Source organism: Martes martes, assembly GCF_963455335.1.
Source record: "Martes martes genome assembly, contig: scaffold_57, whole genome shotgun sequence".
NCBI classification, from domain to species: Eukaryota; Metazoa; Chordata; class Mammalia; order Carnivora; family Mustelidae; genus Martes; species Martes martes.
The window spans coordinates 127383-192351 of NW_027666627.1; the positions used below are offsets into that span (position 1 = coordinate 127383).

Genomic DNA, 64969 nt, shown 5'->3' on the forward strand with positions numbered 1-64969 from the left:
ATGTGTTTTATACACCTTCTTGTATGAGTGAATGAAGAAACTTTAAGGTGGCTAAACTAGTGGATGCAGGAAATGTCGGCATACCGGTAGCCCACAAGGATATGGACAAAAATGAGTACTTTTAGTAACTGTGATCCCACAAGTGTATATCCAAGCTGATCAGTTCCTACGGTTTTGTTTGATGAAAACTCAGTTATGCATTCAGTTGGCCTATCATCAGCACTGTGTACTCCTACAGGACAGGACAAATTGAAGCAGGTCATACATACTTAGAGTCCAATGGTATAAATGATTCTGCTGTGCTGCCTTAAGGATGTGGTGTAGCATTCTACCATGGGCTTTCACGTATGTCCACTCAGGGTCACGATGTGTTCCTCTCAATAGAAATTGCTCTTCTGGCCAACCCACCTTCCTGTCTGCAGAAACAACCCCCAAACGCACTCGTCATCCGAGCCAGGCATGAGGATTCAGCTTAGTACCAAGTGCATGAGTGTTTGTGGGCTTCTCTATGTACATGGAGCTAACTAGATGACCCTTTTGCTTTTTAGATTCTGCAGGAAAATATTCTCACCGGAAGGTAAAACTTACATTTCTATTTTGAGGCTTTAACTACAGATTGCATGAAATGTTCATTATGTCTTAATCATATTGTTTCAATACCCATCCAGCCTGCTGTGGAGGGGAAAGGTTTCATTTCTAATCCACCCAGAGACATGGAGGAAATTCAAGCATCCCACTCAGGTAAATTTTACCATACAAATTGAACGGTGTAAAGAAGTCCACTAAAATATTTGAAATGCTCACAGTCTTCTTATTCTGAAGTCTTTTTATTTAGTTAGTTAGTTATTTAGTTATTTATTTAACTTTGGGGGCAAGCTTCAGTGAAGGTTCTGACATAAATAAGGTAGATGTTATTGCTGATATCTATGTTTGAACAGAAGATATTTACAAGCCTAAGAACAAGAGCTTCTGAAACATGGAAGGTTTAGCTCAATTCTTTTAAAAGGAAGAGCCGACTGTTTGAAATGCCGGAAGGGTATCAGGGGCGCTTCCGGTACCAAAACCTGTCGGAGTCGGATACCAAAATTTTCCCCCTGTTACTGCTTTCCTCGCTGCTGGGAAGACATTAAGGACTGACGTGGTTGATGATGCAAAGCTATGTTCTAGTCAGCTATAAGAATGTGTGGCTGGATGGCATGTGAAATGGTGGTACTTCATAAATCGTATCATTGAGTGCCAAGTAAGAGTATTGGAAGGAGAAGAGAGCAGGGTCAGTTTGGGGGAAATTGAGGAAGCCTTAGCCGTGCTAAAAAGTCTATTAGAAAGTTTGTGACTTTTAAGACTTTTCCAGTTTTGAAGAATTGATAGTGACGAACGTGAAGCTTGCTTCTCGAAGGTGAAGTTAAGGTGAAGGAATGTGGCAGCAGACTCAGTATGGACCAGAATTTCTCCAATGTTACTGAATCGTCGGAGACCTTGTTAAAAATGCACATTGTGGGGGCGCCTGGGTGGCTCAGTGGGTTAAAGCCTCTGCCTTCGGCTCAGGTCGTGATCCCAGGGTCCTGGGATCGAGCCCCACATCAGGCTCTCTGCTCTGCGGGGAGCCTGCTTCCCCCCCTCTCTCTCTCTGCCTTCCTCTCTGCCTACTTGTGATCTCTCTGTCAAAGAAAGAAAGAAAGAAAGAAGGAAAGAAATCTTTAAAAAAAAAAAGAAGTGCACATTGTGAGGGGCGCGTGGGTGGCTCAGTGGGTTAAGCCTCTGCCTTGGGCTCGGGTCATGACCTCAGGATCCTGGGATTGAGCCCCGCATCCGGCTCTCTGCTCCGCAGGGAGCCTGCTTCCCCCTCTCTCTCTGCCTGCCTCTCTGCCTACTTGTGATCTCTCTCTGTCAAAGAGATAAATACAATCTTTCAAAAATAATGAACATTGTGAGCGGCAGGTCTGGGATCCTGCATTCTGACCTGTCAGGTGGTGCAAATGTCAATGGTCCGTTGGTCATGTGCTCCATTGCAAGGGTGGAGACTTCCACGTAGAGACACCTGGAAAGGCCACTGGATACTTCAAGACACCACAGGATCAAGGAAAACATTATTTTCTTTTTGTTTGTAAGCATGTTTTCAGCTAGACGGGAGAAAGGAGATGCAGAAAGGGAGGTTATAGATGTAAGATACTAGTGCTAACTAAAAAGGAAAGAAGTGGTGGAGATAATCCCTAATAAAAAGGGTGTAAAAGCAAAACAATCAAGACTATAGATCCACAAATAAGTCTTTTTTTAGGGTTTTGTTTTCCTTTATTTGTTTCAGGGAGCAAGATTGAGAGAGACAGAGAATGATCAGGGGGAGGGGCAAAGGCAGAGGGAGAGGTTCCTCAAAGAGGCTCACTTCTGAGCCTGGAGCCTCCATGCAGGGTTCCGTCTGAAGACTCTGTCCTCATGAGCTGAGTCGAAATCAAGAGCCAGGTGCTCAACCCGCCGTTCCGTCCGGGTGCTCCCAGAAATTACTTTTTGAAGGGGCGTAGCGAAGGGAACAAGGGAAAAGGGAAAGGCACGTTAGCTGAGAAGTCTTGGAGTTGAGAAGGAAACTCCAGAGAATTCACTTTAGATGGCTCGAGGGTATTTGCACTAGAACCACATATCCATCCTCCTCAGGTCTTTTGGACATCAAAGATACAGGTTACGTCGGACTCCATTACTCAAGTGAGATACGGAAGCTATGGCTTTCTTTTTTTTTAAGATAGGTAATTTTTTGGTACGAGAGCTGTTTCCAAAAACCCTTGAAAGACTGACATGATCTACCCATTCAAACTACGTTTGGAATCAAAAGAAATTATAGGGTTGGTTCCCTGAATGCTAAAATTGTTTTTATCAATAAGTATGACAGTGACCAAAGATTTTCAGTACCTAGGATTTCTGTGGCCATTCAATAGATTTTGTTCCATATACATAGTCATATTTCCATATTTAAAGCTATTGTACATTATTTCTTAGATGTGTTTTATACACCTTCTTGTATGAGTGAATGAAGAAACTTTAAGGTGGCTAAACTAGTGGATGCAGGAAATGTCGGCATACCGGTAGCCCACAAGGATATGGACAAAAATGAGTACTTTTAGTAACTGTGATCCCACAAGTGTATATCCAAGCTGATCAGTTCCTACGGTTTTGTTTGATGAAAACTCAGTTATGCATTCAGTTGGCCTATCATCAGCACTGTGTACTCCTACAGGACAGGACAAATTGAAGCAGGTCATACATACTTAGAGTCCAATGGTATAAATGATTCTGCTGTGCTGCCTTAAGGATGTGGTGTAGCATTCTACCATGGGCTTTCACGTATGTCCACTCAGGGTCACGATGTGTTCCTCTCAATAGAAATTGCTCTTCTGGCCAACCCACCTTCCTGTCTGCAGAAACAACCCCCAAACGCACTCGTCATCCGAGCCAGGCATGAGGATTCAGCTTAGTACCAAGTGCATGAGTGTTTGTGGGCTTCTCTATGTACATGGAGCTAACTAGATGACCCTTTTGCTTTTTAGATTCTGCAGGAAAATATTCTCACCGGAAGGTAAAACTTACATTTCTATTTTGAGGCTTTAACTACAGATTGCATGAAATGTTCATTATGTCTTAATCATATTGTTTCAATACCCATCCAGCCTGCTGTGGAGGGGAAAGGTTTCATTTCTAATCCACCCAGAGACATGGAGGAAATTCAAGCATCCCACTCAGGTAAATTTTACCATACAAATTGAACGGTGTAAAGAAGTCCACTAAAATATTTGAAATGCTCACAGTCTTCTTATTCTGAAGTCTTTTTATTTAGTTAGTTAGTTATTTAGTTATTTATTTAACTTTGGGGGCAAGCTTCAGTGAAGGTTCTGACATAAATAAGGTAGATGTTATTGCTGATATCTATGTTTGAACAGAAGATATTTACAAGCCTAAGAACAAGAGCTTCTGAAACATGGAAGGTTTAGCTCAATTCTTTTAAAAGGAAGAGCCGACTGTTTGAAATGCCGGAAGGGTATCAGGGGCGCTTCCGGTACCAAAACCTGTCGGAGTCGGATACCAAAATTTTCCCCCTGTTACTGCTTTCCTCGCTGCTGGGAAGACATTAAGGACTGACGTGGTTGATGATGCAAAGCTATGTTCTAGTCAGCTATAAGAATGTGTGGCTGGATGGCATGTGAAATGGTGGTACTTCATAAATCGTATCATTGAGTGCCAAGTAAGAGTATTGGAAGGAGAAGAGAGCAGGGTCAGTTTGGGGGAAATTGAGGAAGCCTTAGCCGTGCTAAAAAGTCTATTAGAAAGTTTGTGACTTTTAAGACTTTTCCAGTTTTGAAGAATTGATAGTGACGAACGTGAAGCTTGCTTCTCGAAGGTGAAGTTAAGGTGAAGGAATGTGGCAGCAGACTCAGTATGGACCAGAATTTCTCCAATGTTACTGAATCGTCGGAGACCTTGTTAAAAATGCACATTGTGGGGGCGCCTGGGTGGCTCAGTGGGTTAAAGCCTCTGCCTTCGGCTCAGGTCGTGATCCCAGGGTCCTGGGATCGAGCCCCACATCAGGCTCTCTGCTCTGCGGGGAGCCTGCCTCCCCCCCTCTCTCTCTCTGCCTTCCTCTCTGCCTACTTGTGATCTCTCTGTCAAAGAAAGAAAGAAAGAAAGAAGGAAAGAAATCTTTAAAAAAAAAAAGAAGTGCACATTGTGAGGGGCGCGTGGGTGGCTCAATGGGTTAAGCCTCTGCCTTGGGCTCGGGTCATGACCTCAGGATCCTGGGATTGAGCCCCGCATCCGGCTCTCTGCTCCGCAGGGAGCCTGCTTCCCCCTCTCTCTCTGCCTGCCTCTCTGCCTACTTGTGATCTCTCTCTGTCAAAGAGATAAATACAATCTTTCAAAAATAATGAACATTGTGAGCGGCAGGTCTGGGATCCTGCATTCTGACCTGTCAGGTGGTGCAAATGTCAATGGTCCGTTGGTCATGTGCTCCATTGCAAGGGTGGAGACTTCCACGTAGAGACACCTGGAAAGGCCACTGGATACTTCAAGACACCACAGGATCAAGGAAAACATTATTTTCTTTTTGTTTGTAAGCATGTTTTCAGCTAGACGGGAGAAAGGAGATGCAGAAAGGGAGGTTATAGATGTAAGATACTAGTGCTAACTAAAAAGGAAAGAAGTGGTGGAGATAATCCCTAATAAAAAGGGTGTAAAAGCAAAACAATCAAGACTATAGATCCACAAATAAGTCTTTTTTTAGGGTTTTGTTTTCCTTTATTTGTTTCAGGGAGCAAGATTGAGAGAGACAGAGAATGATCAGGGGGAGGGGCAAAGGCAGAGGGAGAGGTTCCTCAAAGAGGCTCACTTCTGAGCCTGGAGCCTCCATGCAGGGTTCCGTCTGAAGACTCTGTCCTCATGAGCTGAGTCGAAATCAAGAGCCAGGTGCTCAACCCGCCGTTCCGTCCGGGTGCTCCCAGAAATTACTTTTTGAAGGGGCGTAGCGAAGGGAACAAGGGAAAAGGGAAAGGCACGTTAGCTGAGAAGTCTTGGAGTTGAGAAGGAAACTCCAGAGAATTCACTTTAGATGGCTCGAGGGTATTTGCACTAGAACCACATATCCATCCTCCTCAGGTCTTTTTGGACATCAAAGATACAGGTTACGTCGGTCCTCATTACTCAAGTGAGATACGGAAGCTATGGCTTTCTTTTTTTTTAAGATAGGTAATTTTTTGGTACGAGAGCTGTTTCCAAAAACCCTTGAAAGACTGACATGATCTACCCATTCAAACTACGTTTGGAATCAAAAGAAATTATAGGGTTGGTTCCCTGAATGCTAAAATTGTTTTTATCAATAAGTATGACAGTGACCAAAGATTTTCAGTACCTAGGATTTCTGTGGCCATTCAATAGATTTTGTTCCATATACATAGTCATATTTCCATATTTAAAGCTATTGTACATTATTTCTTAGATGTGTTTTATACACCTTCTTGTATGAGTGAATGAAGAAACTTTAAGGTGGCTAAACTAGTGGATGCAGGAAATGTCGGCATACCGGTAGCCCACAAGGATATGGACAAAAATGAGTACTTTTAGTAACTGTGATCCCACAAGTGTATATCCAAGCTGATCAGTTCCTACGGTTTTGTTTGATGAAAACTCAGTTATGCATTCAGTTGGCCTATCATCAGCACTGTGTACTCCTACAGGACAGGACAAATTGAAGCAGGTCATACATACTTAGAGTCCAATGGTATAAATGATTCTGCTGTGCTGCCTTAAGGATGTGGTGTAGCATTCTACCATGGGCTTTCACGTATGTCCACTCAGGGTCACGATGTGTTCCTCTCAATAGAAATTGCTCTTCTGGCCAACCCACCTTCCTGTCTGCAGAAACAACCCCCAAACGCACTCGTCATCTGAGCCAGGCATGAGGATTCAGCTTAGTACCAAGTGCATGAGTGTTTGTGGGCTTCTCTATGTACATGGAGCTAACTAGATGACCCTTTTGCTTTTTAGATTCTGCAGGAAAATATTCTCACCGGAAGGTAAAACTTACATTTCTATTTTGAGGCTTTAACTACAGATTGCATGAAATGTTCATTATGTCTTAATCATATTGTTTCAATACCCATCCAGCCTGCTGTGGAGGGGAAAGGTTTCATTTCTAATCCACCCAGAGACATGGAGGAAATTCAAGCATCCCACTCAGGTAAATTTTACCATACAAATTGAACGGTGTAAAGAAGTCCACTAAAATATTTGAAATGCTCACAGTCTTCTTATTCTGAAGTCTTTTTATTTAGTTAGTTAGTTATTTAGTTATTTATTTAACTTTGGGGGCAAGCTTCAGTGAAGGTTCTGACATAAATAAGGTAGATGTTATTGCTGATATCTATGTTTGAACAGAAGATATTTACAAGCCTAAGAACAAGAGCTTCTGAAACATGGAAGGTTTAGCTCAATTCTTTTAAAAGGAAGAGCCGACTGTTTGAAATGCCGGAAGGGTATCAGGGGCGCTTCCGGTACCAAAACCTGTCGGAGTCGGATACCAAAATTTTCCCCCTGTTACTGCTTTCCTCGCTGCTGGGAAGACATTAAGGACTGACGTGGTTGATGATGCAAAGCTATGTTCTAGTCAGCTATAAGAATGTGTGGCTGGATGGCATGTGAAATGGTGGTACTTCATAAATCGTATCATTGAGTGCCAAGTAAGAGTATTGGAAGGAGGAGAGAGCAGGGTCAGTTTGGGGGAAATTGAGGAAGCCTTAGCCGTGCTAAAAAGTCTATTAGAAAGTTTGTGACTTTTAAGACTTTTCCAGTTTTGAAGAATTGATAGTGACGAACGTGAAGCTTGCTTCTCGAAGGTGAAGTTAAGGTGAAGGAATGTGGCAGCAGACTCAGTATGGACCAGAATTTCTCCAATGTTACTGAATCGTCGGAGACCTTGTTAAAAATGCACATTGTGGGGGCGCCTGGGTGGCTCAGTGGGTTAAAGCCTCTGCCTTCGGCTCAGGTCGTGATCCCAGGGTCCTGGGATCGAGCCCCACATCAGGCTCTCTGCTCTGCGGGGAGCCTGCTTCCCCCTCTCTCTCTCTCTGCCTTCCTCTCTGCCTACTTGTGATCTCTCTGTCAAAGAAAGAAAGAAAGAAAGAAATAAAGAAAGAAAGAAGGAAAGAAATCTTTAAAAAAAAAAAGAAGTGCACATTGTGAGGGGCGCGTGGGTGGCTCAGTGGGTTAAGCCTCTGCCTTGGGCTCGGGTCATGACCTCAGGATCCTGGGGTTGAGCCCCGCATCCGGCTCTCTGCTCCGCAGGGAGCCTGCTTCCCCCTCTCTCTCTGCCTGCCTCTCTGCCTACTTGTGATCTCTCTCTGTCAAAGAGATAAATACAATCTTTCAAAAATAATGAACATTGTGAGCGGCAGGTCTGGGATCCTGCATTCTGACCTGTCAGGTGATGCAAATGTCAATGGTCCGTTGGTCATGTGCTCCATTGCAAGGGTGGAGACTTCCACGTAGAGACACCTGGAAAGGCCACTGGATACTTCAAGACACCACAGGATCAAGGAAAACATTATTTTCTTTTTGTTTGTAAGCATGTTTTCAGCTAGACGGGAGAAAGGAGATGCAGAAAGGGAGGTTATAGATGTAAGATACTAGTGCTAACTAAAAAGGAAAGAAGTGGTGGAGATAATCCCTAATAAAAAGGGTGTAAAAGCAAAACAATCAAGACTATAGATCCACAAATAAGTCTTTTTTTAGGGTTTTGTTTTCCTTTATTTGTTTCAGGGAGCAAGATTGAGAGAGACAGAGAATGATCAGGGGGAGGGGCAAAGGCAGAGGGAGAGGTTCCTCAAAGAGGCTCACTTCTGAGCCTGGAGCCTCCATGCAGGGTTCCGTCTGAAGACTCTGTCCTCATGAGCTGAGTCGAAATCAAGAGCCAGGTGCTCAACCCGCCGTTCCGTCCGGGTGCTCCCAGAAATTACTTTTTGAAGGGGCGTAGCGAAGGGAACAAGGGAAAAGGGAAAGGCACGTTAGCTGAGAAGTCTTGGAGTTGAGAAGGAAACTCCAGAGAATTCACTTTAGATGGCTCGAGGGTATTTGCACTAGAACCACATATCCATCCTCCTCAGGTCTTTTGGACATCAAAGATACAGGTTACGTCGGTCCTCATTACTCAAGTGAGATACGGAAGCTATGGCTTTCTTTTTTTTTAAGATAGGTAATTTTTTGGTACGAGAGCTGTTTCCAAAAACCCTTGAAAGACTGACATGATCTACCCATTCAAACTACGTTTGGAATCAAAAGAAATTATAGGGTTGGTTCCCTGAATGCTAAAATTGTTTTTATCAATAAGTATGACAGTGACCAAAGATTTTCAGTACCTAGGATTTCTGTGGCCATTCAATAGATTTTGTTCCATATACATAGTCATATTTCCATATTTAAAGCTATTGTACATTATTTCTTAGATGTGTTTTATACACCTTCTTGTATGAGTGAATGAAGAAACTTTAAGGTGGCTAAACTAGTGGATGCAGGAAATGTCGGCATACCGGTAGCCCACAAGGATATGGACAAAAATGAGTACTTTTAGTAACTGTGATCCCACAAGTGTATATCCAAGCTGATCAGTTCCTACGGTTTTGTTTGATGAAAACTCAGTTATGCATTCAGTTGGCCTATCATCAGCACTGTGTACTCCTACAGGACAGGACAAATTGAAGCAGGTCATACATACTTAGAGTCCAATGGTATAAATGATTCTGCTGTGCTGCCTTAAGGATGTGGTGTAGCATTCTACCATGGGCTTTCACGTATGTCCACTCAGGGTCACGATGTGTTCCTCTCAATAGAAATTGCTCTTCTGGCCAACCCACCTTCCTGTCTGCAGAAACAACCCCCAAACGCACTCGTCATCCGAGCCAGGCATGAGGATTCAGCTTAGTACCAAGTGCATGAGTGTTTGTGGGCTTCTCTATGTACATGGAGCTAACTAGATGACCCTTTTGCTTTTTAGATTCTGCAGGAAAATATTCTCACCGGAAGGTAAAACTTACATTTCTATTTTGAGGCTTTAACTACAGATTGCATGAAATGTTCATTATGTCTTAATCATATTGTTTCAATACCCATCCAGCCTGCTGTGGAGGGGAAAGGTTTCATTTCTAATCCACCCAGAGACATGGAGGAAATTCAAGCATCCCACTCAGGTAAATTTTACCATACAAATTGAACGGTGTAAAGAAGTCCACTAAAATATTTGAAATGCTCACAGTCTTCTTATTCTGAAGTCTTTTTATTTAGTTAGTTAGTTATTTAGTTATTTATTTAACTTTGGGGGCAAGCTTCAGTGAAGGTTCTGACATAAATAAGGTAGATGTTATTGCTGATATCTATGTTTGAACAGAAGATATTTACAAGCCTAAGAACAAGAGCTTCTGAAACATGGAAGGTTTAGCTCAATTCTTTTAAAAGGAAGAGCCGACTGTTTGAAATGCCGGAAGGGTATCAGGGGCGCTTCCGGTACCAAAACCTGTCGGAGTCGGATACCAAAATTTTCCCCCTGTTACTGCTTTCCTCGCTGCTGGGAAGACATTAAGGACTGACGTGGTTGATGATGCAAAGCTATGTTCTAGTCAGCTATAAGAATGTGTGGCTGGATGGCATGTGAAATGGTGGTACTTCATAAATCGTATCATTGAGTGCCAAGTAAGAGTATTGGAAGGAGGAGAGAGCAGGGTCAGTTTGGGGGAAATTGAGGAAGCCTTAGCCGTGCTAAAAAGTCTATTAGAAAGTTTGTGACTTTTAAGACTTTTCCAGTTTTGAAGAATTGATAGTGACGAACGTGAAGCTTGCTTCTCGAAGGTGAAGTTAAGGTGAAGGAATGTGGCAGCAGACTCAGTATGGACCAGAATTTCTCCAATGTTACTGAATCCTCGGAGACCTTGTTAAAAATGCACATTGTGGGGGCGCCTGGGTGGCTCAGTGGGTTAAAGCCTCTGCCTTCGGCTCAGGTCGTGATCCCAGGGTCCTGGGATCGAGCCCCACATCAGGCTCTCTGCTCTGCGGGGAGCCTGCTTCCCCCCCTCTCTCTCTCTGCCTTCCTCTCTGCCTACTTGTGATCTCTCTGTCAAAGAAAGAAAGAAAGAAAGAAGGAAAGAAATCTTTAAAAAAAAAAAGAAGTGCACATTGTGAGGGGCGCGTGGGTGGCTCAGTGGGTTAAGCCTCTGCCTTGGGCTCGGGTCATGACCTCAGGATCCTGGGATTGAGCCCCGCATCCGGCTCTCTGCTCCGCAGGGAGCCTGCTTCCCCCTCTCTCTCTGCCTGCCTCTCTGCCTACTTGTGATCTCTCTCTGTCAAAGAGATAAATACAATCTTTCAAAAATAATGAACATTGTGAGCGGCAGGTCTGGGATCCTGCATTCTGACCTGTCAGGTGGTGCAAATGTCAATGGTCCGTTGGTCATGTGCTCCATTGCAAGGGTGGAGACTTCCACGTAGAGACACCTGGAAAGGCCACTGGATACTTCAAGACACCACAGGATCAAGGAAAACATTATTTTCTTTTTGTTTGTAAGCATGTTTTCAGCTAGACGGGAGAAAGGAGATGCAGAAAGGGAGGTTATAGATGTAAGATACTAGTGCTAACTAAAAAGGAAAGAAGTGGTGGAGATAATCCCTAATAAAAAGGGTGTAAAAGCAAAACAATCAAGACTATAGATCCACAAATAAGTCTTTTTTTAGGGTTTTGTTTTCCTTTATTTGTTTCAGGGAGCAAGATTGAGAGAGACAGAGAATGATCAGGGGGAGGGGCAAAGGCAGAGGGAGAGGTTCCTCAAAGAGGCTCACTTCTGAGCCTGGAGCCTCCATGCAGGGTTCCGTCTGAAGACTCTGTCCTCATGAGCTGAGTCGAAATCAAGAGCCAGGTGCTCAACCCGCCGTTCCGTCCGGGTGCTCCCAGAAATTACTTTTTGAAGGGGCGTAGCGAAGGGAACAAGGGAAAAGGGAAAGGCACGTTAGCTGAGAAGTCTTGGAGTTGAGAAGGAAACTCCAGAGAATTCACTTTAGATGGCTCGAGGGTATTTGCACTAGAACCACATATCCATCCTCCTCAGGTCTTTTGGACATCAAAGATACAGGTTACGTCGGACTCCATTACTCAAGTGAGATACGGAAGCTATGGCTTTCTTTTTTTTTAAGATAGGTAATTTTTTGGTACGAGAGCTGTTTCCAAAAACCCTTGAAAGACTGACATGATCTACCCATTCAAACTACGTTTGGAATCAAAAGAAATTATAGGGTTGGTTCCCTGAATGCTAAAATTGTTTTTATCAATAAGTATGACAGTGACCAAAGATTTTCAGTACCTAGGATTTCTGTGGCCATTCAATAGATTTTGTTCCATATACATAGTCATATTTCCATATTTAAAGCTATTGTACATTATTTCTTAGATGTGTTTTATACACCTTCTTGTATGAGTGAATGAAGAAACTTTAAGGTGGCTAAACTAGTGGATGCAGGAAATGTCGGCATACCGGTAGCCCACAAGGATATGGACAAAAATGAGTACTTTTAGTAACTGTGATCCCACAAGTGTATATCCAAGCTGATCAGTTCCTACGGTTTTGTTTGATGAAAACTCAGTTATGCATTCAGTTGGCCTATCATCAGCACTGTGTACTCCTACAGGACAGGACAAATTGAAGCAGGTCATACATACTTAGAGTCCAATGGTATAAATGATTCTGCTGTGCTGCCTTAAGGATGTGGTGTAGCATTCTACCATGGGCTTTCACGTATGTCCACTCAGGGTCACGATGTGTTCCTCTCAATAGAAATTGCTCTTCTGGCCAACCCACCTTCCTGTCTGCAGAAACAACCCCCAAACGCACTCGTCATCTGAGCCAGGCATGAGGATTCAGCTTAGTACCAAGTGCATGAGTGTTTGTGGGCTTCTCTATGTACATGGAGCTAACTAGATGACCCTTTTGCTTTTTAGATTCTGCAGGAAAATATTCTCACCGGAAGGTAAAACTTACATTTCTATTTTGAGGCTTTAACTACAGATTGCATGAAATGTTCATTATGTCTTAATCATATTGTTTCAATACCCATCCAGCCTGCTGTGGAGGGGAAAGGTTTCATTTCTAATCCACCCAGAGACATGGAGGAAATTCAAGCATCCCACTCAGGTAAATTTTACCATACAAATTGAACGGTGTAAAGAAGTCCACTAAAATATTTGAAATGCTCACAGTCTTCTTATTCTGAAGTCTTTTTATTTAGTTAGTTAGTTATTTAGTTATTTATTTAACTTTGGGGGCAAGCTTCAGTGAAGGTTCTGACATAAATAAGGTAGATGTTATTGCTGATATCTATGTTTGAACAGAAGATATTTACAAGCCTAAGAACAAGAGCTTCTGAAACATGGAAGGTTTAGCTCAATTCTTTTAAAAGGAAGAGCCGACTGTTTGAAATGCCGGAAGGGTATCAGGGGCGCTTCCGGTACCAAAACCTGTCGGAGTCGGATACCAAAATTTTCCCCCTGTTACTGCTTTCCTCGCTGCTGGGAAGACATTAAGGACTGACGTGGTTGATGATGCAAAGCTATGTTCTAGTCAGCTATAAGAATGTGTGGCTGGATGGCATGTGAAATGGTGGTACTTCATAAATCGTATCATTGAGTGCCAAGTAAGAGTATTGGAAGGAGGAGAGAGCAGGGTCAGTTTGGGGGAAATTGAGGAAGCCTTAGCCGTGCTAAAAAGTCTATTAGAAAGTTTGTGACTTTTAAGACTTTTCCAGTTTTGAAGAATTGATAGTGACGAACGTGAAGCTTGCTTCTCGAAGGTGAAGTTAAGGTGAAGGAATGTGGCAGCAGACTCAGTATGGACCAGAATTTCTCCAATGTTACTGAATCGTCGGAGACCTTGTTAAAAATGCACATTGTGGGGGCGCCTGGGTGGCTCAGTGGGTTAAAGCCTCTGCCTTCGGCTCAGGTCGTGATCCCAGGGTCCTGGGATCGAGCCCCACATCAGGCTCTCTGCTCTGCGGGGAGCCTGCCTCCCCCCCTCTCTCTCTCTGCCTTCCTCTCTGCCTACTTGTGATCTCTCTGTCAAAGAAAGAAAGAAAGAAAGAAGGAAAGAAATCTTTAAAAAAAAAAAGAAGTGCACATTGTGAGGGGCGCGTGGGTGGCTCAATGGGTTAAGCCTCTGCCTTGGGCTCGGGTCATGACCTCAGGATCCTGGGATTGAGCCCCGCATCCGGCTCTCTGCTCCGCAGGGAGCCTGCTTCCCCCTCTCTCTCTGCCTGCCTCTCTGCCTACTTGTGATCTCTCTCTGTCAAAGAGATAAATACAATCTTTCAAAAATAATGAACATTGTGAGCGGCAGGTCTGGGATCCTGCATTCTGACCTGTCAGGTGGTGCAAATGTCAATGGTCCGTTGGTCATGTGCTCCATTGCAAGGGTGGAGACTTCCACGTAGAGACACCTGGAAAGGCCACTGGATACTTCAAGACACCACAGGATCAAGGAAAACATTATTTTCTTTTTGTTTGTAAGCATGTTTTCAGCTAGACGGGAGAAAGGAGATGCAGAAAGGGAGGTTATAGATGTAAGATACTAGTGCTAACTAAAAAGGAAAGAAGTGGTGGAGATAATCCCTAATAAAAAGGGTGTAAAAGCAAAACAATCAAGACTATAGATCCACAAATAAGTCTTTTTTTAGGGTTTTGTTTTCCTTTATTTGTTTCAGGGAGCAAGATTGAGAGAGACAGAGAATGATCAGGGGGAGGGGCAAAGGCAGAGGGAGAGGTTCCTCAAAGAGGCTCACTTCTGAGCCTGGAGCCTCCATGCAGGGTTCCGTCTGAAGACTCTGTCCTCATGAGCTGAGTCGAAATCAAGAGCCAGGTGCTCAACCCGCCGTTCCGTCCGGGTGCTCCCAGAAATTACTTTTTGAAGGGGCGTAGCGAAGGGAACAAGGGAAAAGGGAAAGGCACGTTAGCTGAGAAGTCTTGGAGTTGAGAAGGAAACTCCAGAGAATTCACTTTAGATGGCTCGAGGGTATTTGCACTAGAACCACATATCCATCCTCCTCAGGTCTTTTGGACATCAAAGATACAGGTTACGTCGGTCCTCATTACTCAAGTGAGATACGGAAGCTATGGCTTTCTTTTTTTTTAAGATAGGTAATTTTTTGGTACGAGAGCTGTTTCCAAAAACCCTTGAAAGACTGACATGATCTACCCATTCAAACTACGTTTGGAATCAAAAGAAATTATAGGGTTGGTTCCCTGAATGCTAAAATTGTTTTTATCAATAAGTATGACAGTGACCAAAGATTTTCAGTACCTAGGATTTCTGTGGCCATTCAATAGATTTTGTTCCATATACATAGTCATATTTCCATATTTAAAGCTATTGTACATTATTTCTTAGATGTGTTTTATACACCTTCTTGTATGAGTGAATGAAGAAACTTTAAGGTGGCTAAACTAGTGGATGCAGGAAATGTCGGCATACCGGTAGCCCACAAGGATATGGACAAAAATGAGTACTTTTAGTAACTGTGATCCCACAAGTGTATATCCAAGCTGATCAGTTCCTACGGTTTTGTTTGATGAAAACTCAGTTATGCATTCAGTTGGCCTATCATCAGCACTGTGTACTCCTACAGGACAGGACAAATTGAAGCAGGTCATACATACTTAGAGTCCAATGGTATAAATGATTCTGCTGTGCTGCCTTAAGGATGTGGTGTAGCATTCTACCATGGGCTTTCACGTATGTCCACTCAGGGTCACGATGTGTTCCTCTCAATAGAAATTGCTCTTCTGGCCAACCCACCTTCCTGTCTGCAGAAACAACCCCCAAACGCACTCGTCATCTGAGCCAGGCATGAGGATTCAGCTTAGTACCAAGTGCATGAGTGTTTGTGGGCTTCTCTATGTACATGGAGCTAACTAGATGACCCTTTTGCTTTTTAGATTCTGCAGGAAAATATTCTCACCGGAAGGTAAAACTTACATTTCTATTTTGAGGCTTTAACTACAGATTGCATGAAATGTTCATTATGTCTTAATCATATTGTTTCAATACCCATCCAGCCTGCTGTGGAGGGGAAAGGTTTCATTTCTAATCCACCCAGAGACATGGAGGAAATTCAAGCATCCCACTCAGGTAAATTTTACCATACAAATTGAACGGTGTAAAGAAGTCCACTAAAATATTTGAAATGCTCACAGTCTTCTTATTCTGAAGTCTTTTTATTTAGTTAGTTAGTTATTTAGTTATTTATTTAACTTTGGGGGCAAGCTTCAGTGAAGGTTCTGACATAAATAAGGTAGATGTTATTGCTGATATCTATGTTTGAACAGAAGATATTTACAAGCCTAAGAACAAGAGCTTCTGAAACATGGAAGGTTTAGCTCAATTCTTTTAAAAGGAAGAGCCGACTGTTTGAAATGCCGGAAGGGTATCAGGGGCGCTTCCGGTACCAAAACCTGTCGGAGTCGGATACCAAAATTTTCCCCCTGTTACTGCTTTCCTCGCTGCTGGGAAGACATTAAGGACTGACGTGGTTGATGATGCAAAGCTATGTTCTAGTCAGCTATAAGAATGTGTGGCTGGATGGCATGTGAAATGGTGGTACTTCATAAATCGTATCATTGAGTGCCAAGTAAGAGTATTGGAAGGAGGAGAGAGCAGGGTCAGTTTGGGGGAAATTGAGGAAGCCTTAGCCGTGCTAAAAAGTCTATTAGAAAGTTTGTGACTTTTAAGACTTTTCCAGTTTTGAAGAATTGATAGTGACGAACGTGAAGCTTGCTTCTCGAAGGTGAAGTTAAGGTGAAGGAATGTGGCAGCAGACTCAGTATGGACCAGAATTTCTCCAATGTTACTGAATCGTCGGAGACCTTGTTAAAAATGCACATTGTGGGGGCGCCTGGGTGGCTCAGTGGGTTAAAGCCTCTGCCTTCGGCTCAGGTCGTGATCCCAGGGTCCTGGGATCGAGCCCCACATCAGGCTCTCTGCTCTGCGGGGAGCCTGCTTCCCCCTCTCTCTCTCTCTGCCTTCCTCTCTGCCTACTTGTGATCTCTCTGTCAAAGAAAGAAAGAAAGAAAGAAAGAAAGAAAGAAGGAAAGAAATCTTTAAAAAAAAAAAGAAGTGCACATTGTGAGGGGCGCGTGGGTGGCTCAGTGGGTTAAGCCTCTGCCTTGGGCTCGGGTCATGACCTCAGGATCCTGGGGTTGAGCCCCGCATCCGGCTCTCTGCTCCGCAGGGAGCCTGCTTCCCCCTCTCTCTCTGCCTGCCTCTCTGCCTACTTGTGATCTCTCTCTGTCAAAGAGATAAATACAATCTTTCAAAAATAATGAACATTGTGAGCGGCAGGTCTGGGATCCTGCATTCTGACCTGTCAGGTGATGCAAATGTCAATGGTCCGTTGGTCATGTGCTCCATTGCAAGGGTGGAGACTTCCACGTAGAGACACCTGGAAAGGCCACTGGATACTTCAAGACACCACAGGATCAAGGAAAACATTATTTTCTTTTTGTTTGTAAGCATGTTTTCAGCTAGACGGGAGAAAGGAGATGCAGAAAGGGAGGTTATAGATGTAAGATACTAGTGCTAACTAAAAAGGAAAGAAGTGGTGGAGATAATCCCTAATAAAAAGGGTGTAAAAGCAAAACAATCAAGACTATAGATCCACAAATAAGTCTTTTTTTAGGGTTTTGTTTTCCTTTATTTGTTTCAGGGAGCAAGATTGAGAGAGACAGAGAATGATCAGGGGGAGGGGCAAAGGCAGAGGGAGAGGTTCCTCAAAGAGGCTCACTTCTGAGCCTGGAGCCTCCATGCAGGGTTCCGTCTGAAGACTCTGTCCTCATGAGCTGAGTCGAAATCAAGAGCCAGGTGCTCAACCCGCCGTTCCGTCCGGGTGCTCCCAGAAATTACTTTTTGAAGGGGCGTAGCGAAGGGAACAAGGGAAAAGGGAAAGGCACGTTAGCTGAGAAGTCTTGGAGTTGAGAAGGAAACTCCAGAGAATTCACTTTAGATGGCTCGAGGGTATTTGCACTAGAACCACATATCCATCCTCCTCAGGTCTTTTGGACATCAAAGATACAGGTTACGTCGGTCCTCATTACTCAAGTGAGATACGGAAGCTATGGCTTTCTTTTTTTTTAAGATAGGTAATTTTTTGGTACGAGAGCTGTTTCCAAAAACCCTTGAAAGACTGACATGATCTACCCATTCAAACTACGTTTGGAATCAAAAGAAATTATAGGGTTGGTTCCCTGAATGCTAAAATTGTTTTTATCAATAAGTATGACAGTGACCAAAGATTTTCAGTACCTAGGATTTCTGTGGCCATTCAATAGATTTTGTTCCATATACATAGTCATATTTCCATATTTAAAGCTATTGTACATTATTTCTTAGATGTGTTTTATACACCTTCTTGTATGAGTGAATGAAGAAACTTTAAGGTGGCTAAACTAGTGGATGCAGGAAATGTCGGCATACCGGTAGCCCACAAGGATATGGACAAAAATGAGTACTTTTAGTAACTGTGATCCCACAAGTGTATATCCAAGCTGATCAGTTCCTACGGTTTTGTTTGATGAAAACTCAGTTATGCATTCAGTTGGCCTATCATCAGCACTGTGTACTCCTACAGGACAGGACAAATTGAAGCAGGTCATACATACTTAGAGTCCAATGGTATAAATGATTCTGCTGTGCTGCCTTAAGGATGTGGTGTAGCATTCTACCATGGGCTTTCACGTATGTCCACTCAGGGTCACGATGTGTTCCTCTCAATAGAAATTGCTCTTCTGGCCAACCCACCTTCCTGTCTGCAGAAACAACCCCCAAACGCACTCGTCATCCGAGCCAGGCATGAGGATTCAGCTTAGTACCAAGTGCATGAGTGTTTGTGGGCTTCTCTATGTACATGGAGCTAACTAGATGACCCTTTTGCTTTTTAGATTCTGCAGGAAAATATTCTCACCGGAAGGTAAAACTTACATTTCTATTTTGAGGCTTTAACTACAGATTGCATGAAATGTTCATTATGTCTTAATCATATTGTTTCAATACCCATCCAGCCTGCTGTGGAGGGGAAAGGTTTCATTTCTAATCCACCCAGAGACATGGAGGAAATTCAAGCATCCCACTCAGGTAAATTTTACCATACAAATTGAACGGTGTAAAGAAGTCCACTAAAATATTTGAAATGCTCACAGTCTTCTTATTCTGAAGTCTTTTTATTTAGTTAGTTAGTTATTTAGTTATTTATTTAACTTTGGGGGCAAGCTTCAGTGAAGGTTCTGACATAAATAAGGTAGATGTTATTGCTGATATCTATGTTTGAACAGAAGATATTTACAAGCCTAAGAACAAGAGCTTCTGAAACATGGAAGGTTTAGCTCAATTCTTTTAAAAGGAAGAGCCGACTGTTTGAAATGCCGGAAGGGTATCAGGGGCGCTTCCGGTACCAAAACCTGTCGGAGTCGGATACCAAAATTTTCCCCCTGTTACTGCTTTCCTCGCTGCTGGGAAGACATTAAGGACTGACGTGGTTGATGATGCAAAGCTATGTTCTAGTCAGCTATAAGAATGTGTGGCTGGATGGCATGTGAAATGGTGGTACTTCATAAATCGTATCATTGAGTGCCAAGTAAGAGTATTGGAAGGAGGAGAGAGCAGGGTCAGTTTGGGGGAAATTGAGGAAGCCTTAGCCGTGCTAAAAAGTCTATTAGAAAGTTTGTGACTTTTAAGACTTTTCCAGTTTTGAAGAATTGATAGTGACGAACGTGAAGCTTGCTTCTCGAAGGTGAAGTTAAGGTGAAGGAATGTGGCAGCAGACTCAGTATGGACCAGAATTTCTCCAATGTTACTGAATCCTCGGAGACCTTGTTAAAAATGCACATTGTGGGGGCGCCTGGGTGGCTCAGTGGGTTAAAGCCTCTGCCTTCGGCTCAGGTCGTGATCCCAGGGTCCTGGGATCGAGCCCCACATCAGGCTCTCTGCTCTGCGGGGAGCCTGCTTCCCCCCCTCTCTCTCTCTGCCTTCCTCTCTGCCTACTTGTGATCTCTCTGTCAAAGAAAGAAAGAAAGAAAGAAGGAAAGAAATCTTTAAAAAAAAAAAGAAGTGCACATTGTGAGGGGCGCGTGGGTGGCTCAATGGGTTAAGCCTCTGCCTTGGGCTCGGGTCATGACCTCAGGATCCTGGGATTGAGCCCCGCATCCGGCTCTCTGCTCCGCAGGGAGCCTGCTTCCCCCTCTCTCTCTGCCTGCCTCTCTGCCTACTTGTGATCTCTCTCTGTCAAAGAGATAAATACAATCTTTCAAAAATAATGAACATTGTGAGCGGCAGGTCTGGGATCCTGCATTCTGACCTGTCAGGTGGTGCAAATGTCAATGGTCCGTTGGTCATGTGCTCCATTGCAAGGGTGGAGACTTCCACGTAGAGACACCTGGAAAGGCCACTGGATACTTCAAGACACCACAGGATCAAGGAAAACATTATTTTCTTTTTGTTTGTAAGCATGTTTTCAGCTAGACGGGAGAAAGGAGATGCAGAAAGGGAGGTTATAGATGTAAGATACTAGTGCTAACTAAAAAGGAAAGAAGTGGTGGAGATAATCCCTAATAAAAAGGGTGTAAAAGCAAAACAATCAAGACTATAGATCCACAAATAAGTCTTTTTTTAGGGTTTTGTTTTCCTTTATTTGTTTCAGGGAGCAAGATTGAGAGAGACAGAGAATGATCAGGGGGAGGGGCAAAGGCAGAGGGAGAGGTTCCTCAAAGAGGCTCACTTCTGAGCCTGGAGCCTCCATGCAGGGTTCCGTCTGAAGACTCTGTCCTCATGAGCTGAGTCGAAATCAAGAGCCAGGTGCTCAACCCGCCGTTCCGTCCGGGTGCTCCCAGAAATTACTTTTTGAAGGGGCGTAGCGAAGGGAACAAGGGAAAAGGGAAAGGCACGTTAGCTGAGAAGTCTTGGAGTTGAGAAGGAAACTCCAGAGAATTCACTTTAGATGGCTCGAGGGTATTTGCACTAGAACCACATATCCATCCTCCTCAGGTCTTTTGGACATCAAAGATACAGGTTACGTCGGACTCCATTACTCAAGTGAGATACGGAAGCTATGGCTTTCTTTTTTTTTAAGATAGGTAATTTTTTGGTACGAGAGCTGTTTCCAAAAACCCTTGAAAGACTGACATGATCTACCCATTCAAACTACGTTTGGAATCAAAAGAAATTATAGGGTTGGTTCCCTGAATGCTAAAATTGTTTTTATCAATAAGTATGACAGTGACCAAAGATTTTCAGTACCTAGGATTTCTGTGGCCATTCAATAGATTTTGTTCCATATACATAGTCATATTTCCATATTTAAAGCTATTGTACATTATTTCTTAGATGTGTTTTATACACCTTCTTGTATGAGTGAATGAAGAAACTTTAAGGTGGCTAAACTAGTGGATGCAGGAAATGTCGGCATACCGGTAGCCCACAAGGATATGGACAAAAATGAGTACTTTTAGTAACTGTGATCCCACAAGTGTATATCCAAGCTGATCAGTTCCTACGGTTTTGTTTGATGAAAACTCAGTTATGCATTCAGTTGGCCTATCATCAGCACTGTGTACTCCTACAGGACAGGACAAATTGAAGCAGGTCATACATACTTAGAGTCCAATGGTATAAATGATTCTGCTGTGCTGCCTTAAGGATGTGGTGTAGCATTCTACCATGGGCTTTCACGTATGTCCACTCAGGGTCACGATGTGTTCCTCTCAATAGAAATTGCTCTTCTGGCCAACCCACCTTCCTGTCTGCAGAAACAACCCCCAAACGCACTCGTCATCTGAGCCAGGCATGAGGATTCAGCTTAGTACCAAGTGCATGAGTGTTTGTGGGCTTCTCTATGTACATGGAGCTAACTAGATGACCCTTTTGCTTTTTAGATTCTGCAGGAAAATATTCTCACCGGAAGGTAAAACTTACATTTCTATTTTGAGGCTTTAACTACAGATTGCATGAAATGTTCATTATGTCTTAATCATATTGTTTCAATACCCATCCAGCCTGCTGTGGAGGGGAAAGGTTTCATTTCTAATCCACCCAGAGACATGGAGGAAATTCAAGCATCCCACTCAGGTAAATTTTACCATACAAATTGAACGGTGTAAAGAAGTCCACTAAAATATTTGAAATGCTCACAGTCTTCTTATTCTGAAGTCTTTTTATTTAGTTAGTTAGTTATTTAGTTATTTATTTAACTTTGGGGGCAAGCTTCAGTGAAGGTTCTGACATAAATAAGGTAGATGTTATTGCTGATATCTATGTTTGAACAGAAGATATTTACAAGCCTAAGAACAAGAGCTTCTGAAACATGGAAGGTTTAGCTCAATTCTTTTAAAAGGAAGAGCCGACTGTTTGAAATGCCGGAAGGGTATCAGGGGCGCTTCCGGTACCAAAACCTGTCGGAGTCGGATACCAAAATTTTCCCCCTGTTACTGCTTTCCTCGCTGCTGGGAAGACATTAAGGACTGACGTGGTTGATGATGCAAAGCTATGTTCTAGTCAGCTATAAGAATGTGTGGCTGGATGGCATGTGAAATGGTGGTACTTCATAAATCGTATCATTGAGTGCCAAGTAAGAGTATTGGAAGGAGGAGAGAGCAGGGTCAGTTTGGGGGAAATTGAGGAAGCCTTAGCCGTGCTAAAAAGTCTATTAGAAAGTTTGTGACTTTTAAGACTTTTCCAGTTTTGAAGAATTGATAGTGACGAACGTGAAGCTTGCTTCTCGAAGGTGAAGTTAAGGTGAAGGAATGTGGCAGCAGACTCAGTATGGACCAGAATTTCTCCAATGTTACTGAATCGTCGGAGACCTTGTTAAAAATGCACATTGTGGGGGCGCCTGGGTGGCTCAGTGGGTTAAAGCCTCTGCCTTCGGCTCAGGTCGTGATCCCAGGGTCCTGGGATCGAGCCCCACATCAGGCTCTCTGCTCTGCGGGGAGCCTGCCTCCCCCCCTCTCTCTCTCTGCCTTCCTCTCTGCCTACTTGTGATCTCTCTGTCAAAGAAAGAAAGAAAGAAAGAAGGAAAGAAATCTTTAAAAAAAAAAAGAAGTGCACATTGTGAGGGGCGCGTGGGTGGCTCAATGGGTTAAGCCTCTGCCTTGGGCTCGGGTCATGACCTCAGGATCCTGGGATTGAGCCCCGCATCCGGCTCTCTGCTCCGCAGGGAGCCTGCTTCCCCCTCTCTCTCTGCCTGCCTCTCTGCCTACTTGTGATCTCTCTCTGTCAAAGAGATAAATACAATCTTTCAAAAATAATGAACATTGTGAGCGGCAGGTCTGGGATCCTGCATTCTGACCTGTCAGGTGGTGCAAATGTCAATGGTCCGTTGGTCATGTGCTCCATTGCAAGGGTGGAGACTTCCACGTAGAGACACCTGGAAAGGCCACTGGATACTTCAAGACACCACAGGATCAAGGAAAACATTATTTTCTTTTTGTTTGTAAGCATGTTTTCAGCTAGACGGGAGAAAGGAGATGCAGAAAGGGAGGTTATAGATGTAAGATACTAGTGCTAACTAAAAAGGAAAGAAGTGGTGGAGATAATCCCTAATAAAAAGGGTGTAAAAGCAAAACAATCAAGACTATAGATCCACAAATAAGTCTTTTTTTAGGGTTTTGTTTTCCTTTATTTGTTTCAGGGAGCAAGATTGAGAGAGACAGAGAATGATCAGGGGGAGGGGCAAAGGCAGAGGGAGAGGTTCCTCAAAGAGGCTCACTTCTGAGCCTGGAGCCTCCATGCAGGGTTCCGTCTGAAGACTCTGTCCTCATGAGCTGAGTCGAAATCAAGAGCCAGGTGCTCAACCCGCCGTTCCGTCCGGGTGCTCCCAGAAATTACTTTTTGAAGGGGCGTAGCGAAGGGAACAAGGGAAAAGGGAAAGGCACGTTAGCTGAGAAGTCTTGGAGTTGAGAAGGAAACTCCAGAGAATTCACTTTAGATGGCTCGAGGGTATTTGCACTAGAACCACATATCCATCCTCCTCAGGTCTTTTGGACATCAAAGATACAGGTTACGTCGGTCCTCATTACTCAAGTGAGATACGGAAGCTATGGCTTTCTTTTTTTTTAAGATAGGTAATTTTTTGGTACGAGAGCTGTTTCCAAAAACCCTTGAAAGACTGACATGATCTACCCATTCAAACTACGTTTGGAATCAAAAGAAATTATAGGGTTGGTTCCCTGAATGCTAAAATTGTTTTTATCAATAAGTATGACAGTGACCAAAGATTTTCAGTACCTAGGATTTCTGTGGCCATTCAATAGATTTTGTTCCATATACATAGTCATATTTCCATATTTAAAGCTATTGTACATTATTTCTTAGATGTGTTTTATACACCTTCTTGTATGAGTGAATGAAGAAACTTTAAGGTGGCTAAACTAGTGGATGCAGGAAATGTCGGCATACCGGTAGCCCACAAGGATATGGACAAAAATGAGTACTTTTAGTAACTGTGATCCCACAAGTGTATATCCAAGCTGATCAGTTCCTACGGTTTTGTTTGATGAAAACTCAGTTATGCATTCAGTTGGCCTATCATCAGCACTGTGTACTCCTACAGGACAGGACAAATTGAAGCAGGTCATACATACTTAGAGTCCAATGGTATAAATGATTCTGCTGTGCTGCCTTAAGGATGTGGTGTAGCATTCTACCATGGGCTTTCACGTATGTCCACTCAGGGTCACGATGTGTTCCTCTCAATAGAAATTGCTCTTCTGGCCAACCCACCTTCCTGTCTGCAGAAACAACCCCCAAACGCACTCGTCATCTGAGCCAGGCATGAGGATTCAGCTTAGTACCAAGTGCATGAGTGTTTGTGGGCTTCTCTATGTACATGGAGCTAACTAGATGACCCTTTTGCTTTTTAGATTCTGCAGGAAAATATTCTCACCGGAAGGTAAAACTTACATTTCTATTTTGAGGCTTTAACTACAGATTGCATGAAATGTTCATTATGTCTTAATCATATTGTTTCAATACCCATCCAGCCTGCTGTGGAGGGGAAAGGTTTCATTTCTAATCCACCCAGAGACATGGAGGAAATTCAAGCATCCCACTCAGGTAAATTTTACCATACAAATTGAACGGTGTAAAGAAGTCCACTAAAATATTTGAAATGCTCACAGTCTTCTTATTCTGAAGTCTTTTTATTTAGTTAGTTAGTTATTTAGTTATTTATTTAACTTTGGGGGCAAGCTTCAGTGAAGGTTCTGACATAAATAAGGTAGATGTTATTGCTGATATCTATGTTTGAACAGAAGATATTTACAAGCCTAAGAACAAGAGCTTCTGAAACATGGAAGGTTTAGCTCAATTCTTTTAAAAGGAAGAGCCGACTGTTTGAAATGCCGGAAGGGTATCAGGGGCGCTTCCGGTACCAAAACCTGTCGGAGTCGGATACCAAAATTTTCCCCCTGTTACTGCTTTCCTCGCTGCTGGGAAGACATTAAGGACTGACGTGGTTGATGATGCAAAGCTATGTTCTAGTCAGCTATAAGAATGTGTGGCTGGATGGCATGTGAAATGGTGGTACTTCATAAATCGTATCATTGAGTGCCAAGTAAGAGTATTGGAAGGAGGAGAGAGCAGGGTCAGTTTGGGGGAAATTGAGGAAGCCTTAGCCGTGCTAAAAAGTCTATTAGAAAGTTTGTGACTTTTAAGACTTTTCCAGTTTTGAAGAATTGATAGTGACGAACGTGAAGCTTGCTTCTCGAAGGTGAAGTTAAGGTGAAGGAATGTGGCAGCAGACTCAGTATGGACCAGAATTTCTCCAATGTTACTGAATCGTCGGAGACCTTGTTAAAAATGCACATTGTGGGGGCGCCTGGGTGGCTCAGTGGGTTAAAGCCTCTGCCTTCGGCTCAGGTCGTGATCCCAGGGTCCTGGGATCGAGCCCCACATCAGGCTCTCTGCTCTGCGGGGAGCCTGCTTCCCCCTCTCTCTCTCTCTGCCTTCCTCTCTGCCTACTTGTGATCTCTCTGTCAAAGAAAGAAAGAAAGAAAGAAAGAAAGAAAGAAGGAAAGAAATCTTTAAAAAAAAAAAGAAGTGCACATTGTGAGGGGCGCGTGGGTGGCTCAGTGGGTTAAGCCTCTGCCTTGGGCTCGGGTCATGACCTCAGGATCCTGGGGTTGAGCCCCGCATCCGGCTCTCTGCTCCGCAGGGAGCCTGCTTCCCCCTCTCTCTCTGCCTGCCTCTCTGCCTACTTGTGATCTCTCTCTGTCAAAGAGATAAATACAATCTTTCAAAAATAATGAACATTGTGAGCGGCAGGTCTGGGATCCTGCATTCTGACCTGTCAGGTGATGCAAATGTCAATGGTCCGTTGGTCATGTGCTCCATTGCAAGGGTGGAGACTTCCACGTAGAGACACCTGGAAAGGCCACTGGATACTTCAAGACACCACAGGATCAAGGAAAACATTATTTTCTTTTTGTTTGTAAGCATGTTTTCAGCTAGACGGGAGAAAGGAGATGCAGAAAGGGAGGTTATAGATGTAAGATACTAGTGCTAACTAAAAAGGAAAGAAGTGGTGGAGATAATCCCTAATAAAAAGGGTGTAAAAGCAAAACAATCAAGACTATAGATCCACAAATAAGTCTTTTTTTAGGGTTTTGTTTTCCTTTATTTGTTTCAGGGAGCAAGATTGAGAGAGACAGAGAATGATCAGGGGGAGGGGCAAAGGCAGAGGGAGAGGTTCCTCAAAGAGGCTCACTTCTGAGCCTGGAGCCTCCATGCAGGGTTCCGTCTGAAGACTCTGTCCTCATGAGCTGAGTCGAAATCAAGAGCCAGGTGCTCAACCCGCCGTTCCGTCCGGGTGCTCCCAGAAATTACTTTTTGAAGGGGCGTAGCGAAGGGAACAAGGGAAAAGGGAAAGGCACGTTAGCTGAGAAGTCTTGGAGTTGAGAAGGAAACTCCAGAGAATTCACTTTAGATGGCTCGAGGGTATTTGCACTAGAACCACATATCCATCCTCCTCAGGTCTTTTGGACATCAAAGATACAGGTTACGTCGGTCTTCATTACTCAAGTGAGATACGGAAGCTATGGCTTTCTTTTTTTTTAAGATAGGTAATTTTTTGGTACGAGAGCTGTTTCCAAAAACCCTTGAAAGACTGACATGATCTACCCATTCAAACTACGTTTGGAATCAAAAGAAATTATAGGGTTGGTTCCCTGAATGCTAAAATTGTTTTTATCAATAAGTATGACAGTGACCAAAGATTTTCAGTACCTAGGATTTCTGTGGCCATTCAATAGATTTTGTTCCATATACATAGTCATATTTCCATATTTAAAGCTATTGTACATTATTTCTTAGATGTGTTTTATACACCTTCTTGTATGAGTGAATGAAGAAACTTTAAGGTGGCTAAACTAGTGGATGCAGGAAATGTCGGCATACCGGTAGCCCACAAGGATATGGACAAAAATGAGTACTTTTAGTAACTGTGATCCCACAAGTGTATATCCAAGCTGATCAGTTCCTACGGTTTTGTTTGATGAAAACTCAGTTATGCATTCAGTTGGCCTATCATCAGCACTGTGTACTCCTACAGGACAGGACAAATTGAAGCAGGTCATACATACTTAGAGTCCAATGGTATAAATGATTCTGCTGTGCTGCCTTAAGGATGTGGTGTAGCATTCTACCATGGGCTTTCACGTATGTCCACTCAGGGTCACGATGTGTTCCTCTCAATAGAAATTGCTCTTCTGGCCAACCCACCTTCCTGTCTGCAGAAACAACCCCCAAACGCACTCGTCATCTGAGCCAGGCATGAGGATTCAGCTTAGTACCAAGTGCATGAGTGTTTGTGGGCTTCTCTATGTACATGGAGCTAACTAGATGACCCTTTTGCTTTTTAGATTCTGCAGGAAAATATTCTCACCGGAAGGTAAAACTTACATTTCTATTTTGAGGCTTTAACTACAGATTGCATGAAATGTTCATTATGTCTTAATCATATTGTTTCAATACCCATCCAGCCTGCTGTGGAGGGGAAAGGTTTCATTTCTAATCCACCCAGAGACATGGAGGAAATTCAAGCATCCCACTCAGGTAAATTTTACCATACAAATTGAACGGTGTAAAGAAGTCCACTAAAATATTTGAAATGCTCACAGTCTTCTTATTCTGAAGTCTTTTTATTTAGTTAGTTAGTTATTTAGTTATTTATTTAACTTTGGGGGCAAGCTTCAGTGAAGGTTCTGACATAAATAAGGTAGATGTTATTGCTGATATCTATGTTTGAACAGAAGATATTTACAAGCCTAAGAACAAGAGCTTCTGAAACATGGAAGGTTTAGCTCAATTCTTTTAAAAGGAAGAGCCGACTGTTTGAAATGCCGGAAGGGTATCAGGGGCGCTTCCGGTACCAAAACCTGTCGGAGTCGGATACCAAAATTTTCCCCCTGTTACTGCTTTCCTCGCTGCTGGGAAGACATTAAGGACTGACGTGGTTGATGATGCAAAGCTATGTTCTAGTCAGCTATAAGAATGTGTGGCTGGATGGCATGTGAAATGGTGGTACTTCATAAATCGTATCATTGAGTGCCAAGTAAGAGTATTGGAAGGAGGAGAGAGCAGGGTCAGTTTGGGGGAAATTGAGGAAGCCTTAGCCGTGCTAAAAAGTCTATTAGAAAGTTTGTGACTTTTAAGACTTTTCCAGTTTTGAAGAATTGATAGTGACGAACGTGAAGCTTGCTTCTCGAAGGTGAAGTTAAGGTGAAGGAATGTGGCAGCAGACTCAGTATGGACCAGAATTTCTCCAATGTTACTGAATCCTCGGAGACCTTGTTAAAAATGCACATTGTGGGGGCGCCTGGGTGGCTCAGTGGGTTAAAGCCTCTGCCTTCGGCTCAGGTCGTGATCCCAGGGTCCTGGGATCGAGCCCCACATCAGGCTCTCTGCTCTGCGGGGAGCCTGCTTCCCCCTCTCTCTCTCTCTGCCTTCCTCTCTGCCTACTTGTGATCTCTCTGTCAAAGAAAGAAAGAAAGAAAGAAAGAAAGAAAGAAAGAAGGAAAGAAATCTTTAAAAAAAAAAAGAAGTGCACATTGTGAGGGGCGCGTGGGTGGCTCAGTGGGTTAAGCCTCTGCCTTGGGCTCGGGTCATGACCTCAGGATCCTGGGGTTGAGCCCCGCATCCGGCTCTCTGCTCCGCAGGGAGCCTGCTTCCCCCTCTCTCTCTGCCTGCCTCTCTGCCTACTTGTGATCTCTCTCTGTCAAAGAGATAAATACAATCTTTCAAAAATAATGAACATTGTGAGCGGCAGGTCTGGGATCCTGCATTCTGACCTGTCAGGTGATGCAAATGTCAATGGTCCGTTGGTCATGTGCTCCATTGCAAGGGTGGAGACTTCCACGTAGAGACACCTGGAAAGGCCACTGGATACTTCAAGACACCACAGGATCAAGGAAAACATTATTTTCTTTTTGTTTGTAAGCATGTTTTCAGCTAGACGGGAGAAAGGAGATGCAGAAAGGGAGGTTATAGATGTAAGATACTAGTGCTAACTAAAAAGGAAAGAAGTGGTGGAGATAATCCCTAATAAAAAGGGTGTAAAAGCAAAACAATCAAGACTATAGATCCACAAATAAGTCTTTTTTTAGGGTTTTGTTTTCCTTTATTTGTTTCAGGGAGCAAGATTGAGAGAGACAGAGAATGATCAGGGGGAGGGGCAAAGGCAGAGGGAGAGGTTCCTCAAAGAGGCTCACTTCTGAGCCTGGAGCCTCCATGCAGGGTTCCGTCTGAAGACTCTGTCCTCATGAGCTGAGTCGAAATCAAGAGCCAGGTGCTCAACCCGCCGTTCCGTCCGGGTGCTCCCAGAAATTACTTTTTGAAGGGGCGTAGCGAAGGGAACAAGGGAAAAGGGAAAGGCACGTTAGCTGAGAAGTCTTGGAGTTGAGAAGGAAACTCCAGAGAATTCACTTTAGATGGCTCGAGGGTATTTGCACTAGAACCACATATCCATCCTCCTCAGGTCTTTTGGACATCAAAGATACAGGTTACGTCGGTCTTCATTACTCAAGTGAGATACGGAAGCTATGGCTTTCTTTTTTTTTAAGATAGGTAATTTTTTGGTACGAGAGCTGTTTCCAAAAACCCTTGAAAGACTGACATGATCTACCCATTCAAACTACGTTTGGAATCAAAAGAAATTATAGGGTTGGTTCCCTGAATGCTAAAATTGTTTTTATCAATAAGTATGACAGTGACCAAAGATTTTCAGTACCTAGGATTTCTGTGGCCATTCAATAGATTTTGTTCCATATACATAGTCATATTTCCATATTTAAAGCTATTGTACATTATTTCTTAGATGTGTTTTATACACCTTCTTGTATGAGTGAATGAAGAAACTTTAAGGTGGCTAAACTAGTGGATGCAGGAAATGTCGGCATACCGGTAGCCCACAAGGATATGGACAAAAATGAGTACTTTTAGTAACTGTGATCCCACAAGTGTATATCCAAGCTGATCAGTTCCTACGGTTTTGTTTGATGAAAACTCAGTTATGCATTCAGTTGGCCTATCATCAGCACTGTGTACTCCTACAGGACAGGACAAATTGAAGCAGGTCATACATACTTAGAGTCCAATGGTATAAATGATTCTGCTGTGCTGCCTTAAGGATGTGGTGTAGCATTCTACCATGGGCTTTCACGTATGTCCACTCAGGGTCACGATGTGTTCCTCTCAATAGAAATTGCTCTTCTGGCCAACCCACCTTCCTGTCTGCAGAAACAACCCCCAAACGCACTCGTCATCCGAGCCAGGCATGAGGATTCAGCTTAGTACCAAGTGCATGAGTGTTTGTGGGCTTCTCTATGTACATGGAGCTAACTAGATGACCCTTTTGCTTTTTAGATTCTGCAGGAAAATATTCTCACCGGAAGGTAAAACTTACATTTCTATTTTGAGGCTTTAACTACAGATTGCATGAAATGTTCATTATGTCTTAATCATATTGTTTCAATACCCATCCAGCCTGCTGTGGAGGGGAAAGGTTTCATTTCTAATCCACCCAGAGACATGGAGGAAATTCAAGCATCCCACTCAGGTAAATTTTACCATACAAATTGAACGGTGTAAAGAAGTCCACTAAAATATTTGAAATGCTCACAGTCTTCTTATTCTGAAGTCTTTTTATTTAGTTAGTTAGTTATTTAGTTATTTATTTAACTTTGGGGGCAAGCTTCAGTGAAGGTTCTGACATAAATAAGGTAGATGTTATTGCTGATATCTATGTTTGAACAGAAGATATTTACAAGCCTAAGAACAAGAGCTTCTGAAACATGGAAGGTTTAGCTCAATTCTTTTAAAAGGAAGAGCCGACTGTTTGAAATGCCGGAAGGGTATCAGGGGCGCTTCCGGTACCAAAACCTGTCGGAGTCGGATACCAAAATTTTCCCCCTGTTACTGCTTTCCTCGCTGCTGGGAAGACATTAAGGACTGACGTGGTTGATGATGCAAAGCTATGTTCTAGTCAGCTATAAGAATGTGTGGCTGGATGGCATGTGAAATGGTGGTACTTCATAAATCGTATCATTGAGTGCCAAGTAAGAGTATTGGAAGGAGGAGAGAGCAGGGTCAGTTTGGGGGAAATTGAGGAAGCCTTAGCCGTGCTAAAAAGTCTATTAGAAAGTTTGTGACTTTTAAGACTTTTCCAGTTTTGAAGAATTGATAGTGACGAACGTGAAGCTTGCTTCTCGAAGGTGAAGTTAAGGTGAAGGAATGTGGCAGCAGACTCAGTATGGACCAGAATTTCTCCAATGTTACTGAATCGTCGGAGACCTTGTTAAAAATGCACATTGTGGGGGCGCCTGGGTGGCTCAGTGGGTTAAAGCCTCTGCCTTCGGCTCAGGTCGTGATCCCAGGGTCCTGGGATCGAGCCCCACATCAGGCTCTCTGCTCTGCGGGGAGCCTGCTTCCCCCTCTCTCTCTCTCTGCCTTCCTCTCTGCCTACTTGTGATCTCTCTGTCAAAGAAAGAAAGAAAGAAAGAAAGAAAGAAAGAAAGAAAGAAAGAAAGAAAGAAATCTTTAAAAAAAAAAGAAGTGCACATTGTGAGGGGCGCGTGGGTGGCTCAGTGGGTTAAGCCTCTGCCTTGGGCTCGGGTCATGACCTCAGGATCCTGGGGTTGAGCCCCGCATCCGGCTCTCTGCTCCGCAGGGAGCCTGCTTCCCCCTCTCTCTCTGCCTGCCTCTCTGCCTACTTGTGATCTCTCTCTGTCAAAGAGATAAATACAATCTTTCAAAAATAATGAACATTGTGAGCGGCAGGTCTGGGATCCTGCATTCTGACCTGTCAGGTGATGCAAATGTCAATGGTCCGTTGGTCATGTGCTCCATTGCAAGGGTGGAGACTTCCACGTAGAGACACCTGGAAAGGCCACTGGATACTTCAAGACACCACAGGATCAAGGAAAACATTATTTTCTTTTTGTTTGTAAGCATGTTTTCAGCTAGACGGGAGAAAGGAGATGCAGAAAGGGAGGTTATAGATGTAAGATACTAGTGCTAACTAAAAAGGAAAGAAGTGGTGGAGATAATCCCTAATAAAAAGGGTGTAAAAGCAAAACAATCAAGACTATAGATCCACAAATAAGTCTTTTTTTAGGGTTTTGTTTTCCTTTATTTGTTTCAGGGAGCAAGATTGAGAGAGACAGAGAATGATCAGGGGGAGGGGCAAAGGCAGAGGGAGAGGTTCCTCAAAGAGGCTCACTTCTGAGCCTGGAGCCTCCATGCAGGGTTCCGTCTGAAGACTCTGTCCTCATGAGCTGAGTCGAAATCAAGAGCCAGGTGCTCAACCCGCCGTTCCGTCCGGGTGCTCCCAGAAATTACTTTTTGAAGGGGCGTAGCGAAGGGAACAAGGGAAAAGGGAAAGGCACGTTAGCTGAGAAGTCTTGGAGTTGAGAAGGAAACTCCAGAGAATTCACTTTAGATGGCTCGAGGGTATTTGCACTAGAACCACATATCCATCCTCCTCAGGTCTTTTGGACATCAAAGATACAGGTTACGTCGGTCTTCATTACTCAAGTGAGATACGGAAGCTATGGCTTTCTTTTTTTTTAAGATAGGTAATTTTTTGGTACGAGAGCTGTTTCCAAAAACCCTTGAAAGACTGACATGATCTACCCATTCAAACTACGTTTGGAATCAAAAGAAATTATAGGGTTGGTTCCCTGAATGCTAAAATTGTTTTTATCAATAAGTATGACAGTGACCAAAGATTTTCAGTACCTAGGATTTCTGTGGCCATTCAATAGATTTTGTTCCATATACATAGTCATATTTCCATATTTAAAGCTATTGTACATTATTTCTTAGATGTGTTTTATACACCTTCTTGTATGAGTGAATGAAGAAACTTTAAGGTGGCTAAACTAGTGGATGCAGGAAATGTCGGCATACCGGTAGCCCACAAGGATATGGACAAAAATGAGTACTTTTAGTAACTGTGATCCCACAAGTGTATATCCAAGCTGATCAGTTCCTACGGTTTTGTTTGATGAAAACTCAGTTATGCATTCAGTTGGCCTATCATCAGCACTGTGTACTCCTACAGGACAGGACAAATTGAAGCAGGTCATACATACTTAGAGTCCAATGGTATAAATGATTCTGCTGTGCTGCCTTAAGGATGTGGTGTAGCATTCTACCATGGGCTTTCACGTATGTCCACTCAGGGTCACGATGTGTTCCTCTCAATAGAAATTGCTCTTCTGGCCAACCCACCTTCCTGTCTGCAGAAACAACCCCCAAACGCACTCGTCATCTGAGCCAGGCATGAGGATTCAGCTTAGTACCAAGTGCATGAGTGTTTGTGGGCTTCTCTATGTACATGGAGCTAACTAGATGACCCTTTTGCTTTTTAGATTCTGCAGGAAAATATTCTCACCGGAAGGTAAAACTTACATTTCTATTTTGAGGCTTTAACTACAGATTGCATGAAATGTTCATTATGTCTTAATCATATTGTTTCAATACCCATCCAGCCTGCTGTGGAGGGGAAAGGTTTCATTTCTAATCCACCCAGAGACATGGAGGAAATTCAAGCATCCCACTCAGGTAAATTTTACCATACAAATTGAACGGTGTAAAGAAGTCCACTAAAATATTTGAAATGCTCACAGTCTTCTTATTCTGAAGTCTTTTTATTTAGTTAGTTAGTTATTTAGTTATTTATTTAACTTTGGGGGCAAGCTTCAGTGAAGGTTCTGACATAAATAAGGTAGATGTTATTGCTGATATCTATGTTTGAACAGAAGATATTTACAAGCCTAAGAACAAGAGCTTCTGAAACATGGAAGGTTTAGCTCAATTCTTTTAAAAGGAAGAGCCGACTGTTTGAAATGCCGGAAGGGTATCAGGGGCGCTTCCGGTACCAAAACCTGTCGGAGTCGGATACCAAAATTTTCCCCCTGTTACTGCTTTCCTCGCTGCTGGGAAGACATTAAGGACTGACGTGGTTGATGATGCAAAGCTATGTTCTAGTCAGCTATAAGAATGTGTGGCTGGATGGCATGTGAAATGGTGGTACTTCATAAATCGTATCATTGAGTGCCAAGTAAGAGTATTGGAAGGAGGAGAGAGCAGGGTCAGTTTGGGGGAAATTGAGGAAGCCTTAGCCGTGCTAAAAAGTCTATTAGAAAGTTTGTGACTTTTAAGACTTTTCCAGTTTTGAAGAATTGATAGTGACGAACGTGAAGCTTGCTTCTCGAAGGTGAAGTTAAGGTGAAGGAATGTGGCAGCAGACTCAGTATGGACCAGAATTTCTCCAATGTTACTGAATCGTCGGAGACCTTGTTAAAAATGCACATTGTGGGGGCGCCTGGGTGGCTCAGTGGGTTAAAGCCTCTGCCTTCGGCTCAGGTCGTGATCCCAGGGTCCTGGGATCGAGCCCCACATCAGGCTCTCTGCTCTGCGGGGAGCCTGCTTCCCCCTCTCTCTCTCTCTGCCTTCCTCTCTGCCTACTTGTGATCTCTCTGTCAAAGAAAGAAAGAAAGAAAGAAAGAAAGAAAGAAATCTTTAAAAAAAAAAGAAGTGCACATTGTGAGGGGCGCGTGGGTGGCTCAGTGGGTTAAGCCTCTGCCTTGGGCTCGGGTCATGACCTCAGGATCCTGGGGTTGAGCCCCGCATCCGGCTCTCTGCTCCGCAGGGAGCCTGCTTCCCCCTCTCTCTCTGCCTGCCTCTCTGCCTACTTGTGATCTCTCTCTGTCAAAGAGATAAATACAATCTTTCAAAAATAATGAACATTGTGAGCGCAGGTCTGGGATCCTGCATTCTGACCTGTCAGGTGATGCAAATGTCAATGGTCCGTTGGTCATGTGCTCCATTGCAAGGGTGGAGACTTCCACGTAGAGACACCTGGAAAGGCCACTGGATACTTCAAGACACCACAGGATCAAGGAAAACATTATTTTCTTTTTGTTTGTAAGCATGTTTTCAGCTAGACGGGAGAAAGGAGATGCAGAAAGGGAGGTTATAGATGTAAGATACTAGTGCTAACTAAAAAGGAAAGAAGTGGTGGAGATAATCCCTAATAAAAAGGGTGTAAAAGCAAAACAATCAAGACTATAGATCCACAAATAAGTCTTTTTTTAGGGTTTTGTTTTCCTTTATTTGTTTCAGGGAGCAAGATTGAGAGAGACAGAGAATGATCAGGGGGAGGGGCAAAGGCAGAGGGAGAGGTTCCTCAAAGAGGCTCACTTCTGAGCCTGGAGCCTCCATGCAGGGTTCCGTCTGAAGACTCTGTCCTCATGAGCTGAGTCGAAATCAAGAGCCAGGTGCTCAACCCGCCGTTCCGTCCGGGTGCTCCCAGAAATTACTTTTTGAAGGGGCGTAGCGAAGGGAACAAGGGAAAAGGGAAAGGCACGTTAGCTGAGAAGTCTTGGAGTTGAGAAGGAAACTCCAGAGAATTCACTTTAGATGGCTCGAGGGTATTTGCACTAGAACCACATATCCATCCTCCTCAGGTCTTTTGGACATCAAAGATACAGGTTACGTCGGTCTTCATTACTCAAGTGAGATACGGAAGCTATGGCTTTCTTTTTTTTTAAGATAGGTAATTTTTTGGTACGAGAGCTGTTTCCAAAAACCCTTGAAAGACTGACATGATCTACCCATTCAAACTACGTTTGGAATCAAAAGAAATTATAGGGTTGGTTCCCTGAATGCTAAAATTGTTTTTATCAATAAGTATGACAGTGACCAAAGATTTTCAGTACCTAGGATTTCTGTGGCCATTCAATAGATTTTGTTCCATATACATAGTCATATTTCCATATTTAAAGCTATTGTACATTATTTCTTAGATGTGTTTTATACACCTTCTTGTATGAGTGAATGAAGAAACTTTAAGGTGGCTAAACTAGTGGATGCAGGAAATGTCGGCATACCGGTAGCCCACAAGGATATGGACAAAAATGAGTACTTTTAGTAACTGTGATCCCACAAGTGTATATCCAAGCTGATCAGTTCCTACGGTTTTGTTTGATGAAAACTCAGTTATGCATTCAGTTGGCCTATCATCAGCACTGTGTACTCCTACAGGACAGGACAAATTGAAGCAGGTCATACATACTTAGAGTCCAATGGTATAAATGATTCTGCTGTGCTGCCTTAAGGATGTGGTGTAGCATTCTACCATGGGCTTTCACGTATGTCCACTCAGGGTCACGATGTGTTCCTCTCAATAGAAATTGCTCTTCTGGCCAACCCACCTTCCTGTCTGCAGAAACAACCCCCAAACGCACTCGTCATCTGAGCCAGGCATGAGGATTCAGCTTAGTACCAAGTGCATGAGTGTTTGTGGGCTTCTCTATGTACATGGAGCTAACTAGATGACCCTTTTGCTTTTTAGATTCTGCAGGAAAATATTCTCACCGGAAGGTAAAACTTACATTTCTATTTTGAGGCTTTAACTACAGATTGCATGAAATGTTCATTATGTCTTAATCATATTGTTTCAATACCCATCCAGCCTGCTGTGGAGGGGAAAGGTTTCATTTCTAATCCACCCAGAGACATGGAGGAAATTCAAGCATCCCACTCAGGTAAATTTTACCATACAAATTGAACGGTGTAAAGAAGTCCACTAAAATATTTGAAATGCTCACAGTCTTCTTATTCTGAAGTCTTTTTATTTAGTTAGTTAGTTATTTAGTTATTTATTTAACTTTGGGGGCAAGCTTCAGTGAAGGTTCTGACATAAATAAGGTAGATGTTATTGCTGATATCTATGTTTGAACAGAAGATATTTACAAGCCTAAGAACAAGAGCTTCTGAAACATGGAAGGTTTAGCTCAATTCTTTTAAAAGGAAGAGCCGACTGTTTGAAATGCCGGAAGGGTATCAGGGGCGCTTCCGGTACCAAAACCTGTCGGAGTCGGATACCAAAATTTTCCCCCTGTTACTGCTTTCCTCGCTGCTGGGAAGACATTAAGGACTGACGTGGTTGATGATGCAAAGCTATGTTCTAGTCAGCTATAAGAATGTGTGGCTGGATGGCATGTGAAATGGTGGTACTTCATAAATCGTATCATTGAGTGCCAAGTAAGAGTATTGGAAGGAGGAGAGAGCAGGGTCAGTTTGGGGGAAATTGAGGAAGCCTTAGCCGTGCTAAAAAGTCTATTAGAAAGTTTGTGACTTTTAAGACTTTTCCAGTTTTGAAGAATTGATAGTGACGAACGTGAAGCTTGCTTCTCGAAGGTGAAGTTAAGGTGAAGGAATGTGGCAGCAGACTCAGTATGGACCAGAATTTCTCCAATGTTACTGAATCGTCGGAGACCTTGTTAAAAATGCACATTGTGGGGGCGCCTGGGTGGCTCAGTGGGTTAAAGCCTCTGCCTTCGGCTCAGGTCGTGATCCCAGGGTCCTGGGATCGAGCCCCACATCAGGCTCTCTGCTCTGCGGGGAGCCTGCTTCCCCCTCTCTCTCTCTCTGCCTTCCTCTCTGCCTACTTGTGATCTCTCTGTCAAAGAAAGAAAGAAAGAAAGAAAGAAAGAAAGAAAGAAGGAAAGAAATCTTTAAAAAAAAAAAGAAGTGCACATTGTGAGGGGCGCGTGGGTGGCTCAGTGGGTTAAGCCTCTGCCTTGGGCTCGGGTCATGACCTCAGGATCCTGGGGTTGAGCCCCGCATCCGGCTTTCTGCTCCGCAGGGAGCCTGCTTCCCCCTCTCTCTCTGCCTGCCTCTCTGCCTACTTGTGATCTCTCTCTGTCAAAGAGATAAATACAATCTTTCAAAAATAATGAACATTGTGAGCGGCAGGTCTGGGATCCTGCATTCTGACCTGTCAGGTGATGCAAATGTCAATGGTCCGTTGGTCATGTGCTCCATTGCAAGGGTGGAGACTTCCACGTAGAGACACCTGGAAAGGCCACTGGATACTTCAAGACACCACAGGATCAAGGAAAACATTATTTTCTTTTTGTTTGTAAGCATGTTTTCAGCTAGACGGGAGAAAGGAGATGCAGAAAGGGAGGTTATAGATGTAAGATACTAGTGCTAACTAAAAAGGAAAGAAGTGGTGGAGATAATCCCTAATAAAAAGGGTGTAAAAGCAAAACAATCAAGACTATAGATCCACAAATAAGTCTTTTTTTAGGGTTTTGTTTTCCTTTATTTGTTTCAGGGAGCAAGATTGAGAGAGACAGAGAATGATCAGGGGGAGGGGCAAAGGCAGAGGGAGAGGTTCCTCAAAGAGGCTCACTTCTGAGCCTGGAGCCTCCATGCAGGGTTCCGTCTGAAGACTCTGTCCTCATGAGCTGAGTCGAAATCAAGAGCCAGGTGCTCAACCCGCCGTTCCGTCCGGGTGCTCCCAGAAATTACTTTTTGAAGGGGCGTAGCGAAGGGAACAAGGGAAAAGGGAAAGGCACGTTAGCTGAGAAGTCTTGGAGTTGAGAAGGAAACTCCAGAGAATTCACTTTAGATGGCTCGAGGGTATTTGCACTAGAACCACATATCCATCCTCCTCAGGTCTTTTGGACATCAAAGATACAGGTTACGTCGGTCTTCATTACTCAAGTGAGATACGGAAGCTATGGCTTTCTTTTTTTTTAAGATAGGTAATTTTTTGGTACGAGAGCTGTTTCCAAAAACCCTTGAAAGACTGACATGATCTACCCATTCAAACTACGTTTGGAATCAAAAGAAATTATAGGGTTGGTTCCCTGAATGCTAAAATTGTTTTTATCAATAAGTATGACAGTGACCAAAGATTTTCAGTACCTAGGATTTCTGTGGCCATTCAATAGATTTTGTTCCATATACATAGTCATATTTCCATATTTAAAGCTATTGTACATTATTTCTTAGATGTGTTTTATACACCTTCTTGTATGAGTGAATGAAGAAACTTTAAGGTGGCTAAACTAGTGGATGCAGGAAATGTCGGCATACCGGTAGCCCACAAGGATATGGACAAAAATGAGTACTTTTAGTAACTGTGATCCCACAAGTGTATATCCAAGCTGATCAGTTCCTACGGTTTTGTTTGATGAAAACTCAGTTATGCATTCAGTTGGCCTATCATCAGCACTGTGTACTCCTACAGGACAGGACAAATTGAAGCAGGTCATACATACTTAGAGTCCAATGGTATAAATGATTCTGCTGTGCTGCCTTAAGGATGTGGTGTAGCATTCTACCATGGGCTTTCACGTATGTCCACTCAGGGTCACGATGTGTTCCTCTCAATAGAAATTGCTCTTCTGGCCAACCCACCTTCCTGTCTGCAGAAACAACCCCCAAACGCACTCGTCATCTGAGCCAGGCATGAGGATTCAGCTTAGTACCAAGTGCATGAGTGTTTGTGGGCTTCTCTATGTACATGGAGCTAACTAGATGACCCTTTTGCTTTTTAGATTCTGCAGGAAAATATTCTCACCGGAAGGTAAAACTTACATTTCTATTTTGAGGCTTTAACTACAGATTGCATGAAATGTTCATTATGTCTTAATCATATTGTTTCAATACCCATCCAGCCTGCTGTGGAGGGGAAAGGTTTCATTTCTAATCCACCCAGAGACATGGAGGAAATTCAAGCATCCCAATCAGGTAAATTTTACCATACAAATTGAACGGTGTAAAGAAGTCCACTAAAATATTTGAAATGCTCACAGTCTTCTTATTCTGAAGTCTTTTTATTTAGTTAGTTAGTTATTTAGTTATTTATTTAACTTTGGGGGCAAGCTTCAGTGAAGGTTCTGACATAAATAAGGTAGATGTTATTGCTGATATCTATGTTTGAACAGAAGATATTTACAAGCCTAAGAACAAGAGCTTCTGAAACATGGAAGGTTTAGCTCAATTCTTTTAAAAGGAAGAGCCGACTGTTTGAAATGCCGGAAGGGTATCAGGGGCGCTTCCGGTACCAAAACCTGTCGGAGTCGGATACCAAAATTTTCCCCCTGTTACTGCTTTCCTCGCTGCTGGGAAGACATTAAGGACTGACGTGGTTGATGATGCAAAGCTATGTTCTAGTCAGCTATAAGAATGTGTGGCTGGATGGCATGTGAAATGGTGGTACTTCATAAATCGTATCATTGAGTGCCAAGTAAGAGTATTGGAAGGAGGAGAGAGCAGGGTCAGTTTGGGGGAAATTGAGGAAGCCTTAGCCGTGCTAAAAAGTCTATTAGAAAGTTTGTGACTTTTAAGACTTTTCCAGTTTTGAAGAATTGATAGTGACGAACGTGAAGCTTGCTTCTCGAAGGTGAAGTTAAGGTGAAGGAATGTGGCAGCAGACTCAGTATGGACCAGAATTTCTCCAATGTTACTGAATCCTCGGAGACCTTGTTAAAAATGCACATTGTGGGGGCGCCTGGGTGGCTCAGTGGGTTAAAGCCTCTGCCTTCGGCTCAGGTCGTGATCCCAGGGTCCTGGGATCGAGCCCCACATCAGGCTCTCTGCTCTGCGGGGAGCCTGCTTCCCCCTCTCTCTCTCTCTGCCTTCCTCTCTGCCTACTTGTGATCTCTCTGTCAAAGAAAGAAAGAAAGAAAGAAAGAAAGAAAGAAAGAAAGAAAGAAAGAAAGAAAGAAATCTTTAAAAAAAAAAAAGAAGTGCACATTGTGAGGGGCGCGTGGGTGGCTCAGTGGGTTAAGCCTCTGCCTTGGGCTCGGGTCATGACCTCAGGATCCTGGGGTTGAGCCCCGCATCCGGCTCTCTGCTCCGCAGGGAGCCTGCTTCCCCCTCTCTCTCTGCCTGCCTCTCTGCCTACTTGTGATCTCTCTCTGTCAAAGAGATAAATACAATCTTTCAAAAATAATGAACATTGTGAGCGGCAGGTCTGGGATCCTGCATTCTGACCTGTCAGGTGATGCAAATGTCAATGGTCCGTTGGTCATGTGCTCCATTGCAAGGGTGGAGACTTCCACATAGAGACACCTGGAAAGGCCACTGGATACTTCAAGACACCACAGGATCAAGGAAAACATTATTTTCTTTTTGTTTGTAAGCATGTTTTCAGCTAGACGGAAGAAAGGAGATGCAGAATGGGAGGTTATAGATGTAAGATACTAGTGCTAACTAAAAAGGAAAGAAGTGGTGGAGATAATCCCTAATAAAAAGGGTGTAAAAGCAAAACAATCAAGACTATAGATCCACAAATAAGTCTTTTTTTAGGGTTTTGTTTTCCTTTATTTGTTTCAGGGAGCAAGATTGAGAGAGACAGAGAATGATCAGGGGGAGGGGCAAAGGCAGAGGGAGAGGTTCCTCAAAGAGGCTCACTTCTGAGCCTGGAGCCTCCATGCAGGGTTCCGTCTGAAGACTCTGTCCTCATGAGCTGAGTCGAAATCAAGAGCCAGGTGCTCAACCCGCCGTTCCGTCCGGGTGCTCCCAGAAATTACTTTTTGAAGGGGCGTAGCGAAGGGAACAAGGGAAAAGGGAAAGGCACGTTAGCTGAGAAGTCTTGGAGTTGAGAAGGAAACTCCAGAGAATTCACTTTAGATGGCTCGAGGGTATTTGCACTAGAACCACATATCCATCCTCCTCAGGTCTTTTGGACATCAAAGATACAGGTTACGTCGGTCCTCATTACTCAAGTGAGATACGGAAGCTATGGCTTTCTTTTTTTTTAAGATAGGTAATTTTTTGGTACGAGAGCTGTTTCCAAAAACCCTTGAAAGACTGACATGATCTACCCATTCAAACTACGTTTGGAATCAAAAGAAATTATAGGGTTGGTTCCCTGAATGCTAAAATTGTTTTTATCAATAAGTATGACAGTGACCAAAGATTTTCAGTACCTAGGATTTCTGTGGCCATTCAATAGATTTTGTTCCATATACATAGTCATATTTCCATATTTAAAGCTATTGTACATTATTTCTTAGATGTGTTTTATACACCTTCTTGTATGAGTGAATGAAGAAACTTTAAGGTGGCTAAACTAGTGGATGCAGGAAATGTCGGCATACCGGTAGCCCACAAGGATATGGACAAAAATGAGTACTTTTAGTAACTGTGATCCCACAAGTGTATATCCAAGCTGATCAGTTCCTACGGTTTTGTTTGATGAAAACTCAGTTATGCATTCAGTTGGCCTATCATCAGCACTGTGTACTCCTACAGGACAGGACAAATTGAAGCAGGTCATACATACTTAGAGTCCAATGGTATAAATGATTCTGCTGTGCTGCCTTAAGGATGTGGTGTAGCATTCTACCATGGGCTTTCACGTATGTCCACTCAGGGTCACGATGTGTTCCTCTCAATAGAAATTGCTCTTCTGGCCAACCCACCTTCCTGTCTGCAGAAACAACCCCCAAACGCACTCGTCATCTGAGCCAGGCATGAGGATTCAGCTTAGTACCAAGTGCATGAGTGTTTGTGGGCTTCTCTATGTACATGGAGCTAACTAGATGACCCTTTTGCTTTTTAGATTCTGCAGGAAAATATTCTCACCGGAAGGTAAAACTTACATTTCTATTTTGAGGCTTTAACTACAGATTGCATGAAATGTTCATTATGTCTTAATCATATTGTTTCAATACCCATCCAGCCTGCTGTGGAGGGGAAAGGTTTCATTTCTAATCCACCCAGAGACATGGAGGAAATTCAAGCATCCCACTCAGGTAAATTTTACCATACAAATTGAACGGTGTAAAGAAGTCCACTAAAATATTTGAAATGCTCACAGTCTTCTTATTCTGAAGTCTTTTTATTTAGTTAGTTAGTTATTTAGTTATTTATTTAACTTTGGGGGCAAGCTTCAGTGAAGATTCTGACATAAATAAGGTAGATGTTATTGCTGATATCTATGTTTGAACAGAAGATATTTACAAGCCTAAGAACAAGAGCTTCTGAAACATGGAAGGTTTAGCTCAATTCTTTTAAAAGGAAGAGCCGACTGTTTGAAATGCCGGAAGGGTATCAGGGGCGCTTCCGGTACCAAAACCTGTCGGAGTCGGATACCAAAATTTTCCCCCTGTTACTGCTTTCCTCGCTGCTGGGAAGACATTAAGGACTGACGTGGTTGATGATGCAAAGCTATGTTCTAGTCAGCTATAAGAATGTGTGGCTGGATGGCATGTGAAATGGTGGTACTTCATAAATCGTATCATTGAGTGCCAAGTAAGAGTATTGGAAGGAGGAGAGAGCAGGGTCAGTTTAGGGGAAATTGAGGAAGCCTTAGCCGTGCTAAAAAGTCTATTAGAAAGTTTGTGACTTTTAAGACTTTTCCAGTTTTGAAGAATTGATAGTGACGAACGTGAAGCTTGCTTCTCGAAGGTGAAGTTAAGGTGAAGGAATGTGGCAGCAGACTCAGTATGGACCAGAATTTCTCCAATGTTACTGAATCCTCGGAGACCTTGTTAAAAATGCACATTGTGGGGGCGCCTGGGTGGCTCAGTGGGTTAAAGCCTCTGCCTTCGGCTCAGGTCGTGATCCCAGGGTCCTGGGATCGAGCCCCACATCAGGCTCTCTGCTCTGCGGGGAGCCTGCTTCCCCCTCTCTCTCTCTCTGCCTTCCTCTCTGCCTACTTGTGATCTCTCTGTCAAAGAAAGAAAGAAAGAAAGAAAGAAAGAAAGAAAGAAGGAAGGAAAGAAATCTTTAAAAAAAAAAAGAAGTGCACATTGTGAGGGGCGCGTGGGTGGCTCAGTGGGTTAAGCCTCTGCCTTGGGCTCGGGTCATGACCTCAGGATCCTGGGGTTGAGCCCCGCATCCGGCTCTCTGCTCCGCAGGGAGCCTGCTTCCCCCTCTCTCTCTGCCTGCCTCTCTGCCTACTTGTGATCTCTCTCTGTCAAAGAGATAAATACAATCTTTCAAAAATAATGAACATTGTGAGCGGCAGGTCTGGGATCCTGCATTCTGACCTGTCAGGTGATGCAAATGTCAATGGTCCGTTGGTCATGTGCTCCATTGCAAGGGTGGAGACTTCCACGTAGAGACACCTGGAAAGGCCACTGGATACTTCAAGACACCACAGGATCAAGGAAAACATTATTTTCTTTTTGTTTGTAAGCATGTTTTCAGCTAGACGGGAGAAAGGAGATGCAGAAAGGGAGGTTATAGATGTAAGATACTAGTGCTAACTAAAAAGGAAAGAAGTGGTGGAGATAATCCCTAATAAAAAGGGTGTAAAAGCAAAACAATCAAGACTATAGATCCACAAATAAGTCTTTTTTTAGGGTTTTGTTTTCCTTTATTTGTTTCAGGGAGCAAGATTGAGAGAGACAGAGAATGATCAGGGGGAGGGGCAAAGGCAGAGGGAGAGGTTCCTCAAAGAGGCTCACTTCTGAGCCTGGAGCCTCCATGCAGGGTTCCGTCTGAAGACTCTGTCCTCATGAGCTGAGTCGAAATCAAGAGCCAGGTGCTCAACCCGCCGTTCCGTCCGGGTGCTCCCAGAAATTACTTTTTGAAGGGGCGTAGCGAAGGGAACAAGGGAAAAGGGAAAGGCACGTTAGCTGAGAAGTCTTGGAGTTGAGAAGGAAACTCCAGAGAATTCACTTTAGATGGCTCGAGGGTATTTGCACTAGAACCACATATCCATCCTCCTCAGGTCTTTTGGACATCAAAGATACAGGTTACGTCGGTCTTCATTACTCAAGTGAGATACGGAAGCTATGGCTTTCTTTTTTTTTAAGATAGGTAATTTTTTGGTACGAGAGCTGTTTCCAAAAACCCTTGAAAGACTGACATGATCTACCCATTCAAACTACGTTTGGAATCAAAAGAAATTATAGGGTTGGTTCCCTGAATGCTAAAATTGTTTTTATCAATAAGTATGACAGTGACCAAAGATTTTCAGTACCTAGGATTTCTGTGGCCATTCAATAGATTTTGTTCCATATACATAGTCATATTTCCATATTTAAAGCTATTGTACATTATTTCTTAGATGTGTTTTATACACCTTCTTGTATGAGTGAATGAAGAAACTTTAAGGTGGCTAAACTAGTGGATGCAGGAAATGTCGGCATACCGGTAGCCCACAAGGATATGGACAAAAATGAGTACTTTTAGTAACTGTGATCCCACAAGTGTATATCCAAGCTGATCAGTTCCTACGGTTTTGTTTGATGAAAACTCAGTTATGCATTCAGTTGGCCTATCATCAGCACTGTGTACTCCTACAGGACAGGACAAATTGAAGCAGGTCATACATACTTAGAGTCCAATGGTATAAATGATTCTGCTGTGCTGCCTTAAGGATGTGGTGTAGCATTCTACCATGGGCTTTCACGTATGTCCACTCAGGGTCACGATGTGTTCCTCTCAATAGAAATTGCTCTTCTGGCCAACCCACCTTCCTGTCTGCAGAAACAACCCCCAAACGCACTCGTCATCCGAGCCAGGCATGAGGATTCAGCTTAGTACCAAGTGCATGAGTGTTTGTGGGCTTCTCTATGTACATGGAGCTAACTAGATGACCCTTTTGCTTTTTAGATTCTGCAGGAAAATATTCTCACCGGAAGGTAAAACTTACATTTCTATTTTGAGGCTTTAACTACAGATTGCATGAAATGTTCATTATGTCTTAATCATATTGTTTCAATACCCATCCAGCCTGCTGTGGAGGGGAAAGGTTTCATTTCTAATCCACCCAGAGACATGGAGGAAATTCAAGCATCCCACTCAGGTAAATTTTACCATACAAATTGAACGGTGTAAAGAAGTCCACTAAAATATTTGAAATGCTCACAGTCTTCTTATTCTGAAGTCTTTTTATTTAGTTAGTTAGTTATTTAGTTATTTATTTAACTTTGGGGGCAAGCTTCAGTGAAGGTTCTGACATAAATAAGGTAGATGTTATTGCTGATATCTATGTTTGAACAGAAGATATTTACAAGCCTAAGAACAAGAGCTTCTGAAACATGGAAGGTTTAGCTCAATTCTTTTAAAAGGAAGAGCCGACTGTTTGAAATGCCGGAAGGGTATCAGGGGCGCTTCCGGTACCAAAACCTGTCGGAGTCGGATACCAAAATTTTCCCCCTGTTACTGCTTTCCTCGCTGCTGGGAAGACATTAAGGACTGACGTGGTTGATGATGCAAAGCTATGTTCTAGTCAGCTATAAGAATGTGTGGCTGGATGGCATGTGAAATGGTGGTACTTCATAAATCGTATCATTGAGTGCCAAGTAAGAGTATTGGAAGGAGGAGAGAGCAGGGTCAGTTTGGGGGAAATTGAGGAAGCCTTAGCCGTGCTAAAAAGTCTATTAGAAAGTTTGTGACTTTTAAGACTTTTCCAGTTTTGAAGAATTGATAGTGACGAACGTGAAGCTTGCTTCTCGAAGGTGAAGTTAAGGTGAAGGAATGTGGCAGCAGACTCAGTATGGACCAGAATTTCTCCAATGTTACTGAATCCTCGGAGACCTTGTTAAAAATGCACATTGTGGGGGCGCCTGGGTGGCTCAGTGGGTTAAAGCCTCTGCCTTCGGCTCAGGTCGTGATCCCAGGGTCCTGGGATCGAGCCCCACATCAGGCTCTCTGCTCTGCGGGGAGCCTGCTTCCCCCTCTCTCTCTCTCTGCCTTCCTCTCTGCCTACTTGTGATCTCTCTGTCAAAGAAAGAAAGAAAGAAAGAAAGAAAGAAAGAAAGAAGGAAAGAAATCTTTAAAAAAAAAAAGAAGTGCACATTGTGAGGGGCGCGTGGGTGGCTCAGTGGGTTAAGCCTCTGCCTTGGGCTCGGGTCATGACCTCAGGATCCTGGGGTTGAGCCCCGCATCCGGCTCTCTGCTCCGCAGGGAGCCTGCTTCCCCCTCTCTCTCTGCCTGCCTCTCTGCCTACTTGTGATCTCTCTCTGTCAAAGAGATAAATACAATCTTTCAAAAATAATGAACATTGTGAGCGGCAGGTCTGGGATCCTGCATTCTGACCTGTCAGGTGATGCAAATGTCAATGGTCCGTTGGTCATGTGCTCCATTGCAAGGGTGGAGACTTCCACGTAGAGACACCTGGAAAGGCCACTGGATACTTCAAGACACCACAGGATCAAGGAAAACATTATTTTCTTTTTGTTTGTAAGCATGTTTTCAGCTAGACGGGAGAAAGGAGATGCAGAAAGGGAGGTTATAGATGTAAGATACTAGTGCTAACTAAAAAGGAAAGAAGTGGTGGAGATAATCCCTAATAAAAAGGGTGTAAAAGCAAAACAATCAAGACTATAGATCCACAAATAAGTCTTTTTTTAGGGTTTTGTTTTCCTTTATTTGTTTCAGGGAGCAAGATTGAGAGAGACAGAGAATGATCAGGGGGAGGGGCAAAGGCAGAGGGAGAGGTTCCTCAAAGAGGCTCACTTCTGAGCCTGGAGCCTCCATGCAGGGTTCCGTCTGAAGACTCTGTCCTCATGAGCTGAGTCGAAATCAAGAGCCAGGTGCTCAACCCGCCGTTCCGTCCGGGTGCTCCCAGAAATTACTTTTTGAAGGGGCGTAGCGAAGGGAACAAGGGAAAAGGGAAAGGCACGTTAGCTGAGAAGTCTTGGAGTTGAGAAGGAAACTCCAGAGAATTCACTTTAGATGGCTCGAGGGTATTTGCACTAGAACCACATATCCATCCTCCTCAGGTCTTTTGGACATCAAAGATACAGGTTACGTCGGTCTTCATTACTCAAGTGAGATACGGAAGCTATGGCTTTCTTTTTTTTTAAGATAGGTAATTTTTTGGTACGAGAGCTGTTTCCAAAAACCCTTGAAAGACTGACATGATCTACCCATTCAAACTACGTTTGGAATCAAAAGAAATTATAGGGTTGGTTCCCTGAATGCTAAAATTGTTTTTATCAATAAGTATGACAGTGACCAAAGATTTTCAGTACCTAGGATTTCTGTGGCCATTCAATAGATTTTGTTCCATATACATAGTCATATTTCCATATTTAAAGCTATTGTACATTATTTCTTAGATGTGTTTTATACACCTTCTTGTATGAGTGAATGAAGAAACTTTAAGGTGGCTAAACTAGTGGATGCAGGAAATGTCAGCATACCGGTAGCCCACAAGGATATGGACAAAAATGAGTACTTTTAGTAACTGTGATCCCACAAGTGTATATCCAAGCTGATCAGTTCCTACGGTTTTGTTTGATGAAAACTCAGTTATGCATTCAGTTGGCCTATCATCAGCACTGTGTACTCCTACAGGACAGGACAAATTGAAGCAGGTCATACATACTTAGAGTCCAATGGTATAAATGATTCTGCTGTGCTGCCTTAAGGATGTGGTGTAGCATTCTACCATGGGCTTTCACGTATGTCCACTCAGGGTCACGATGTGTTCCTCTCAATAGAAATTGCTCTTCTGGCCAACCCACCTTCCTGTCTGCAGAAACAACCCCCAAACGCACTCGTCATCTGAGCCAGGCATGAGGATTCAGCTTAGTACCAAGTGCATGAGTGTTTGTGGGCTTCTCTATGTACATGGAGCTAACTAGATGACCCTTTTGCTTTTTAGATTCTGCAGGAAAATATTCTCACCGGAAGGTAAAACTTACATTTCTATTTTGAGGCTTTAACTACAGATTGCATGAAATGTTCATTATGTCTTAATCATATTGTTTCAATACCCATCCAGCCTGCTGTGGAGGGGAAAGGTTTCATTTCTAATCCACCCAGAGACATGGAGGAAATTCAAGCATCCCACTCAGGTAAATTTTACCATACAAATTGAACGGTGTAAAGAAGTCCACTAAAATATTTGAAATGCTCACAGTCTTCTTATTCTGAAGTCTTTTTATTTAGTTAGTTAGTTATTTAGTTATTTATTTAACTTTGGGGGCAAGCTTCAGTGAAGGTTCTGACATAAATAAGGTAGATGTTATTGCTGATATCTATGTTTGAACAGAAGATATTTACAAGCCTAAGAACAAGAGCTTCTGAAACATGGAAGGTTTAGCTCAATTCTTTTAAAAGGAAGAGCCGACTGTTTGAAATGCCGGAAGGGTATCAGGGGCGCTTCCGGTACCAAAACCTGTCGGAGTCGGATACCAAAATTTTCCCCCTGTTACTGCTTTCCTCGCTGCTGGGAAGACATTAAGGACTGACGTGGTTGATGATGCAAAGCTATGTTCTAGTCAGCTATAAGAATGTGTGGCTGGATGGCATGTGAAATGGTGGTACTTCATAAATCGTATCATTGAGTGCCAAGTAAGAGTATTGGAAGGAGGAGAGAGCAGGGTCAGTTTAGGGGAAATTGAGGAAGCCTTAGCCGTGCTAAAAAGTCTATTAGAAAGTTTGTGACTTTTAAGACTTTTCCAGTTTTGAAGAATTGATAGTGACGAACGTGAAGCTTGCTTCTCGAAGGTGAAGTTAAGGTGAAGGAATGTGGCAGCAGACTCAGTATGGACCAGAATTTCTCCAATGTTACTGAATCCTCGGAGACCTTGTTAAAAATGCACATTGTGGGGGCGCCTGGGTGGCTCAGTGGGTTAAAGCCTCTGCCTTCGGCTCAGGTCGTGATCCCAGGGTCCTGGGATCGAGCCCCACATCAGGCTCTCTGCTCTGCGGGGAGCCTGCTTCCCCCTCTCTCTCTCTCTGCCTTCCTCTCTGCCTACTTGTGATCTCTCTGTCAAAGAAAGAAAGAAAGAAAGAAAGAAAGAAAGAAAGAAGGAAAGAAATCTTTAAAAAAAAAAAGAAGTGCACATTGTGAGGGGCGCGTGGGTGGCTCAGTGGGTTAAGCCTCTGCCTTGGGCTCGGGTCATGACCTCAGGATCCTGGGGTTGAGCCCCGCATCCGGCTCTCTGCTCCGCAGGGAGCCTGCTTCCCCCTCTCTCTCTGCCTGCCTCTCTGCCTACTTGTGATCTCTCTCTGTCAAAGAGATAAATACAATCTTTCAAAAATAATGAACATTGTGAGCGGCAGGTCTGGGATCCTGCATTCTGACCTGTCAGGTGATGCAAATGTCAATGGTCCGTTGGTCATGTGCTCCATTGCAAGGGTGGAGACTTCCACGTAGAGACACCTGGAAAGGCCACTGGATACTTCAAGACACCACAGGATCAAGGAAAACATTATTTTCTTTTTGTTTGTAAGCATGTTTTCAGCTAGACGGGAGAAAGGAGATGCAGAAAGGGAGGTTATAGATGTAAGATACTAGTGCTAACTAAAAAGGAAAGAAGTGGTGGAGATAATCCCTAATAAAAAGGGTGTAAAAGCAAAACAATCAAGACTATAGATCCACAAATAAGTCTTTTTTTAGGGTTTTGTTTTCCTTTATTTGTTTCAGGGAGCAAGATTGAGAGAGACAGAGAATGATCAGGGGGAGGGGCAAAGGCAGAGGGAGAGGTTCCTCAAAGAGGCTCACTTCTGAGCCTGGAGCCTCCATGCAGGGTTCCGTCTGAAGACTCTGTCCTCATGAGCTGAGTCGAAATCAAGAGCCAGGTGCTCAACCCGCCGTTCCGTCCGGGTGCTCCCAGAAATTACTTTTTGAAGGGGCGTAGCGAAGGGAACAAGGGAAAAGGGAAAGGCACGTTAGCTGAGAAGTCTTGGAGTTGAGAAGGAAACTCCAGAGAATTCACTTTAGATGGCTCGAGGGTATTTGCACTAGAACCACATATCCATCCTCCTCAGGTCTTTTGGACATCAAAGATACAGGTTACGTCGGTCTTCATTACTCAAGTGAGATACGGAAGCTATGGCTTTCTTTTTTTTTAAGATAGGTAATTTTTTGGTACGAGAGCTGTTTCCAAAAACCCTTGAAAGACTGACATGATCTACCCATTCAAACTACGTTTGGAATCAAAAGAAATTATAGGGTTGGTTCCCTGAATGCTAAAATTGTTTTTATCAATAAGTATGACAGTGACCAAAGATTTTCAGTACCTAGGATTTCTGTGGCCATTCAATAGATTTTGTTCCATATACATAGTCATATTTCCATATTTAAAGCTATTGTACATTATTTCTTAGATGTGTTTTATACACCTTCTTGTATGAGTGAATGAAGAAACTTTAAGGTGGCTAAACTAGTGGATGCAGGAAATGTCGGCATACCGGTAGCCCACAAGGATATGGACAAAAATGAGTACTTTTAGTAACTGTGATCCCACAAGTGTATATCCAAGCTGATCAGTTCCTACGGTTTTGTTTGATGAAAACTCAGTTATGCATTCAGTTGGCCTATCATCAGCACTGTGTACTCCTACAGGACAGGACAAATTGAAGCAGGTCATACATACTTAGAGTCCAATGGTATAAATGATTCTGCTGTGCTGCCTTAAGGATGTGGTGTAGCATTCTACCATGGGCTTTCACGTATGTCCACTCAGGGTCACGATGTGTTCCTCTCAATAGAAATTGCTCTTCTGGCCAACCCACCTTCCTGTCTGCAGAAACAACCCCCAAACGCACTCGTCATCTGAGCCAGGCATGAGGATTCAGCTTAGTACCAAGTGCATGAGTGTTTGTGGGCTTCTCTATGTACATGGAGCTAACTAGATGACCCTTTTGCTTTTTAGATTCTGCAGGAAAATATTCTCACCGGAAGGTAAAACTTACATTTCTATTTTGAGGCTTTAACTACAGATTGCATGAAATGTTCATTATGTCTTAATCATATTGTTTCAATACCCATCCAGCCTGCTGTGGAGGGGAAAGGTTTCATTTCTAATCCACCCAGAGACATGGAGGAAATTCAAGCATCCCACTCAGGTAAATTTTACCATACAAATTGAACGGTGTAAAGAAGTCCACTAAAATATTTGAAATGCTCACAGTCTTCTTATTCTGAAGTCTTTTTATTTAGTTAGTTAGTTATTTAGTTATTTATTTAACTTTGGGGGCAAGCTTCAGTGAAGGTTCTGACATAAATAAGGTAGATGTTATTGCTGATATCTATGTTTGAACAGAAGATATTTACAAGCCTAAGAACAAGAGCTTCTGAAACATGGAAGGTTTAGCTCAATTCTTTTAAAAGGAAGAGCCGACTGTTTGAAATGCCGGAAGGGTATCAGGGGCGCTTCCGGTACCAAAACCTGTCGGAGTCGGATACCAAAATTTTCCCCCTGTTACTGCTTTCCTCGCTGCTGGGAAGACATTAAGGACTGACGTGGTTGATGATGCAAAGCTATGTTCTAGTCAGCTATAAGAATGTGTGGCTGGATGGCATGTGAAATGGTGGTACTTCATAAATCGTATCATTGAGTGCCAAGTAAGAGTATTGGAAGGAGGAGAGAGCAGGGTCAGTTTGGGGGAAATTGAGGAAGCCTTAGCCGTGCTAAAAAGTCTATTAGAAAGTTTGTGACTTTTAAGACTTTTCCAGTTTTGAAGAATTGATAGTGACGAACGTGAAGCTTGCTTCTCGAAGGTGAAGTTAAGGTGAAGGAATGTGGCAGCAGACTCAGTATGGACCAGAATTTCTCCAATGTTACTGAATCGTCGGAGACCTTGTTAAAAATGCACATTGTGGGGGCGCCTGGGTGGCTCAGTGGGTTAAAGCCTCTGCCTTCGGCTCAGGTCGTGATCCCAGGGTCCTGGGATCGAGCCCCACATCAGGCTCTCTGCTCTGCGGGGAGCCTGCTTCCCCCTCTCTCTCTCTCTGCCTTCCTCTCTGCCTACTTGTGATCTCTCTGTCAAAGAAAGAAAGAAAGAAAGAAATAAAGAAAGAAAGAAGGAAAGAAATCTTTAAAAAAAAAAAGAAGTGCACATTGTGAGGGGCGCGTGGGTGGCTCAGTGGGTTAAGCCTCTGCCTTGGGCTCGGGTCATGACCTCAGGATCCTGGGGTTGAGCCCCGCATCCGGCTCTCTGCTCCGCAGGGAGCCTGCTTCCCCCTCTCTCTCTGCCTGCCTCTCTGCCTACTTGTGATCTCTCTCTGTCAAAGAGATAAATACAATCTTTCAAAAATAATGAACATTGTGAGCGGCAGGTCTGGGATCCTGCATTCTGACCTGTCAGGTGATGCAAATGTCAATGGTCCGTTGGTCATGTGCTCCATTGCAAGGGTGGAGACTTCCACGTAGAGACACCTGGAAAGGCCACTGGATACTTCAAGACACCACAGGATCAAGGAAAACATTATTTTCTTTTTGTTTGTAAGCATGTTTTCAGCTAGACGGGAGAAAGGAGATGCAGAAAGGGAGGTTATAGATGTAAGATACTAGTGCTAACTAAAAAGGAAAGAAGTGGTGGAGATAATCCCTAATAAAAAGGGTGTAAAAGCAAAACAATCAAGACTATAGATCCACAAATAAGTCTTTTTTTAGGGTTTTGTTTTCCTTTATTTGTTTCAGGGAGCAAGATTGAGAGAGACAGAGAATGATCAGGGGGAGGGGCAAAGGCAGAGGGAGAGGTTCCTCAAAGAGGCTCACTTCTGAGCCTGGAGCCTCCATGCAGGGTTCCGTCTGAAGACTCTGTCCTCATGAGCTGAGTCGAAATCAAGAGCCAGGTGCTCAACCCGCCGTTCCGTCCGGGTGCTCCCAGAAATTACTTTTTGAAGGGGCGTAGCGAAGGGAACAAGGGAAAAGGGAAAGGCACGTTAGCTGAGAAGTCTTGGAGTTGAGAAGGAAACTCCAGAGAATTCACTTTAGATGGCTCGAGGGTATTTGCACTAGAACCACATATCCATCCTCCTCAGGTCTTTTGGACATCAAAGATACAGGTTACGTCGGTCTTCATTACTCAAGTGAGATACGGAAGCTATGGCTTTCTTTTTTTTTAAGATAGGTAATTTTTTGGTACGAGAGCTGTTTCCAAAAACCCTTGAAAGACTGACATGATCTACCCATTCAAACTACGTTTGGAATCAAAAGAAATTATAGGGTTGGTTCCCTGAATGCTAAAATTGTTTTTATCAATAAGTATGACAGTGACCAAAGATTTTCAGTACCTAGGATTTCTGTGGCCATTCAATAGATTTTGTTCCATATACATAGTCATATTTCCATATTTAAAGCTATTGTACATTATTTCTTAGATGTGTTTTATACACCTTCTTGTATGAGTGAATGAAGAAACTTTAAGGTGGCTAAACTAGTGGATGCAGGAAATGTCGGCATACCGGTAGCCCACAAGGATATGGACAAAAATGAGTACTTTTAGTAACTGTGATCCCACAAGTGTATATCCAAGCTGATCAGTTCCTACGGTTTTGTTTGATGAAAACTCAGTTATGCATTCAGTTGGCCTATCATCAGCACTGTGTACTCCTACAGGACAGGACAAATTGAAGCAGGTCATACATACTTAGAGTCCAATGGTATAAATGATTCTGCTGTGCTGCCTTAAGGATGTGGTGTAGCATTCTACCATGGGCTTTCACGTATGTCCACTCAGGGTCACGATGTGTTCCTCTCAATAGAAATTGCTCTTCTGGCCAACCCACCTTCCTGTCTGCAGAAACAACCCCCAAACGCACTCGTCATCTGAGCCAGGCATGAGGATTCAGCTTAGTACCAAGTGCATGAGTGTTTGTGGGCTTCTCTATGTACATGGAGCTAACTAGATGACCCTTTTGCTTTTTAGATTCTGCAGGAAAATATTCTCACCGGAAGGTAAAACTTACATTTCTATTTTGAGGCTTTAACTACAGATTGCATGAAATGTTCATTATGTCTTAATCATATTGTTTCAATACCCATCCAGCCTGCTGTGGAGGGGAAAGGTTTCATTTCTAATCCACCCAGAGACATGGAGGAAATTCAAGCATCCCACTCAGGTAAATTTTACCATACAAATTGAACGGTGTAAAGAAGTCCACTAAAATATTTGAAATGCTCACAGTCTTCTTATTCTGAAGTCTTTTTATTTAGTTAGTTAGTTATTTAGTTATTTATTTAACTTTGGGGGCAAGCTTCAGTGAAGGTTCTGACATAAATAAGGTAGATGTTATTGCTGATATCTATGTTTGAACAGAAGATATTTACAAGCCTAAGAACAAGAGCTTCTGAAACATGGAAGGTTTAGCTCAATTCTTTTAAAAGGAAGAGCCGACTGTTTGAAATGCCGGAAGGGTATCAGGGGCGCTTCCGGTACCAAAACCTGTCGGAGTCGGATACCAAAATTTTCCCCCTGTTACTGCTTTCCTCGCTGCTGGGAAGACATTAAGGACTGACGTGGTTGATGATGCAAAGCTATGTTCTAGTCAGCTATAAGAATGTGTGGCTGGATGGCATGTGAAATGGTGGTACTTCATAAATCGTATCATTGAGTGCCAAGTAAGAGTATTGGAAGGAGGAGAGAGCAGGGTCAGTTTGGGGGAAATTGAGGAAGCCTTAGCCGTGCTAAAAAGTCTATTAGAAAGTTTGTGACTTTTAAGACTTTTCCAGTTTTGAAGAATTGATAGTGACGAACGTGAAGCTTGCTTCTCGAAGGTGAAGTTAAGGTGAAGGAATGTGGCAGCAGACTCAGTATGGACCAGAATTTCTCCAATGTTACTGAATCGTCGGAGACCTTGTTAAAAATGCACATTGTGGGGGCGCCTGGGTGGCTCAGTGGGTTAAAGCCTCTGCCTTCGGCTCAGGTCGTGATCCCAGGGTCCTGGGATCGAGCCCCACATCAGGCTCTCTGCTCTGCGGGGAGCCTGCTTCCCCCTCTCTCTCTCTCTGCCTTCCTCTCTGCCTACTTGTGATCTCTCTGTCAAAGAAAGAAAGAAAGAAAGAAAGAAAGAAAGAAGGAAAGAAATCTTTAAAAAAAAAAAGAAGTGCACATTGTGAGGGGCGCGTGGGTGGCTCAGTGGGTTAAGCCTCTGCCTTGGGCTCGGGTCATGACCTCAGGATCCTGGGGTTGAGCCCCGCATCCGGCTCTCTGCTCCGCAGGGAGCCTGCTTCCCCCTCTCTCTCTGCCTGCCTCTCTGCCTACTTGTGATCTCTCTCTGTCAAAGAGATAAATACAATCTTTCAAAAATAATGAACATTGTGAGCGGCAGGTCTGGGATCCTGCATTCTGACCTGTCAGGTGATGCAAATGTCAATGGTCCGTTGGTCATGTGCTCCATTGCAAGGGTGGAGACTTCCACGTAGAGACACCTGGAAAGGCCACTGGATACTTCAAGACACCACAGGATCAAGGAAAACATTATTTTCTTTTTGTTTGTAAGCATGTTTTCAGCTAGACGGGAGAAAGGAGATGCAGAAAGGGAGGTTATAGATGTAAGATACTAGTGCTAACTAAAAAGGAAAGAAGTGGTGGAGATAATCCCTAATAAAAAGGGTGTAAAAGCAAAACAATCAAGACTATAGATCCACAAATAAGTCTTTTTTTAGGGTTTTGTTTTCCTTTATTTGTTTCAGGGAGCAAGATTGAGAGAGACAGAGAATGATCAGGGGGAGGGGCAAAGGCAGAGGGAGAGGTTCCTCAAAGAGGCTCACTTCTGAGCCTGGAGCCTCCATGCAGGGTTCCGTCTGAAGACTCTGTCCTCATGAGCTGAGTCGAAATCAAGAGCCAGGTGCTCAACCCGCCGTTCCGTCCGGGTGCTCCCAGAAATTACTTTTTGAAGGGGCGTAGCGAAGGGAACAAGGGAAAAGGGAAAGGCACGTTAGCTGAGAAGTCTTGGAGTTGAGAAGGAAACTCCAGAGAATTCACTTTAGATGGCTCGAGGGTATTTGCACTAGAACCACATATCCATCCTCCTCAGGTCTTTTGGACATCAAAGATACAGGTTACGTCGGACTCCATTACTCAAGTGAGATACGGAAGCTATGGCTTTCTTTTTTTTTAAGATAGGTAATTTTTTGGTACGAGAGCTGTTTCCAAAAACCCTTGAAAGACTGACATGATCTACCCATTCAAACTACGTTTGGAATCAAAAGAAATTATAGGGTTGGTTCCCTGAATGCTAAAATTGTTTTTATCAATAAGTATGACAGTGACCAAAGATTTTCAGTACCTAGGATTTCTGTGGCCATTCAATAGATTTTGTTCCATATACATAGTCATATTTCCATATTTAAAGCTATTGTACATTATTTCTTAGATGTGTTTTATACACCTTCTTGTATGAGTGAATGAAGAAACTTTAAGGTGGCTAAACTAGTGGATGCAGGAAATGTCGGCATACCGGTAGCCCACAAGGATATGGACAAAAATGAGTACTTTTAGTAACTGTGATCCCACAAGTGTATATCCAAGCTGATCAGTTCCTACGGTTTTGTTTGATGAAAACTCAGTTATGCATTCAGTTGGCCTATCATCAGCACTGTGTACTCCTACAGGACAGGACAAATTGAAGCAGGTCATACATACTTAGAGTCCAATGGTATAAATGATTCTGCTGTGCTGCCTTAAGGATGTGGTGTAGCATTCTACCATGGGCTTTCACGTATGTCCACTCAGGGTCACGATGTGTTCCTCTCAATAGAAATTGCTCTTCTGGCCAACCCACCTTCCTGTCTGCAGAAACAACCCCCAAACGCACTCGTCATCTGAGCCAGGCATGAGGATTCAGCTTAGTACCAAGTGCATGAGTGTTTGTGGGCTTCTCTATGTACATGGAGCTAACTAGATGACCCTTTTGCTTTTTAGATTCTGCAGGAAAATATTCTCACCGGAAGGTAAAACTTACATTTCTATTTTGAGGCTTTAACTACAGATTGCATGAAATGTTCATTATGTCTTAATCATATTGTTTCAATACCCATCCAGCCTGCTGTGGAGGGGAAAGGTTTCATTTCTAATCCACCCAGAGACATGGAGGAAATTCAAGCATCCCACTCAGGTAAATTTTACCATACAAATTGAACGGTGTAAAGAAGTCCACTAAAATATTTGAAATGCTCACAGTCTTCTTATTCTGAAGTCTTTTTATTTAGTTAGTTAGTTATTTAGTTATTTATTTAACTTTGGGGGCAAGCTTCAGTGAAGGTTCTGACATAAATAAGGTAGATGTTATTGCTGATATCTATGTTTGAACAGAAGATATTTACAAGCCTAAGAACAAGAGCTTCTGAAACATGGAAGGTTTAGCTCAATTCTTTTAAAAGGAAGAGCCGACTGTTTGAAATGCCGGAAGGGTATCAGGGGCGCTTCCGGTACCAAAACCTGTCGGAGTCGGATACCAAAATTTTCCCCCTGTTACTGCTTTCCTCGCTGCTGGGAAGACATTAAGGACTGACGTGGTTGATGATGCAAAGCTATGTTCTAGTCAGCTATAAGAATGTGTGGCTGGATGGCATGTGAAATGGTGGTACTTCATAAATCGTATCATTGAGTGCCAAGTAAGAGTATTGGAAGGAGGAGAGAGCAGGGTCAGTTTGGGGGAAATTGAGGAAGCCTTAGCCGTGCTAAAAAGTCTATTAGAAAGTTTGTGACTTTTAAGACTTTTCCAGTTTTGAAGAATTGATAGTGACGAACGTGAAGCTTGCTTCTCGAAGGTGAAGTTAAGGTGAAGGAATGTGGCAGCAGACTCAGTATGGACCAGAATTTCTCCAATGTTACTGAATCCTCGGAGACCTTGTTAAAAATGCACATTGTGGGGGCGCCTGGGTGGCTCAGTGGGTTAAAGCCTCTGCCTTCGGCTCAGGTCGTGATCCCAGGGTCCTGGGATCGAGCCCCACATCAGGCTCTCTGCTCTGCGGGGAGCCTGCTTCCCCCTCTCTCTCTCTCTGCCTTCCTCTCTGCCTACTTGTGATCTCTCTGTCAAAGAAAGAAAGAAAGAAAGAAAGAAAGAAAGAAAGAAGGAAAGAAATCTTTAAAAAAAAAAAGTGCACATTGTGAGGGGCGCGTGGGTGGCTCAGTGGGTTAAGCCTCTGCCTTGGGCTCGGGTCATGACCTCAGGATCCTGGGGTTGAGCCCCGCATCCGGCTCTCTGCTCCGCAGGGAGCCTGCTTCCCCCTCTCTCTCTGCCTGCCTCTCTGCCTACTTGTGATCTCTCTCTGTCAAAGAGATAAATACAATCTTTCAAAAATAATGAACATTGTGAGCGGCAGGTCTGGGATCCTGCATTCTGACCTGTCAGGTGATGCAAATGTCAATGGTCCGTTGGTCATGTGCTCCATTGCAAGGGTGGAGACTTCCACGTAGAGACACCTGGAAAGGCCACTGGATACTTCAAGACACCACAGGATCAAGGAAAACATTATTTTCTTTTTGTTTGTAAGCATGTTTTCAGCTAGACGGGAGAAAGGAGATGCAGAAAGGGAGGTTATAGATGTAAGATACTAGTGCTAACTAAAAAGGAAAGAAGTGGTGGAGATAATCCCTAATAAAAAGGGTGTAAAAGCAAAACAATCAAGACTATAGATCCACAAATAAGTCTTTTTTTAGGGTTTTGTTTTCCTTTATTTGTTTCAGGGAGCAAGATTGAGAGAGACAGAGAATGATCAGGGGGAGGGGCAAAGGCAGAGGGAGAGGTTCCTCAAAGAGGCTCACTTCTGAGCCTGGAGCCTCCATGCAGGGTTCCGTCTGAAGACTCTGTCCTCATGAGCTGAGTCGAAATCAAGAGCCAGGTGCTCAACCCGCCGTTCCGTCCGGGTGCTCCCAGAAATTACTTTTTGAAGGGGCGTAGCGAAGGGAACAAGGGAAAAGGGAAAGGCACGTTAGCTGAGAAGTCTTGGAGTTGAGAAGGAAACTCCAGAGAATTCACTTTAGATGGCTCGAGGGTATTTGCACTAGAACCACATATCCATCCTCCTCAGGTCTTTTGGACATCAAAGATACAGGTTACGTCGGTCTTCATTACTCAAGTGAGATACGGAAGCTATGGCTTTCTTTTTTTTTAAGATAGGTAATTTTTTGGTACGAGAGCTGTTTCCAAAAACCCTTGAAAGACTGACATGATCTACCCATTCAAACTACGTTTGGAATCAAAAGAAATTATAGGGTTGGTTCCCTGAATGCTAAAATTGTTTTTATCAATAAGTATGACAGTGACCAAAGATTTTCAGTACCTAGGATTTCTGTGGCCATTCAATAGATTTTGTTCCATATACATAGTCATATTTCCATATTTAAAGCTATTGTACATTATTTCTTAGATGTGTTTTATACACCTTCTTGTATGAGTGAATGAAGAAACTTTAAGGTGGCTAAACTAGTGGATGCAGGAAATGTCGGCATACCGGTAGCCCACAAGGATATGGACAAAAATGAGTACTTTTAGTAACTGTGATCCCACAAGTGTATATCCAAGCTGATCAGTTCCTACGGTTTTGTTTGATGAAAACTCAGTTATGCATTCAGTTGGCCTATCATCAGCACTGTGTACTCCTACAGGACAGGACAAATTGAAGCAGGTCATACATACTTAGAGTCCAATGGTATAAATGATTCTGCTGTGCTGCCTTAAGGATGTGGTGTAGCATTCTACCATGGGCTTTCACGTATGTCCACTCAGAGTCACGATGTGTTCCTCTCAATAGAAATTGCTCTTCTGGCCAACCCACCTTCCTGTCTGCAGAAACAACCCCCAAACGCACTCGTCATCTGAGCCAGGCATGAGGATTCAGCTTAGTACCAAGTGCATGAGTGTTTGTGGGCTTCTCTATGTACATGGAGCTAACTAGATGACCCTTTTGCTTTTTAGATTCTGCAGGAAAATATTCTCACCGGAAGGTAAAACTTACATTTCTATTTTGAGGCTTTAACTACAGATTGCATGAAATGTTCATTATGTCTTAATCATATTGTTTCAATACCCATCCAGCCTGCTGTGGAGGGGAAAGGTTTCATTTCTAATCCACCCAGAGACATGGAGGAAATTCAAGCATCCCACTCAGGTAAATTTTACCATACAAATTGAACGGTGTAAAGAAGTCCACTAAAATATTTGAAATGCTCACAGTCTTCTTATTCTGAAGTCTTTTTATTTAGTTAGTTAGTTATTTAGTTATTTATTTAACTTTGGGGGCAAGCTTCAGTGAAGGTTCTGACATAAATAAGGTAGATGTTATTGCTGATATCTATGTTTGAACAGAAGATATTTACAAGCCTAAGAACAAGAGCTTCTGAAACATGGAAGGTTTAGCTCAATTCTTTTAAAAGGAAGAGCCGACTGTTTGAAATGCCGGAAGGGTATCAGGGGCGCTTCCGGTACCAAAACCTGTCGGAGTCGGATACCAAAATTTTCCCCCTGTTACTGCTTTCCTCGCTGCTGGGAAGACATTAAGGACTGACGTGGTTGATGATGCAAAGCTATGTTCTAGTCAGCTATAAGAATGTGTGGCTGGATGGCATGTGAAATGGTGGTACTTCATAAATCGTATCATTGAGTGCCAAGTAAGAGTATTGGAAGGAGGAGAGAGCAGGGTCAGTTTGGGGGAAATTGAGGAAGCCTTAGCCGTGCTAAAAAGTCTATTAGAAAGTTTGTGACTTTTAAGACTTTTCCAGTTTTGAAGAATTGATAGTGACGAACGTGAAGCTTGCTTCTCGAAGGTGAAGTTAAGGTGAAGGAATGTGGCAGCAGACTCAGTATGGACCAGAATTTCTCCAATGTTACTGAATCCTCGGAGACCTTGTTAAAAATGCACATTGTGGGGGCGCCTGGGTGGCTCAGTGGGTTAAAGCCTCTGCCTTCGGCTCAGGTCGTGATCCCAGGGTCCTGGGATCGAGCCCCACATCAGGCTCTCTGCTCTGCGGGGAGCCTGCTTCCCCCTCTCTCTCTCTCTGCCTTCCTCTCTGCCTACTTGTGATCTCTCTGTCAAAGAAAGAAAGAAAGAAAGAAAGAAAGAAAGAAAGAAGGAAAGAAATCTTTAAAAAAAAAAAAGAAGTGCACATTGTGAGGGGCGCGTGGGTGGCTCAGTGGGTTAAGCCTCTGCCTTGGGCTCGGGTCATGACCTCAGGATCCTGGGGTTGAGCCCCGCATCCGGCTCTCTGCTCCGCAGGGAGCCTGCTTCCCCCCTCTCTCTGCCTGCCTCTCTGCCTACTTGTGATCTCTCTCTGTCAAAGAGATAAATACAATCTTTCAAAAATAATGAACATTGTGAGCGGCAGGTCTGGGATCCTGCATTCTGACCTGTCAGGTGATGCAAATGTCAATGGTCCGTTGGTCATGTGCTCCATTGCAAGGGTGGAGACTTCCACGTAGAGACACCTGGAAAGGCCACTGGATACTTCAAGACACCACAGGATCAAGGAAAACATTATTTTCTTTTTGTTTGTAAGCATGTTTTCAGCTAGACGGGAGAAAGGAGATGCAGAAAGGGAGGTTATAGATGTAAGATACTAGTGCTAACTAAAAAGGAAAGAAGTGGTGGAGATAATCCCTAATAAAAAGGGTGTAAAAGCAAAACAATCAAGACTATAGATCCACAAATAAGTCTTTTTTTAGGGTTTTGTTTTCCTTTATTTGTTTCAGGGAGCAAGATTGAGAGAGACAGAGAATGATCAGGGGGAGGGGCAAAGGCAGAGGGAGAGGTTCCTCAAAGAGGCTCACTTCTGAGCCTGGAGCCTCCATGCAGGGTTCCGTCTGAAGACTCTGTCCTCATGAGCTGAGTCGAAATCAAGAGCCAGGTGCTCAACCCGCCGTTCCGTCCGGGTGCTCCCAGAAATTACTTTTTGAAGGGGCGTAGCGAAGGGAACAAGGGAAAAGGGAAAGGCACGTTAGCTGAGAAGTCTTGGAGTTGAGAAGGAAACTCCAGAGAATTCACTTTAGATGGCTCGAGGGTATTTGCACTAGAACCACATATCCATCCTCCTCAGGTCTTTTGGACATCAAAGATACAGGTTACGTCGGACTCCATTACTCAAGTGAGATACGGAAGCTATGGCTTTCTTTTTTTTTAAGATAGGTAATTTTTTGGTACGAGAGCTGTTTCCAAAAACCCTTGAAAGACTGACATGATCTACCCATTCAAACTACGTTTGGAATCAAAAGAAATTATAGGGTTGGTTCCCTGAATGCTAAAATTGTTTTTATCAATAAGTATGACAGTGACCAAAGATTTTCAGTACCTAGGATTTCTGTGGCCATTCAATAGATTTTGTTCCATATACATAGTCATATTTCCATATTTAAAGCTATTGTACATTATTTCTTAGATGTGTTTTATACACCTTCTTGTATGAGTGAATGAAGAAACTTTAAGGTGGCTAAACTAGTGGATGCAGGAAATGTCGGCATACCGGTAGCCCACAAGGATATGGACAAAAATGAGTACTTTTAGTAACTGTGATCCCACAAGTGTATATCCAAGCTGATCAGTTCCTACGGTTTTGTTTGATGAAAACTCAGTTATGCATTCAGTTGGCCTATCATCAGCACTGTGTACTCCTACAGGACAGGACAAATTGAAGCAGGTCATACATACTTAGAGTCCAATGGTATAAATGATTCTGCTGTGCTGCCTTAAGGATGTGGTGTAGCATTCTACCATGGGCTTTCACGTATGTCCACTCAGGGTCACGATGTGTTCCTCTCAATAGAAATTGCTCTTCTGGCCAACCCACCTTCCTGTCTGCAGAAACAACCCCCAAACGCACTCGTCATCTGAGCCAGGCATGAGGATTCAGCTTAGTACCAAGTGCATGAGTGTTTGTGGGCTTCTCTATGTACATGGAGCTAACTAGATGACCCTTTTGCTTTTTAGATTCTGCAGGAAAATATTCTCACCGGAAGGTAAAACTTACATTTCTATTTTGAGGCTTTAACTACAGATTGCATGAAATGTTCATTATGTCTTAATCATATTGTTTCAATACCCATCCAGCCTGCTGTGGAGGGGAAAGGTTTCATTTCTAATCCACCCAGAGACATGGAGGAAATTCAAGCATCCCACTCAGGTAAATTTTACCATACAAATTGAACGGTGTAAAGAAGTCCACTAAAATATTTGAAATGCTCACAGTCTTCTTATTCTGAAGTCTTTTTATTTAGTTAGTTAGTTATTTAGTTATTTATTTAACTTTGGGGGCAAGCTTCAGTGAAGGTTCTGACATAAATAAGGTAGATGTTATTGCTGATATCTATGTTTGAACAGAAGATATTTACAAGCCTAAGAACAAGAGCTTCTGAAACATGGAAGGTTTAGCTCAATTCTTTTAAAAGGAAGAGCCGACTGTTTGAAATGCCGGAAGGGTATCAGGGGCGCTTCCGGTACCAAAACCTGTCGGAGTCGGATACCAAAATTTTCCCCCTGTTACTGCTTTCCTCGCTGCTGGGAAGACATTAAGGACTGACGTGGTTGATGATGCAAAGCTATGTTCTAGTCAGCTATAAGAATGTGTGGCTGGATGGCATGTGAAATGGTGGTACTTCATAAATCGTATCATTGAGTGCCAAGTAAGAGTATTGGAAGGAGGAGAGAGCAGGGTCAGTTTGGGGGAAATTGAGGAAGCCTTAGCCGTGCTAAAAAGTCTATTAGAAAGTTTGTGACTTTTAAGACTTTTCCAGTTTTGAAGAATTGATAGTGACGAACGTGAAGCTTGCTTCTCGAAGGTGAAGTTAAGGTGAAGGAATGTGGCAGCAGACTCAGTATGGACCAGAATTTCTCCAATGTTACTGAATCCTCGGAGACCTTGTTAAAAATGCACATTGTGGGGGCGCCTGGGTGGCTCAGTGGGTTAAAGCCTCTGCCTTCGGCTCAGGTCGTGATCCCAGGGTCCTGGGATCGAGCCCCACATCAGGCTCTCTGCTCTGCGGGGAGCCTGCTTCCCCCTCTCTCTCTCTCTGCCTTCCTCTCTGCCTACTTGTGATCTCTCTGTCAAAGAAAGAAAGAAAGAAAGAAAGAAAGAAAGAAAGAAGGAAAGAAATCTTTAAAAAAAAAAAAAGAAGTGCACATTGTGAGGGGCGCGTGGGTGGCTCAGTGGGTTAAGCCTCTGCCTTGGGCTCGGGTCATGACCTCAGGATCCTGGGGTTGAGCCCCGCATCCGGCTCTCTGCTCCGCAGGGAGCCTGCTTCCCCCTCTCTCTCTGCCTGCCTCTCTGCCTACTTGTGATCTCTCTCTGTCAAAGAGATAAATACAATCTTTCAAAAATAATGAACATTGTGAGCGGCAGGTCTGGGATCCTGCATTCTGACCTGTCAGGTGATGCAAATGTCAATGGTCCGTTGGTCATGTGCTCCATTGCAAGGGTGGAGACTTCCACGT

At 43.3% G+C, this 64969-nt stretch overlaps 1 protein-coding gene and 1 long non-coding RNA gene across 2 annotated transcripts; both read left to right on the forward strand.

The window, feature by feature from the left end:
- The first annotated feature begins 27406 nt into the window (after positions 1–27406).
- LOC308337885 lies at positions 27407–31570 on the forward strand. Its single transcript, XR_013966349.1, has 4 exons — positions 27407–27483; positions 27575–27647; positions 30456–30484; positions 30576–31570. It is a non-coding gene; the product is annotated as an uncharacterized lncRNA (long non-coding RNA).
- Positions 31571–45476: 13906 nt separating this feature from the next.
- Positions 45477–55582, forward strand: LOC308337883 (uncharacterized protein). The gene is made up of 8 exons (XM_080831428.1): positions 45477–45499; positions 45591–45663; positions 48472–48500; positions 48592–48664; positions 51473–51501; positions 51593–51665; positions 54474–54502; positions 54594–55582. Exons 2-8 carry the CDS (start codon positions 45636–45638, stop codon positions 54687–54689), a joined length of 357 nt encoding a protein of 118 aa, XP_080687554.1. The 5' UTR covers positions 45477–45499; positions 45591–45635; the 3' UTR covers positions 54690–55582.
- The last annotated feature ends 9387 nt before the right edge of the window (positions 55583–64969 follow it).

Coding starts and splice junctions, on each gene's coding strand:
- LOC308337883 (XM_080831428.1), top strand. CDS start 45,636: ATGGAGGAAATTCAAGCATCCCACTCAG. Junction 48,665..51,472: donor AATTCAAGCATCCCACTCAG/GTAAATTTTACC, acceptor TTTGCTTTTTAG/ATTCTGCAGGAAAATATTCT. Junction 51,502..51,592: donor GAAAATATTCTCACCGGAAG/GTAAAACTTACA, acceptor ATACCCATCCAG/CCTGCTGTGGAGGGGAAAGG.